Here is a 72,089-nt window from a genome sequence, read left to right as displayed (position 1 = left end):
ATGGGACCAAATGGACTTAACAGATATATTCAGAACATTCCATCCTAAAGCAACAGAATGCTCATTCTTTTTGACTGCACATAGAACATTCTCCACAACAGATCACATAATATGTCATAAATCAGCTCACCACAAGTTCAAAAAGACTGAGATCATACATGCATATTTTCATACCAAACACTATGAAACATGAAGTCAACCACAAGAAGAACTTTGGCAACACCACTAATACATAAGGTTAAATAACACTGTGGTAAAGAATGAATGAGATTTTCAGGAAATTAAAGAAACAATAAAAAATACATAGATGCAAATTAAAATGAAAACACGCCAGTGCTCCATCTGGATGCAGCAAAAATGGTTGGAAGAGGGAAATATATAGCAATACAAGCCAAACTCAAGAAAGAGGAAAAATCCCAAACACACAACCACTTCACAACTAAAGAAGCTAGAAAATGAACAGCAAATGAACCCTAAAGCCATCAGGAGAAGGTAAATTAAAAACATTAGAGCACACAAGTGATAAAGAAACAAACAAAACATTAGACACATCAATGAAAGTATAAGTTGGTTTTTGGAGGCATAAATAAAAATGATAAAACCAAGGCCAGATTTACCAACAACAAAAGAGAAAGGACTAAGTTAATATAACCACAAATTTCAGAGGAAAGATCACAACTGATAGCACAGAAATACAATAGGAAGAAAGTATTTTGGAAATTTATATGCCAACAAACTGGTCAATTTGGAAGAACTGGATAAATTCCTACAGTAATGTAAACTACATTAACTGAAATAGGAAGAAATAGAAAACCTGAACAGACTGATAATGAACAAAGCAATTGATCCATAATCAAAACTCTACTGAAACACAAAAGACCAGGACCTGATGGCTTCACAGGTGAATTCTACCTGATATTTAAAGAAGAGTGTACAAAATCTAGTTAAGTAGGATAGAAGATTCTAGTCTTCTCAAACTGTTCCAAATAATAGAAATGGAAAGAAAACTTACAAACTCATTCTATAAGAACAGTATGATCATGGTTCCAAATCAAATCAAACCCCACTAAAAAGGAAACTTAAAAGCCACTAGCCCTAATGAGCATGGATGCAACAATTATAAAGAAAATAATTGCTACTTGAATTCAAAAATACACCAAAATTATTTTTTACCACGATCAAGTGGGATTCATTCCTTGGCTGTAAGTGTGGTTCAATATTCACAAATAACTCAATGTCATACAACACATCTATAAGATAAAGGATAAAAACTATATGATCTTCTCAATAGATGTAAAAAAAGCATTTGACAAAGTACAGCAACCTTTCTTAATAAAAACCTTCAACAAGGCATAGAGGAAGCATACCTTAACATCATAAAGACCATATATGAAAACCCCACAGCTAATATCCCCAGTGGGGACAAAAACCTCTTCCTCTACTGTCAGGAACACAAGAGGGATGCCCATTCCCATCATTCTACTTAACATATCACTGGAAGTCTTATCCTCACAGACAACAAAAAGAAATAAAGGCATTCAAATTGGCAAGAAAGAAGTCAAACTTGGACTCTTCAGAGATGACGTGACACTCTATATAGAAAACCCAGGAATCCACCAAAATATTGCAAGCACTGATACACAAATTCAGCAAAGTAACAAGATACAAAATCAACGTGCAAAAATCTGTTGCATTTGTATATAGTAATAATGAAGAAACAGAAAGAAAAATCAAAAAAAATCCATCCCCTTTAAAATTGCACCAAAAATAATAGGATAACTAAGGGGTTAAAAGATCTATACTCTGAAAAATACAAATACGATGAAAGAACTGAGGACGACACAAAGAAATGGAAACACAGTCAATGTTCAGGATTGAAGGAGCAAGTATTGTTGACATGTCTATGCTACACAAAGAGGCAGGAGACTTTATGATTGCAGACTTCATGCTATATTACAAAGCAGTAGTCATCAAGACAGTATGCTACAAGCACAAAAGAGACACACATATCAATAGAACAGAATAGCAAGCCCAGATATGGACTCACAAATGTATGGTCACCTCATCTTGGATAAAGTAGGAAAGACTATGTAATGGAAAAAAAAAAAAAAAGACAGTCTTCTCAACGAAAGGTGTTGGGAAAACTGGACCAGAACATGCAGAAGAATGAAACCGAGCCACTTTCTTACACCATACACAAAAATAAATTCAAAATAGGTGAAAAACCTAAATGTGAGACAGGAGACCATCAAAATCCTAGAGGAGAACTCAGGCAGCAACTTCTTTGATATCGGACATAGCAACTTCTTACTAGACGTGTCTCAGAAGGCAAAGGAAACAATATCAAACATTAATAACTGGGTCCTCATCAAAAAAAAAAAAAACTTCTGCACAACTAAAGAAACAATCAACTACACTAAAAGGCAACCTACAGAATTGAAAAAGGTATTTGCAAATGATATATCTCATAAACCCTCACTATCCAAAATCTACAGACAACATATCAAACTCAGCACCCAAAATACAAATAATCCAGTGAAGAAATGGGCAGAAGACATGACTAGACACTTTTCCAAACAAAGCATCCAGATGGCTAATGAAAAATACTCATCATCACTCAACATCAGGGAAATACAAATCAAAACTATAATGAGATAGGACCTCACAACACTCAGAGTGGCTAAAATTAACAACTCAGGAAACAACAGATATTGATGAGGATGAGGAGAAAAGGAATCCTTTTATACTCTTAGTGGGAATGCAAAGGGGTGTGGCCATTCCAGAAAAGTTTAAATACTTAAAACTGAAACTACCTTGCACTCCGTAATTCCTCTACTAGGTATTCACCCAAAGGATACAAAAATTCTGATTTGAGGAGTCACATGCACCCCAATGTTTATAGCAGCATTAACAATGAGAGCCAAAGTGAGGAAAACGACCAAAAGTCCACCGAGTGATGAATGAGCTATATGTATACAATGGAATATTACTCAGTCAGAAAAAAGAAGGAAATCTTGCCATTTGCAAAGATGTTGATGCAGCTAGAGGGAATCATGCTAAGCAAAGTAAGTCAGTCAAAGAAAGACAAACACCATATGTTTTCCTAATATGGGCAATTTAAGAAACACAACAGATGATCATAGGGGAAGGGGAAAAAGAGCAAGAAATCATAAAAAACACTCTAAGGTTAGAGACCAAACTGAGGGTTGCTGCAGGGCAGGTGTGTGGGGGATGGGATAATGGGTGATGGGGATTAAATAGGCCACGTGTTCTGATGCATACTGGATGTGAAAGTAGGTGATGAATCATTATATTTTACTACTGAAATTAATATTACACAGTATGTAGTCTAATAAAAATTTAAACACAAACTTAAAAAGTTAGAAAAGTGGGAAAAAAAGGAAGGGAGAAACGTTGTCACAAATTGTCATGAACATGGAATCTAAGATAGTGAGTCTAACTTCTTGCATTTACCCATTTGATCCCTAACTGGTAGTGGACATTAACATAATTGACTTTTCCAGTGGTGCCAGGTGGGCTGTAATTCAAACCACAGCTGCCCTTCTCGACTCCACTGCCGACAACCCATGGGCAACTTGTCCAGACACCTGCACAAGAACCCAGGTTGGGCCTCAGCAGCAGGGACCCTCATCTGCAGAACTGGAAAGTGTGGAGAGATGACCATTCCTGCCAGGCTCCTGGTTTTTTCCCGCGACCTTCCTGGCTCCACTCCCTTATATTCCTTTCCCTTCTCTTTGAAAAGAAGCATGCCCCCTGTTTCTGGTGCATGAAAGTGAGGGGCTATGTGTTCTATAAATGTTCAATATGACCGATCACTTACATGGGGACAAATAAAAACCCATATGGTGCAGGCTGTCTCATGGGTTCCTATCACCCAAAGTGGCAGAGTACAAATAAACCTAAATATGCATTTAGTAAAACAATGTACAGCACGTTGCAAAAGCATTAGGAGATGAGAAGCCTGGATTAATTCCACAAATGCAGTATGAGCTCCCCTTGGAAGGAAGAAGAAATCTTATACTCCCAAATATGCAAAACAAAAAATAATTTCAGGAAATGATAAAACAGTTTCAGTGTGTTCTATTCATGAAGTGTCTGACAGTCTGACAGTGACAATGCACAGACTGAACTGTCAGCATTTCGCATAGAATTGTGAAGGAAACATCTTGAGTCACGAACTTGCTTGTGTGCACAGAGCTCAATGGCTCCTGACACATATAGAAACCCCAAAACCTGGAAATGTTAACGTGTTTTTTGGCCCCAGAGCACATCTATTAAATCTGATGAACAATCTGGCCAAAAAGACACACACAGCATATCTTGTGAAACTTGAGTTCAATTTCAGCATGAGAACAGAATTTCCATATATTATGAAAAAACCATGCCATGAAAGTGAGTTACTACACACTATAAACTTAAAAACAAACAACAGAGAACAGAGACCAGTTAGGGAACAAGTCAACATTGAGAGAAAACAGAAAAAAAAAAGATTTTAGTTACATTGTAAATCAAGAAATTAGTGGGGTACCTGGGTGGCTCAGTCGGTTAAGCATCTGACTTCAGCTCAGATCATGATCTTATAGTTCGTAGGTTTGAGCCCCGTGTCAGTTTCTGTGCTTATGGCTCAGAGCCTGGAGCCTGCTTCAGAATCTGTGTCTCCCTCTCTCTGCCTGTCACCCACTTGAACTCTGTCTCTCTCTGTCTCCCTCTCTCTCTCTCTCTGAAGAATAAAAATTTTTAAAAAGATATCAGTCACAAGCAATCAATCATTATGAAAACCAAAATTATACCTAAGAAACGAAGGCCCATAAAAAGAAATAGTATAAATGGGCTTTGTGAAAATCAAATATTTTTTTTCCGAACACGTGGCAATCAATAGCAGTAAGACAAGGTAAAGACGAAGAGACAATATTCACAAATTGCATAACCACCAAGGGACTTGCAACCTGAATTAGCTAAGAACCCTCGACAGTCAATAGGAAGAAAGGAAACAACCCTCTATAAAACAAGCACAGCCTTGCATAGTAAACATCCCATCCTAGAGGTTGTAGACACATTAGGTAAGGACAGGAAAAGACTTCACACCATCGACTGTCAAGGAAATTCAAATCAAGAATGCAATAGATGCCCTATGCACTCATCCTGAGGGCTCAGGTATAAAGGGAACACTGGCAACACCATCCAGGTGAGCATTCAGCACACATGGGGCCTCAAACACTGCAGGTAGGAATGAAAAACGAACACCAGCTCTGGAAAATCATTGGCTGTTGCTTATTATATTGTACATGGGCGACTTAACATGTAACCCGGAAATACCATTCCCAAGTGTTTGCTCCAGAATGAAAGCCCATGCTCAGAAAATAAATGGTGTGTAAATATTTACAGCATCTTTCTTAGTGTTAGAAGCTAAGAATAAGACAAAAGGCTTTCACAATATAAAGGAATAAACCAAGTATGAAACTTCCATCAATGGGATGCTTTTCAGATAAAAGTGACACTACTGATGCACATCTGAAACCAGGTGAAACTAAAAGACATGATGGTGGAGGGAAGGGCGGTAGTCTCGTAATTACAGAGGTGGTGTGGCCTGGGACTTTCACACAGCCAGACCATGGTGACAGTGATTTGGTTGGGCATTCTTTATGTCTTTCTGTTCCTCGCCACATGGTAAGATCCTCTGCTTCATTTGAGTGCTCTCCTATGTTCAACCATGCTCTGATGTATCAAGTCTCCACAGACTAGACCCCAAAACCTAGGACTCCTCTGAATGAAGAGTTGTTGAGGCCATAATCTGATATGTGTTCTGACAGGAGCTGTTTCCTCCACTGTTCCTGGCTCTGGCTCTCTCCTGCAGGTGAGGAGGAGTAGGTTAGGAATACTCCACTGAAACCATCTGTCTCCTGCACCTGACTCTCCCGCAACATGAGGCCCAGAACTTCCTCACCCTCAGCTGGAAATGAAGTCAGTTGCACCGGAACAGATTTGCACTTTGGTTTAGTGGATTGTTCCCTCTCCCCCTATCCCTGGGAAAAACTTTGGGCAAAAGTCTGCAGCTGCAGGTGAGGACAAACAAGATTCCCTCCTCACTCAGTTTGGAAACTGAGAGCTCAGTTTAGGGGTGGGTGACACCTTCATTTCCTTGTGGTTTGCTTGTCCTAGTGGCATGAGACTCCTGCCATACAAGTCAGGTCTGTGGTGACCAGGCTCCCAGCATCCCTAGTGGACTGTACCCACGGCAGAGTCTCCATCTTGGGAGTGGGGCTGCAAACAATGTGTGCGTCCCACATCTCAGTGGCACTTTCTGGGGCTTGGCCTCAACAAAAACAGCTTAGGGTCATGAAATCCTGTCCCTCTGGGGAAGAGCCCTCTGAACAGGAGCTGGTCACCAGGAACCCTGTGTATTGGCTACAACAGTCTGGAGGGGAGTTTGCAGCCAGGTTCAGTGGCACACACCTATAGTCCCAGCTACTTGCACTGGAGTTTGCATTTGCAGAGCTGGGGTGGGGAAGGAAAGACACAAACCTTAGCTCAAAATTATAGCTGTTCCTTCTGTCAGTATATTTTCTGGAATAAATGTTTCTTCATGGGCTGTATGCCAACAAGGCCATTTGCAGACACTGTAAATACATCATTTGAGATTTTATTCAAATTCCACTTAGTAAACATGCAATGTAATATTACTTTTAGGTGTAAAATATAGTGATTCAACATTCCCATACAACACCCAGTGCTCATTATGAGTGCGGCCCTGCAAGCCCATCACCTACTTCCCCAAACCTCCTCCCACCTTCCCTCTGGTAACCATAAGTTTGTTTTGTATAGGTAAGAGTCTGTTTTGTTGTGTTTACATGTTTCATGGGTTAAACCCTAAGACTCTTGATTTGGGCTCATGTCTTGATTTCATGATTCCTGAGATCAAGCCCATCTTTGGTTTCTCCACTGACAGCAAAGAGACTGCTTGGGATTCTCCTTCCCTCTTCCTCTGCCCCTCCCCCATTCTATCTCAAAATAAATTTGAAAGCATTGAAAAAAATTTATATCTTGGTGTGGCTCTTCTCTCTTATTTGTCCCATTTCCCATTTGAAGTTTCTTAAATTCTACATATGAATGAAATCATATATTTGTCTTTCTCTCACTTGTTTCAGTTAGCATAATACTCTCTAGCTCCATCCATATCATTACAAATAGCAAATGTCATTCCTTTCAGGGCTGAGAAACATTCCAGTGTATGAGTATGAGTGTGTGTGTGTGTGTTTGTGTGTGTGTGTGTGTGTTTGTGTGTGTAGATATACCACATATGCTTTATCCATTTATCAGTCAATGCTTACTTGGACTGCTTCCATAGCTGGGCTATTTTTGATAGCGCTGCTATAAAAATAGAGGTACAATCCCCTTTAAATTAGTATTTTTGTATCCTTTGGGTAAATACCTAGTAGTTCAATTGATCAGTCATAAGGCAGTTATATTTTTAGCATTTTGAGGAATGCCCATACTGTTTTCCAGACAAGCTGCACCAGTTTCCATTCCCACAAGCAGTGCAAAAGTGTTCCTCTTTCTCTGTATCCTCACCAACACCTGTTGTTTCTTGTGTAGTTGAGTTTAGTCATTCTGACAGGAGTGAGTTGCTATTTCGTTGTTGTTTTGATTTATATTTCCCAGATGATGAGTGATGTTGAACATTTTTTTCATGTGTTTATTGACCATCTGTATGTTGCATGTTGGAAAGTCTATTCATGCCTTCTGTTCATTTTTAATAGGATTATTCAGTTTAGGAGTTCAATTTTATACTATATATAGAAATCCTGAAAAACTCCACAAACAAAAACTGGCTAGTCCTGATACAATAAACCATTAAAGCTGCAGCATACAAAATCAACATACAGAAATTTGTGCATTTCGATACACCAGTAATGAAGCAGAAGAAAGAGAAATCAAGGAATGATCCCATTTACAATTACACCAAAAACCATAAGATACCTAGAAATAACCTTCATTAAAGAGTTAAAAGAGCCTTACTCTGAAACCTGGGACATTTATGGAAGAAATTGAAGAAGACACAAAGAAATGGAAAAATATTCCATGCACATGGATTAAAACAAAAAACATTGTTAAAATGTTGATACTACCCAAAGCAATCTAGACATTCAATGCAAATATCCCTGTCAAATAATACAAGCATTCCTCACAGGGCTAAAACAAATAATTCTAAAATTATCATGGAACCACAAAAGACCTTGAACACCCAAAGCGATCCTGAAAAAGGAAAAAAAAAATGGAGGCATCACAATTCTGGATTTCAAGCTATATTACAATGCTGTAATCATAAAGACAGTACGGGCCTGGAACAAAAATATACACATAGATTAATGGAACAGAGTAGAAAATCCATAAATGGACACATAACAATATGATAAACTAATCTTTGACAAAGCAGGAAACAGTATCAAATGGAAAAATGACAGTCCCTTCAACAAATGGTGTTGGGAAAACTGGACAGCAACATGAAATTCTAATGGAACTGGACCACTTTCTTACAATATACACAAAAACAAATTCAAAATGGATGAAAGACCTAAATGTGAGACAGGAAACCATCAAAATCCTAGAGCAAAACACAGGCACCAACCTCTTTGACCACGGTCGTAGCAACTTCTTACTAGACATGTCTCAGACGCAAGGGGAACAAAAGCAAAAATGAACTATTGCGACCTCAAGATAAAAAGCTTCTGTACAGCAAAGAAACAATCAACAAAACTAAAAGGCAACTGACAAAATAGAAGATATTTGCAAATGGCATATCAGATAAAGGCTTAGTATGCTAAATCTATAAAGAAATTAGCAAACTCGACACTCAAAAATACAAATAATCTGGTGAAGAAATGGTCAGAAGACATGAATAGACATTTTTCAAAGACTTCCAGAAGGCTATAAGACACGTGTAATGAGGCTCATTGTCACTTCTCATCAGGGAAACATAAATCAAAACCACAATGAGATAACACCTCACACCGATCAGGCTGGCTAAAATTAACATGGTGGGAATGCAAACTGGTGTAGCCATTCTGGAAAATAGTGTGGAGATTTCTCAAAAAAATTAAAAATAGAACTATCCTGTGATTGAGCAATTGCTTTACTAGTAATTTATCCAAAGGATACCAAAATGCTGATTTGAAGGGGCACAGGCGCCCCAATGATTATAGCAGCCCTATCAACAATAAGAAAATTGTGGAAGAGCCCAAATATCCATCAAGGGACGAACGCATAAAGAAGAGGTGGTAAACGGGGCGCCTGGGTGGCTCAGTCGGTTAAGCGGCCGACTTCGGCTCAGGTCATGATCTCGTGGTCCGTGAGTTCGAGCCCCGCATCGGGCTCTGTGCTGACAGCTCGGAGCCTGGAGCCTGTTTCGGATTCTGTGTCTCCCTCTCTGACCCTCCCCCGTTCATGCTCTGTCTCTCTCTGTCTCAAAAATAAATAAACGTTAAAAAAAAAGAAGAGGTGGTAAATATATACAATGGAATATTACTCAACCATCAAAAAGAATGAAACCTTGTCATTTACAACAATGTGGGTGGAACAACAAAGTATTAACCTTAGTGAAATAAGTCAGTAAGAAAAAGTCAAATATCATATGATTTCACTCATATATGGAATATAAGAAACACAACATAGGGGAAGGAAAAATAAAATAAGATAAAAACAGAGAGGAAGGAAACCGGAAGATATACTTAAATACAGAGAACAAACCGAGGGGAAGTGGGGAAGGTGGGCTGAAAGGGAGATGGGCATTAAGGAGGGCACTTGTTGAGATGAGAACTGGGTGTTATATGTATGTGATGAATCACTAAATTCTACACCTGAAATCAATACTACACTGTATGTTTAACACACTTGAATTTAAATTAAAAATATTACAAGAAAATCACATACATACATATATGAACTATTGGGAATACCTCAAAATAGCAATCTTCTGCACAGTGAAGGAAACAATAAACAAAACTAAAAGGCAACCTACGGAATGGAAGAATATATTTGTAAATGGCATATCCTCAGGGTTAGGATCCAAATATGTAAATTTTTAAAAATTATGTTCACTTATCTGTACAGAGTGTGTGTCCATGCATACTTTGAGTGAGGAGCAAAAGTCGTGTATTGTGGTAAGATCTCACTGAAACTGAGATCCACCCTCTTCCCTAAATGTTAACTGTACAGTACATTATTGTTAACTACGGGTGTAGTTAGTGGAGAAGGCCACTAGGAGGTGGAGAAGACCTCTAGAACTTAGTCGTCTTGCGTAATAGAAAATAACACCCCTTGATATCTAACCCTCATTGTCCCTCGCTGCCAGCCCCTGGCAAATGCCACTCCACTCTCTGTTTTATTGTTATCAAAACCCAAATTCAGCTGCCTGTTGCTGGAAAGATCAATGTTCAAAGTTTTACTTTGGTGGGAAACGAATTTGAGCTTTATTCAGAAGGCCAGCCAGTGGTGAGAATGCATACTCCTGTCCAAAAGCCATCTCTGAGGGTTTCTCCCTGATGCATGGGGTTTTAAAGGAGCAGAGCATACTTAATCAAACAAGGGAGAGCCATGGTTGATAACGTCTTTTGAACATGTGCAGACTCCATGGTGCATGCTACCAAAGTTACCTCCACTCCCTGGCATCTCCAGCTGAGGAGGGAACCACACATGCATGGGAGGAGACTGCCAGAGGCCAGGAAAGAACCCCAATAAGGGATTAGAGCGGAAAACCCCTGGGGCTCACACATGGTCAGCAGTACTTTCTGTTCTCCCCAGCTGGCATAAAAAAATACTAAAATACAACCTTGTAGTTCACCAAGAATGGAATACTGGCAAATGTTCTCAGTAAACTCAGAGGAAGCTTCAAAGCAAAAACCAAAAGAAACAAATTGCTTAAAAACTAATATCTAACCAGAATGAGACATGAAAAACGACAAAGCTATTTTTTTCATCACCAATAAAGGTAAAATTGACAATGTCCACCTCCACATACCAAGAAAGTAGGAAGCATCAGTCTCCATAATGAGGAAAGGTAGTCATCGATAGAAAGTGACCCAGCAGTACCACAGGACATTGAATTGGTAGAGAACCTCAGGGTGTTAAATTTGCATATCCCATATTCACTAGCTTGAGGAAAGATGGAATGTGTTGAATAGAGCCATGTCTCTGGGTCTGAGTCCCCACTATGTCCATGTGAGCACGCTTGAACTGGCCCATCTGCCTCTTCCACATCCACCCCGCTGAACTGTTGTGCAGGGTCACACAATGCCACACCCTGGGACTATTACCTAACCCCACAAGTGGCTCCTAGGTGCAGGGTGCTGGCCACCTGGCTCAGTAGTCTGTTCTGTCAGATGGCCTAGACCTCACTTTGCTGAGGATCCTCCATTTATCCACTCTCAATGGTAGATGTCCCTGAGCAGGGGCATGAGGCTGGCAGAGGGCCAGATCACGCTGAGGGCGTCCCTCTTGAAGTTTGCACTCTGGGCAGTGCTATCTCCTTTCTAGGGTTCTGAAGAACATCCCGCATGGCGCTACATCTCCTTGAGGTGTTAATTACCAAGAAGGAGCTGCACAACGGCAAGGGCATTCAGATACCTGGCTGGCTGTCCTGTAGTCTGTGTTTTGGGGACAAGAGACACATTATCCACATGCGGTGCAAGAAACCCTTGTGGTCCATACATCTGATGGTCCATACATCAGCATTTTGGTCCATAAATACATCATTTTGGTCCATACATCATCTGCTGATGATGACTCAGGATGATCAGGGAGCCATTCAGATGGGCTACCCCTCCATGCCTCCAGACTGTTACTACTTCAGCTGGAGATTCCTCTTTCCATGGTTACCATGGACATGTGCTATCAGGGCCTTGAAGGTATCATTAAGTTGGATGGCATTGTCTATGAAATCAGACACCTCAGTGATTCGCAACATTTGAACACATTGTTTCTCAGAGAGTAGCAGACACCAATGCAATGGGACCTACTTATAACCTGGGATATAAGGAGCATAGGGAACACTCTGTTCCTCAAGCAAATGCCAGTGTAGTGCTCAGGATCCGTAGTAAGTTGTAGTCATCCCATCACGGAATTTTTCTCTCAGTTCCAAAACAATATATAGTGTGTTCAACCATGTGCCAAAATGTGCCCAATTCCTAATAAGGCTAGTTAGCTTAATTGACTCATTGTTTCATGGGATTCATGTAAGTTACTATATTGGTTTCATGATAATTTATAATGAGAGAGATCCAGCTAACATGGGCAAATATGTGTTGCACCAGAGTCCTTTTTTTCGATTCTATGAGTCCAAGTGTTTTCGAATTCTTAAACCACATTCATCCTTAATTGCAATTTGAGATGGATCCCATGAAGTTAATTTCAGTCCAGTTGTATGCAGTATATGCCATCCACAAAACCCCATCATGATAGGTTATTTAGGCAGACATTATTTACTCATGTCTGTCATAGCAAAACATCAGATTGCAAAAAAAAAAAATATTGCTTTGTGGGTTGACACTGATGAATATGCTTGCCAGAAAAGATCCAACTGCATTAGCACCCAATTAACTGGTATAATGGAAGCTTTCAGTAAGTGTTCCTTCATTCATATGCAGCACAAAATCAGGGGCAGATTAGGCAAGTGCCTCTTCAAATCTAAATGGTGCATTGAAATAAAAGCCTGACCCACAATCATTTTGGAAACTAGTTAGCTGACCCAGGCAAGAATTGTGACTGCAGCTCCTTAGAGCAGTGCTACAGCAATCTATGCTGTATGAGTGATTGTATTTTAACCCATGGCAGCAAATGGAATACAGGCAGATGCTATACAGATTGCACCAACTCCACTGCTTGGACACTCGGCAGACCAATCCAAAATATATGTGATCCTCCAGAGTCCTGCTGTGGGGTGTCCTTGTCGGGCCCTGATGGCTTCCATATGCAAGATGGAACCCCGTGCACTGAAGAGGGATGCTGCTATCATGGAAACTCCATTGACTGCACTATGCACTGCCAAGAAATCTTTGGCAGAAATTCTGGGAAAGGTGAAGATGTCTGCTATACCATAAATCACAAAGGCAGCCGATATGGACACTGCAGAACACCCCGGGGAATTCAACGCTGAACCCTGTTCCCACACAGACGTGCCATGTGGAAGGCTGCAGTGTAGGATTGTCACACATCTCCCTCAGCTGCAAGAGCATGTTGGATTCCATGTGTCTGAGATCCAGCGTTCTGGTGTTTGGGGCTGGATTCACAGTGTAGCATAGGAACAACTGAGATTGGTCATGTGAGAACTGGTACTTCCTGTACCGGAGAAATGTCACAGTCACAGTCACAGAGGGATGTGCAACCATAACAGGAACTGCCACTGCCACATCGGTTGGGATCCTCCATGGTGCACTGGACGAGGCACTGGTGGGAGCAAAGACAGTGGACGCCTCTAAGAAGAATTTGGCCAGTCAGGCAAAGTCATGAATCCCTGGTATATCTCAGAGTGGTTTTTGGTCCCATTGAGGCCATAATAGCTGCATTCCTTGTGGTGTTGCCACAAATGTCAGAATTATCAACACTGAGAAAGTTAAGAAAGCGATTGTTGGTGAAGACAACCCATAATTCAGCCTCCAGACCCCTGAACAACTATAGTCAAATCACCTGGTGCCTCTGTGAAACTACAGTAATGAGGCGGCACAGCTGACATCCATGTTTCTAGGGTCTGTGGGAGACACAGGGATCCACAGGCACATCACAGCTCTGACATAGGTCTCTCATGGGTCACTGATGAAAACTCTGAAATAAAACTTAAAAACTGCATGGTTGTGCACTCTATGTGTATGTCTAAGCTTCCAAGAGCCCAAACATAGCCTGAGATTATTTTCAGAGAACCTGAGTCAGCATCTGTGCCTTGAACTGAGGTATATGCTTCCAGAATTAAGAGAAGTTGACACAAGCTCTTTTAGGGACAAATTCATGAGTTGTCTCCAAAACTGTGCTCTTGCACACTTAACATTTTCTCATTCTCCAGGTAATCTGTTTTCCCCCAGTCCCAACGTGGGTTCAGGGTATTGGTGGGCTACCACCCACCCACACTGCCTGTCCCACACTGGGGTGTCTGTGGGCTGTGAGGGAAGGGGACTGGCATTAGGTTCCACCTAGCGCAAGCTGTGCCTCCCTGGAGAGCAAATTTTCAAATGTGGGAGACTGAGACCATGAGGTTTAAAGGAGCAGCAAATGAAATGAATCAGAAAGGTAGGCACAAGTACCTATGGATGACTCTGGCATCCAGAGTGAGCCCGGTGAATGTGAATCCCTGCTCTCTTTCTCTTGCCTACTTTTCAGTGAGTTTAACCTTAGATAAGGATCTGCCTAGGATTCCAACTTTGGTTTTCCGAGTGCCTTCTAGAATAACCACACAGAGGTGAGCCTGTGAAAACTAGAGACTTCAGTCCCATCTACTCTCAAGTAATCAGGTACTTGCTACCCTGTGTTCTATGTCCTTATCACTGGGAATGTGGGATGGAGACATGTCCTTCCCTGGGTCCTTATGTCCCCTTGTTCTGGGCTCTATAAGTCATAAATCCTGTGCCTCCATTTCCTTTGCTGGGGTTGCACTGAAACCCCACCTTGATTCAACAGGGCCCCGTGCATCTCATGTACCCAAAGCAAGAGATCAGATGCCTAGGGAGCCGCCTGTCCACCCCTGAGCAATGGCTCTTGCCTCTTCCTTCAGCAGGACACAGTCTACATGTTCTTAATTCTGTACAACAGCTGGGGTCCCCAGAACATTTGTCCCCGAGGATGGGATTGGGGGCCTAGGTGGTGACCTCCAACAATGTGTTAGCACTGAGAATGGCTCACTCATTCCTCACCCCCACATCTCAGCTGCTCTGGGAAGGAGCTAGTGTTTGCTGGTGGTCTGTAGCTGTCTTTGGGCTGATGCCAGGTTTTGCCAGAAACCCCCATCATAAGTTATCAGAGACATAAAAGGTCAGACTTACTGCAGAGACCAACAAGCAGGCACCAGTGTGGGGTTCCAGAGGTGTGTATTTCCTATTCACCTCCAAAAGAGGTGGACACCGAGGACAGTGTTCCTATATTAGTGTCAAAGAAGACACCCGCTGCTGTGTCCACTGTGTTGTGGCCAGAACAATGGTGTTGTGTCTGATTAGCCGGCCCTAGCTAGTGATGGAGGCAAATCTACAAGAAGCATCATGGCACCCAGGGTGGAGGACTTGGCCAAGGCAAGCTCCCCCTAGTTGCTGAAATCCTCGCTGCTGTGACCAATGGCTCCCCACCTGTCAGGTGTTGAGTGGGACACCTCAGTGTGGGAGGCCACAGAACACGAGTCTGGAAAGAGCTAATTTCTATCCCAAATTTTCCCTGTCATGATCCACTACACCAACATGTCCAAGGACCAGCGTGAGAGACAGAAATGTTGACAGGCACTATACAATCATGGAAATGCAAGGCTTCCTGGAATCATTTGTCCAAAGGGAGGGAGACAAGGACATTGATTGGTTCTTGTGGGTCTTCATAATTGGCTCCAAGCTGTTGCTTTAAGCACTTGATATGCTGCAGCTGTCTGGATTGGTCCAAGTCCCCCAGATTCATAAATCACTGAAAAGCTCAAGGTATCAACGGCCTGTTTACTTAGAGACAACATATGGAGCTTTCAGTCTTTTCACTCTATCAAGTGCTTAAGACAATCACACCAGGGCACAGGTCAGGAGACACAGACCAAATAAAAAGGGGAAGGCTCTGAGGAAGAGGCTTCCCAGGGCCCCAGAGCCCACAGAGGTAGGAAGAAAGAAGTTCTGATTCCCAGGATATGGATTTTTGTGGTATGACAGCACAGGCCCACTGGGAGAGGACAAGCCCAGGTGACGCAATCCAACTCTAAGATACAATGGGGACAATTCAATGGGTGTGGTTCTTTTTTTTTTTTTTTTTTTGCCTTATGTCATGCTCCCATGAGCCCTTGTCCATTTCCACCTGGAGGAGAGGCACTTGACAACAGAATCTAAGGAGTTCTTGTTGAAAGACCACTCTGATCAAGCCTTGTGCCAATACAATTCATGGAAATACAAGCTTTAGTGTAGCAGGCATTAGCATGCATGCCACAGTCAAATGTGAAAAGAATTTTCAAGAAGCTCAAGACTTCTTTGCTGCAGAGGCTGATGGCTCACCACCTCCAAAGATAGGAGGCCACGGGAGTGTCCCAGTGGCATATGGAGCTTGGGGGCCAATTTTCTGCTGCATTCAAGGGGTGGCACTTCAACCCAGCTCTCTTGCTCTGGAGATGATGTCCACACTTCTCTTTATGGGCAGCTTGAGAAGCTGGGTCCCTAATGTAATCTCATGACAGCCCAAACACAAGTCAGAAACTTTGATCAGACTCTTTGGGATCTTTGAGAGAATGCTGACCCTACCCTTTGGGTGGGTGCCATCACTTCTCTGGACATGATAGCCCTAGTACGGGGGAGCTGGGAACCAGTGGGTGGGGAGATGCCAAGGCCCCTGCCTAGGGACCCGGAGGTTTGTGGAGTATCTCCTTCCTCCTGGGAACACTGCCTGTATATTCTGTAATTACCCTGTAGGACACAGACATAGACAACACTTTATTTCTCTTATTGACCCAGAAGCCAAGGTATAGTGCTTCCCAGGAACCCCTCCAAATATAACTGTGGTGCCCTTTAGCTTACGAGGTAAAGGGAGAGATAGTAGAAGGGTCTCAACATCCCTTTGATGTCACTACTGGAAGAATATTTACTGAATCTATTTTAGCAATGGTGGCCCCTTTGACCCTGCATTGTCTTCTTAATGGTGTGGATGCCCTCACATGCCATCAAGGCCAGTGGGAACAAACCCAGTGCCTGGACTTCCTGAGGGGGAGCTAATATCAGGAGTCTGTAAGACTGCAAACCGCACCCCCACACACACCCAATTAAGACAGTATATATACATAAATATTGTGTGCAATAGAGGACTGAGTAATTGCAGCCCATAATCAATATTTACTGAAGAAGGGGGGACATTAAACATGCCGTTTCTCCTTTCAGTCCACCTATCTGACAGGCATTAAAGCCCCCTCCTAACAGGTGGTGCTTTACAGTTGACAACTGAAATGTAAATTCCTAGCTGTCCATAAGATGGCTCACGTTCCCAAGACTGTATAGGCAATTGAGGGTATCTAATGCGACACAGGGGAGACTTTGGCCTGACTGTGCTAGCCAGTATCTCCCATTCAGCATCGATGACCAAGGAGTCCCAGCCACAGTCTGCTCTCAAACTGTACATCTCTACCCAGCTGCCTTGGGAATTCCTAACAGCCCAAACAGTGCCAAGATGTTAGCCTGACCAGCTCATATAGAGCTTGTCATGAGTTCCCACTGGTCTAGGCAATTGAGGGTCACTGTCACTGGTCAATTATCATGCATTCCTGAAAGTTTGTGAGACATGGGAGGCCTGCAGTCCTTCAGCAGCTATAAGGTGGGTTTTGTCACCTAACTGAGCTACTCAAGATTTTCGGTTTACTTTCATATGACTTGTGCATTTAGGCAGCCTTACTTGGAAGTGGCTGAGCTATGCCACTTGATGCACAGGTTGTCTGAGTGCCAATGATACATTTTGGGATCTTGAAAGTGTTTGTGCCATGGGGGTTACCCTGGAGCCCCTAGTGACCATCTGGCACCAGGTTTCCTTGCTATGTCACCGAGAGAGAGAACACCGAGAGAGAGCACCATGACTGTCTTCATACAAAGGGAAATATTCTCTCCCAATACTTCATCTGAGCAAAGGACCATCCTGAAGCTTCCATCAAAGTTGTGGTCCCAATCAATGCAGTGGAAGGAAAGGCAGAGTGACATTGTCATTCTGGTTGTGGATACCACACCCTTCCATTTGTCCATCCACATGGTGCATTCACCTGCTTGCATTGGCAGGAAATAACACTACTTTGGGGGCTTACTTGCTATCCTGATGTCAAAAAAATGACAATCAGACTGAGTATTTTACTGTAGACATGACTTGGAAAACCTGTGTAGGGGTCTGTGTCTGACCTGCTGAGATAACCACACAGGTGAATGGGGCAGATGCAGTCTGAAGACAGACAGTTGTAGAGGTTCAGAGGGAGAGCAGGAAATGTAGTCAGTCTTTTAATAGTGGGGGAAAGGGAAGGTTCCATTTTTAAAAGTTTTTTTTTTTTTCCTGACAGGAGAAAGCCAGAAAATGAAACTAGGTGAAAAAGCAGTTTCTTGATCCGTGACTTACTATGTGATGCCATGTGTTTCTGGAGCCTGGGAATTGGCTCTGGGAATCCTTACCTATGGTCGTCGTGGGGATGGACATCCAGGGTCTTGACGATGGCATTTTCTGGAACTATTCTGTGCAGTTTGCATGAATCCAGAGGTATCTTTCCCTAATTTTGATGGCAGTGTATTCGGGTTAGCAGTTCGCCATAAGGTCCTTCCCAGTGAGGTGGCACTGGGTGCTCTCTGAAGACTTGATGCGCCTCCCATGTTCAATAGAAGGGGTGGTAAGACTTGTCAGTGGCAGAGGCCATGTTCTTATTGTCTGTGGATGATATGACCCAAGTGTACCAGTTAGTTCTTGGTCATGGCTATGCATGGCATCAACTTGGTCATAGAAGTTATAAAGTTCACTCAATCAGTAATGAAAGTGTTAAGGATTACTTTCTAAAATACAATTGCAAAGGGGTTCAGTCCCTGCCTGCTATCTGGGGCATTCCAAATCTCATTAAGAGCCAGAACAATGATTCTGGACGTTCCAGGCCAGTTTCCAGATGGATTTTTCCTGAAGGAATTTGTGTCTAGTTTTTCATGTTCCATATATGTTGCCCTAATCCTCATATCCTCATCTTCCTCTTCTGTGATGATTGAAGATCATGTGGGGTATGAAATTCTAACGAATACCCCCAAGTCTTTCCAAGTAGGTAGTTTGTCTATGTGCTGAAGTGAGTTCCTTGGTCTGGCTAAATCCATAATGGAATGGCAAATCCAGGAACAATTACAGGTATTACATTCTTTACCACAGTCGTGGCATTGGCATGTCTAGTCAGACAGCATCAGTCCATCCACCAAACATGCAGCCATTAACCAAAGAGGAAAACAATTTGTCAAATCCATCTGGAGAGCCCCAGTGGGCAGGGAGGGGCTAGAGGGACTCCCTGGGGCCTGCAGATATTATACAGAACTTGGAGAGATTTACAAGTGGTGCCCTAGGAAATAATTTAGTCAGAGGTTTTGTGGATGCCTGCGAAGAAACCGCTGTCTCTTCAGTTTCTTAATTATCCCATCTGTTGGGGTTAGTGCAAGACCAAAGGAGAGAATAAAGTGGCCTCAGCAGGCCCACTCAACCCCAATGTACACCCCATCTAATCACTATCTGTCCACCTGTCTTTTTCACGTTGTGAGGAACTTACATGATAAACAATAGTCCAAGTCAGGGATAAAGGCAGGCTTCTATAGTGGGGGAAAGGACAGGGGCCTGTGTTCTTGGCTGTGTATTTGACAGCCTTGTGAGCTCTATCAGTCACTGGACAGATAGTGTCAGTCTCCTCACAGTTTGGGCTGGAGAGTGACTATTAGCAATTTTAGCAGTAAGATCAGTTGTGTGCAATAAGGCACCAATTACATGTCTGCTGGAAAAATGTCCTCTGTTACTCATGGGGGTTAGGAGCTGTGGGATTTCTAGAGGGTGCCAACAGTCCTGAAGACTCCAGGGTATGTCTGGAATGGCTGTGAATAGTGGCGGTCTTTCCCTTTGCAGATGTGCAAGCTTCGGAAAAACTGGGAGTGCAGTGGCTTAGACTGATTTTACAGCAGGCAGAGAGGATGCCTGGAGTACTTCTACTAGGCACACTGGTCTGAGTAATTCCTATCTTTCCCCACATACAAAAGCCATCACAAAATAGAAGTCAGTGTGGGGCACCTGGGTAGCTCAGTTGGTTAAACTATGGATTACAGCTCAGGTCATGATCTCGCAGTTTGTGAGTTCAAGCCCCGCATTGAGCTCCGTACTGACAGCTCAGAGCCTGGAGCCTACTTCAGATTCAATGTCTCCCCCTCTCTCTACCCCTCCCCTGCTCACGCTCTGTGTCTCTCTGTCTCTCAATAAGAAATAAATGTTAAAGAAAAAAAAATTTAAGTAGAAGTCAGGGTTGACCACCAGATATCCCAGAAATCATTCCTGTAGCTGAGGGCAATCGTGTGGAATGAAGTAGGGTCTCCCCTTTTAATTTTTTTTAATGTTTATTTATTTTTGAAGAAAGACAGAGTGTGAGTGGGGGAGGAGCGGAGAGAGAGGAGGACACAGAATCTGAAGCAGGCTACAGGCTCTGAGCTGACAGCACAGAGCCGGATGCAGGGCTCAAACTCCCAAACCACGAAATCATGACCTGAGCTTAAGTAGGAGGCCCACCAACTTAGCCACCCAGGAGGCCTGTGTCTCCCTTCTTAGGACGGGGAGTGGGATAGTGGGATTTAAAGTGTTAACATGACAGAAGATGATGAAGGGGTTGGTCAGTGGCCAGCTGGTAGGTAGGTGGTGGTCCTGGGAATTAGAAACTTGTCAGAGAGGAACACAGAGATGAGTGGGGATCTTAATGTATCCAGACAACAGCTTTGGGGGGCGCAAGCATGCAGTGGTGCTTGATGGCCCAAGGTCTAATTTTCATGGGAAGAAAGTTATAGGACATATCTGAGAGGAACAGGTTGTCACAGGATACCTGCAGCCGCTGCATTCCATGGAATGAGAGGTGAAACATGTTACTGATATTCAGACAGCTGAGAGTTTGGGGTGTGCACAGAGATAATATTAATGCTTTAAAGTAGGTCAATGCCACTGACAGCCATAGAATGGAATCTGTGGCAGCATCAGGTAGTGGTGAGAGGCTCATATAGACATACCAAGGGCAGTGACGTTAGGGGGCTTTAGGAAGCAATAGCCAGGTTTCCTTATAAGTTTATGCACTGCATTTTTGTATTGGTGAGAGGGATGCGAAAAACTGACAAGACACTTTGTGGGGAGATTTGAAGCACTGTGACATAGTCCTCATTGGCAGTAGCTGTTTGCAACCATGGACATTAAGAAGACAGGAGGGTGTATGGCCCTGTCCGGCTGGTGCTTTAGGAGGGTGGGGGCGTCTGCAAAGGCTCCCTGCCTCTTTGGTAATGGAATGACCGAAATTGACATACTGAACAAGAGTGCAGCCTTGGGTGCAGGTACAGAATGTAAGTCGGCTTCAAGAACTTGGAGAAATATTGACCCCAAGTTCATTGGCTTCCCCAAGCATACACGCAAAGAGAAAGTATAAGTCAGGGTGCAATGGCATTGTCAAGAAACTTGAGCAGATGTTCATTCCAGTAATGCATCTTCATCACCAGGAATTGAGGCATGAATGACAGCTCAGTTAGGGACAAAGGTTGGGGGGGGGGCGGAATTTGTGACAAAAGACTTTATGGCTCCTACATTGTACAAATCAGTAGCTTTGATTGCCATCTGAATCAATTATGTTCTCTCTTTACTCACAAGATTGGGGTGTTACATGGTGAGGAGGTAAAGCAAGAACATCCTGTGGTAACAGAGTCTTTCACAGGGTCAGGTCCTCCCTCTGCAGCAAGACAGGGCATCTGGTTACTTGTGGCAGGTGCCAGTCCCTTTCCCAGGCCCCTTGAGCACAAGCTAAGCACTAGACACAATCCATACTCGTGTGCATATGAAGCCCAGACACTAGTGGGCACATCTTTAAGACTCATCCTCTGAGGAGCACTTTGAATGAAGGTGGGTCTCCATTAGGGAAAGGGGGAAGCTTGAGGTGTGGTCTGATGGCAGGGAAATGAGAACACCTTTATTGTCCATCCTGCATTTTGGATATTAACTCCTTTTCAGTATTTTTTATTGTAATGTCTACCATTCCATAGAGTGCCTTCTAGCTCTGCAAATATTTGCTTGCCCCTTTTCTAGTATGATACAGTCCCCCTTGCCTGCTTTGTTCTCTGTGACTTTGCTTTTATATCAAATCAATCATTCTCAAGTGAATGTCATGACGTTTATCTTTCGTGTTTTCTTTGAAGGCATTTAGGTTCAGGTGTTCTTAATCCTTCATCCATTTCGAGATTTTTTTGTGTCGACATATATGTATGAAACAAGATTATGGCCAAATGTCATTATTTTACATGTATATATAAATACTATTTTTTTTAATTTTTACTTTGTTTTTGAGGGAGAGAGACACATCATGCGTAGAGAGTCACAGAGAGAGACACAGGGACAGAATCCATGCTCTGAGCTGTCAGCAGGAGCCTGATGTGAGGTTCGAACCCACAAACCGTGAGATCATGACCTGAGTGGAAGTAGGATGCTTAACCAACCGAGCCACATGGGTGCCCCTAATCAGCACCATGTTTAAGAGACACTATCCTATCCCCACTGCTCATTGTTGGAAATCTCGTGGAGGATTTGCTGACTGCATTTGCAAACGTCTACCTCTGGGCCCTGTAATCTGCTCCACTGGTCTATATGTCTCATTTGATGCCAGAAGCACACTGTTGTGGTTAATGTACCTCTGCAATATATTTAGAAAGAGAGAAGTGTGATGTCTCCACGTTCTCTCTGCTTCATGATTGTTTTGTTGCTTCCATTTGTTGTGTGGTTTCATAGGAATTAGCATATTTTTCATATTCCTTAAAACACTCATTGGCATTTTTATTGACATAACAAGATAAACATAAAAATAACATAAAAAGATAAAGCAGACAGAAAATAGAGAGAATCACAAATACAGAAAACAAATCAATTACATAAAAATTTGGATTTGGAAAAGTATGTAAAATTTGAAACAAATAGGTAGCCTGGGGAAATAGGGAAGACTCAAACAAGTGCAATCAGAATTGAAGGAGGAGACATAACTGAACTAAAGACATGAAAAGGATCATTAAAGAAAAACTTAGGTATTTATAGGCCAACAATTAGATCACCAGGAACAATTTACACATTTTATGCCATAATGTAGTCTACCAAGACTGTTTCATGGAAAAATACAAAATGAACAAAAGAAAAATTAATAAGATTTCTCTATCTAAAACCTCACCCTCCAAATAATCTGCATAGGAGTCCATAGCTTTATTAAAACTTCTACTAAGTATTCAAAGAGGAATTAATGCCAATATTTCTCAAACTATTACAAAACACTGATAAAAAGCAGCACTCCCAAATGCATTTTGTGAGGACAGCATTGCTCTCACACCAAAGCCAAAGAAAGACACCAGAAGAAGAGAAACTACAGGTCACTCTCTGAAATGAACATACATGCAAAATTCCTTCACAAAAGGTGAGCATACTGAATTCAACAGAACATTGAGAGGATCATACAACATAATCCAGTGTGATTCACTCCAGGGATGCAAGGATACTTCAACATACACGGATGCATAAATGTGTTGTCCTCCATTACCAGAGAGAATGATTGAATCAAAGCTAATCTTAATTGATTTTAAAAAATTAGACAAAATTCAACACATGTTCATCATTTAAAAATAACCCAATGAAAAAGGAACTGAAGGAAATTACCTCCACATGTTCATGGTCACTATGAAAAGCCCACACCTGACAGCATATTGAACAGTAAAATGCTGAAGTCTTTCCTGTCAAATCAGGAGCCAGGCAATGATGGTCACCCCTAACATAAGTATTCCCCATGGTAACGTGAAGAATACATATGCCACCTCAAACTATGTCATCTTGTCACACTGCTTATTTGGGTGAAAGTCACTTCAGAAATAGTCAAAGTACACTAAGACTCTCCATCGTCCCTTGACAGAAGGATATAAATATCCCTTCCATGTACCAAGATGGAAGAACCATCCTTAGCACCAGAATAAGGAACACAGGGACAAGAAGGCTGTGCAAACAAGCCTAGTTACTTGGTGACTAACATAATTCCCCAAACTTAACTCTTGCCAAATCCAATGTTTTTTTGTCTGAAAGTCACAAGTGCCACCTGCTTTGTCCTTTTCTGGGTGTCATATCATTAGGAAGGCCATGCACTTACAAAATGAAATTTAGTCTCTCCTGTAGATATGTCTTATGTCAATTGAATCCTTACACTGGCTAAATCCCAGAAGAAAAGAAGGGAAAAGCTTTCTTCTCCTACAACTGGAAGACATAACCAGAAAAAATAGGGAATAGAAAAAATAAAAGACATTTAAATCAGTAGGAAGGAAGAAAAATTACGTGTTTGCAGATGACATGATCTTAAACAGAACAAAACACTTGAGATACCACAAAAAAATTAGAACTACTTTTAACAATGAGGGAAATTGCAGGATACAAAATGAACAACAACAACAAAAAGGCACCTGTGATTGTACCCACCAGCATGGAAATATATGCAAAACAAATAACAAAATTATGCAAGTGAAAATGACACAGAATAAAGAATTTTGGATTAAACTTCCAAAAATATGTAAAACACTTGTAGGGTGAAAACGACCTTTGTTGATGAAAGACCTGGAAAAATGCACACATGCCTGCAAATATACCTGTGCTCACTGATTGGAATTATTTATATTGTCACAGCACCATCTACACAAACTAAACTACAAGTGCGTCCCTAACATTGTCATTCACTTTGAAAGAATCAAATCTAAGTCTTGGGTTTGATGTATATGTCAGAGCACATGCAAATGGGGTCCTCTCTGTGTTGATAAAACCAGCCCATCCCAGACTCTGCAGCTGGGAGAGGAGCCCCAGCCCCGGGAGTCCCAGGTGTTCCCATTCTCTGATCAGGACAGAACAGACACCTCACCATGGAGTCTGTGCTTGGCTGGGTGTTCTTGCTTGCTCTCTTAAAAGGTAATTCATGGTGAACAAGAGACACAGAGTATGTGAGTGGATATGAGTGAGAAACAGTGGATGTGTGACAGTTTCCTGACCAAGGTGTCTTGTGTCTTCAGGTGTCCAGTGTGATGTGCAGCTGGTGGAGTCTGGAGGAGACCTGGTGAAGCCTGGGCGGTCCCTGAGACTCACCTGTGTAGCCTCTGGATTCACCTTCAGTAGCTATGGAATGAGCTGGGTCTGCCAGGCTCCAGGAAAGGGGCTCCAGTGGGTCGCATATATTTATGATGATGACAGTAGCACATACTACGCAGGCTCCGTGAAGGGCCGATTCACCCAGAAAACCCTCTATCTGCAGATGAACAACCTGAGGGCCGAGGACAAGGCCACATGCTACTGTGGAAGAGACAGGGTGAGGGGACCTCACTGGGAGCCCAGACACAAACCCCCCTGCAGGAGGGGATCAGCACCATCAGGGGGCGCGCACTATGCACAATTCTGCTTTGTGTTGCCAGGAGCAGGTGAAGATGGAGGTTACAGGCAGGTTTCCTTTCAGGGTCTGGGGCTTCCTGTCCACACAGCAGTTTCTCCAGGGAGGCTCTCTGGACACAGGATTCTGTGTTTCCCTACTACCTGTGTGAATTAGATCATTGTCGTCATAGGAAAACTACCCTAACATGCACAAAGACACAATTGTTTGCATTGCTTACTCCTGTCCCTCAACATGAGTGAATTACAGATTTCCTGAGGCACAATAGCTGAACATTTACATGAGTCCCAGATGCACTCCCTGTGCAGTCAGGACCACAAGCTCCCACAGCTCCCCATTATCTTCACTCAGCCATTGTCCCAATCAAACAACGTGACACTTCCTTCATGGCACTTTGCTACTCAGGACTTTAAATGAGCTACAGCTCTATTCAATTCCTCTAAACAAGAGATAAATCATCTCCATGTATTAGTGATGTATTCCCTTGAGCAACAGAACCCAAAGCACATTGGTTTCCAAGAGAAAATATGTTGAGATTTCCCAAGATCTACCGTCACAAGTTGGGGACCCAGGAAAACCAGTGGTGTAATTCTCGCCTGATTCTGAACTAGTGTCTAGTCTCAGAACCTGCAGAGCTGATGATGTAACTCTAAGAACAAGGGCAGGAGGAGACCAATGTTCCAGTTCAAACAAGCACATGGGAAGTAAAAATGAGGGAATTCTTCCTCCCTCTGCAGTGGATTCTACTCAGAACTATGATGGAATGGGTGATGCCCAGGAAGAAAGAAACCATGGATGGAAATGTCAATCTTTTCTGGAAACTCATCACAGACATACACAGGAAACAGTCGTGAATCTGGACACCCATGACACAGTCAAGATGACACATAAAGGTAATCATGACATGTCAACCTGCTGTAAATGTCGAGTTAAAAGACTGAAGATTTAGAATTCCATGCCATCACTGTGGTGGAGCTGGGTGGGCATAGCTGTGCTCCTGTGGAGGAGCCCCGAGGGCCATAGGGAATGCTGCGGTTTGAAGATCCCCTATTTGGGAGACAGGACATTGCCTCTTGTGGGAGAGCTGACAGGCACCATTGCACTGCCCTGGTCATTAGCACAGGAGCCTCTGCTGAGAGCAGCTAACTGAATGCTGCCTTTTTGTTTTTCCTCACCATGAACTCCAAGCCCCTAGTGTTCATGCAACTGCCCTTGTGGGATAACCAGCTCCAGCCACGGCACAGCGAGACAATCTCCCAGAGGATCAGTGGGGTCCCTGTCATATTGAGTATACAATTTGGTGTATTCAAACCCAGCTAGAGCTCCTGAGATAAAACGTAAGAGCCCTGAGCTGCCAGGTGGGCCAATGGATTGGACACAGACAGGGTGAAGGCCGGGTTCTGAAGCAAGCCTGGGACCCATGAGTACAGATTTTTCTCCCTGTGTGAAGGCTTCCTGAACAGGGGCAGCTGGGAACTCCAACTGCAGGGACTAGAGGGGGAGCTGATGTCAATATTTCCTCAGGCCAATTATCATGGACAGAATTCAGTGAGCAGCACAGCACCTCCCCAGTAGATACTGAGCTACTGACACCAAGCTATACCCACCTTGCCTTCCTCAGGTGCTTCCTTATTAGGGAAAGAGTGCCTGGAACCCATACCAACATTGCACCCCTCCCTCCAAAGACCACCATATACCCCCACAGGCACTAAGTCTACTGACCATATAGTGAGGAATAGCTTCACCTAGAGGGGAGATAGGAATTAGCCTCTTTTAATAATGAGACCAAACTCACCTAGTTAAAACTCACAACACTATGGACAAAGTTGAAAAACTCTCTCCTGGAGGCAAGGAGAACTCTGCAGAGGACTGACCTGAGGGACAGAGCAGCCAATACATGACAGCACAGTGTACACAGCACATGCAAGAAATGCTTCCAGAATGTCAGGTCCTCAACAGTATGGAAACATTTCTCAATAAATACACTACTCTAGAAGCAGAAAACATGACAGGATTTTCCTCAAACACTTAAGAAAGCAGAGACATAGACATACACCATGATGGAGGAATTCATTCTATAAGAAAAACGATAAAAGGACATTGCCAGGAATATAATTAAAACACATATAAATAATTTGCCTCAAACAGAATTTAAAACATATCATAAGGAAACAGAACTTTTAAAAACTATCACAAGGATACTAGCTGTGCTTGAGGAAAGCCTAGAAGACATGAGGATACCCTGACTGCGGATGGAAAAGACCTATATCCCAGTGAGGCTGAAATTTTTAAAATCCTGTAACTGAGATATGAAACTGATTGGATATAATGAATTCAATGCAGAAAGAAGCAGATGAATGAGTAAGTGACATGGAAGATAAAATTATGTGAGAAATGAAGCAGGAAAGAAGAGGAAAATTAAAATATTGTCTCACAAACGTATACTTAGGGATCTCAGCAACTCCATAAAGTGTAATAAAATTATTTTCAAAGGAGTCCAAAAGAAGAAGAGAGGGAGAAAGAAGGGGAGAAGTTTTATCTGAATGCATTAGAGTGGAAAATTTCCACTAAATGGTGAAGGAAACAGATGTCTACATCTATGAATCACAGAGAACTCCCATTAAAATAAAAAAAAAAAAGCAGGCCAACTCTGAGACATAACATAGTAAAATTCACAAAATACACAGATTAAAAAAAAACCTATAAGCACGAAGACAGAAGAGTTTGCTAACAAATACGGGAAGATAAAAAAAGATTATGGCAGAAGTGTCCACAGAAACCTGCAGGCAAGAAGGGAGTGGCAAGATATCCTCAAATGCTCAGTTGAAGATTAGGCAGTCAATGGGGGAATTGATGATGGCGGAACAACGTGGAAGATTTTTGTGTGTCTCATGTCCATGAAATACAGCCAGAACAACACTAAATCATCCTACACACCTTGAAAACTGATTGATTGAGGATTAACACAGGAATCTGCACAACCTGAACCACAGAATTCAACAAGTATGTGGTGCAGAGAGGTGACCCTGGGGAGCGAGAAGCTGCAGGAAGGGAGGTGCTTTTGTGGGCAGAAAGAGGACGGAGCCTGGGGAGTGGGGGAGAATACAGGAAAAGCACCCCCCCCAAAAGCAGCTGGAGAGAAACTGGAAAACTGGAAACAGCCACAGGGACTAAACTAAAAAAGGAGAAAGGAGAAAGGAGAGTGTGTAAATCCTACTAAGACTGTAAACAAGGGGAGAGCAAAGGCTGCAACTCTTAGCTTGATACCTAGAGGTGCTCTGGTGGGAAGGGAGAATCCCAGGAACAGAGTTGGGTCTGGGGTGTTCTCAGGCCACACGGAGAGAGGCGGTTCCACTGCTGGAAGGACATTTGGTGGAGACTGCCAAAGCCACCTGCTCCCAGCAGACCCCAGAAAACGGCCACATTCACTGGTTCTGAAACAAGGTCATTTAGGGTGAAGCCTGGTGCCAGTCGTGTGTTGTGATTTTCCATAATCCCTGAAATGCTGCTGCTACACTCTCTCACAAACTTTTTCTGGGTCGGGCTGGCACCTGGCCACAGTCTCGGGGCACCAGCAACAACAGGGTCCAGCAAGCGTTCCTGGGTGCAGCAAATAATTCGCCATTGCTCATTCGGCCATTGCTCGGTGAGACCCTCCCACAGAGGGGCAGAACAGGTCAAAGCCACAGTCCTTTGGATGTAAGGGGCCGGGGAAAACAGTCGCATCTGAGACAAAACTTGGTAGAGAGGTGCGGCCTTGGGCCCTGTACAAAGAGTGAAGGAGCGGGGAGTGGACGAGAGCTGAAGACAGAGGACAGGTGCACGATTGCTGATCCGGGAGAAGACTGGGTAGCTGGGTGGTGCCATTGTCACCTCTCCTGAGCATGTGCATTCGCAGCTACAAGTACTTCAACAATCCACCCAAGGGGGCTAGTAGCGCCTTTTAGTGGAGAGCGGAGCTGTTACACTGAGCCCCCCACCCCCAAGTGGGCCAACTTGGCTCTTCAGGAACACAAGTCTCACTGCCCTGGCTTAGTTTATTGACTGTAAAGAGCTACATAGACTGACATCTAGGGGATAACGAAGTAATTTCAGTCCTGCTTCAATCTGTTAGCAGGTTCATGTAGTCAATTTTCTTTCTTTTTTTTCTTTTTCCCTTTTACACTTTTCTTTTTCTCAAATGCAGAAAGAGAAAAACTTCATTTTTATTATCAATTTTTATTAAAAACATTTTTATTTAATTTTTATTACTATATTTTTTACATTTGTGTAATTTTTTTTTCAAATTCTATTTTACTTCTATCATTTGATTTTAGTCTACTTCAGTGTATTCCCTTTTCAAATTTCCAAACAATTTCCTTTTTATTTTTTCTTTCTTTTTCTTTTTTTCTCATCTTCGTTTCTGTTATTTTTCTTGAAAGCAGAAAGAGAAAAACTTGATTTTAGTTTCAATTTCTATTAAAATATTTTATTTATTTTTTTAATATATTGATTGCTTTTATGTAATTTTTTTTAAATTCTATTTTACTTCCATCATTTTCTTTTAGTCTACTACAGTGTATTCACTTTTTGAATTTTCAGAAGATTTCCTTTTTTCCTTTTTTATGTTTTTTTCTCCTTTTCATTTCCTTTCTTTCTTCTTGAATACAGAAAATGAAAAATAATCACATTTATTTTTAATTTTTATTAAAAATATTTTTCCTTAATTTTTCTACTATATTCTTTACTTTTGTGTATATTTTTTCAAACTCTATTTTACTCCATTTCATTTTAGTCTACCTCAATGTATTCATTTTTTTCTAATTATCAAATTATTTCCTTTTTTTCTCCCTCCCTTTTTTTTCTCTAATCTGTCAAACAACTTTCAACACCCAGAAAAAAACACACCTAGGATCTAGCATCATCTATTCGATTTCTGTGTGTGTGTGTGTGTGTGTGTGTGTGTGTGTGTGTTTAATTTTTAATTTTAATATTTTTGTAATTTTATCTTATTATTTCAATTTTGCGACAACATTAATTCCTTTTCTCCCATTAAAATGACAAACTGAAGGAATTCACCCCAAAAGAAAGACCACGAAGAAACAAGAGCCAGGGATTTAACCAACACAGATACAAGCAAGATGTCTGAACAAGAATTTAGAATCACGATAATAAGAATACTAGCTAAAACTATTCAAAAATAGATTAGAATCCCTTTCTGTAGAGATAAAAGAAGTAAAAAATAGCCAGAATGAAATTAAAAATGCTATAACTGAGCTGCAATCATGGATGGATGCACGGGTGGCATGGATGGATGAGGCAGAACAGAGAATCAGGGATATAGAGGACAAACTTATAGAGAATAATGAAGAAGAAAAAAAGGGAAATTAAGGCAAAAGAGCAAGATATAAGAATTAGAGAAATCAGTGACTCACTAAAAAGGAATAACATGAGAATCATAGGGGTCCCAGAAGTGGAAGAGAGAAATAGGAATGGAAGTATTAGGTGAGAAAATCATAGCGGAAAACTTTCCTAACCTGGGAAAAGACATAGACATCAAAGTCCAGGAAGCACAGAGGACTCCCATTAGATTCAACAAAAACCGACCATCAACAAGGCACATCATAGTCAAATTGACAAAGTACTAAGGCAAGGAGAGAATCATAAAACCAACAGGGAAACAAAGTCCCTAACTTACAAGTGAAGACAGATCAGGTTTGCAGCAGACCTAGCCACAGAAACTTGGCAGGCAAGAAATGAGTGGCGGGATATATTTGGTGTGCTAAATCAGAAAAATATGCAGCCAAGAATTCTGTATCCAGCAAAGCTGTCATTCAAAATAGAAGGCGAGATAAAAAGATTCCCATACAAATAAAAATTAAAAGAGTTTGTGACCACTAAACCAGCCCTGCAAGGAATTTTAAGGGGGACTAGCTGAGGGGAGAAAAGATTAAAATATATCTGTATCAATAAATAAATAAATAAATAAATAAATAAATAAATACCAAAAGCAACAAAGATTAGAAAGACCAGAGAACACCATCAGAAACTCCAACTCTACAAGCATCATATTGTCAATAAATTCATATCTTTCAGTACTCACTCTAAATGTCAATGGACTCAATGCCCAAATCAAAAGACACAGGATAACAGAATGGATAAGAAAACAAGATCCATCTATATGCTTTTTACGGTCTGCAGCTACAGTTGGGGACAAACAAGATTCTCTCCTCACTCAGTTTGGAAACTGAGGGCTCAGTTTAAGCGGGGGTGACAGCTTCACATCTTTTTGGCTTGCTTGTCCTACTGGCATGAGACCCCTGCCATATAAGTCAGATCTGGAGCGACCAGGCTCCCAGCATCCCAGTGGACTGTGCCCAGTGCAGAGCTTCCATCCTAGGAGTGGGGCTGCACAGAATGAGTGAGTCCCACATATCATTGGCACCTATTGGGGTTTAGCGTTAACAGAAAACAGCTTGGGGTCACTGACATCCTGCCCCTCTGGGAAAGAGTCCTATGAACAGGAGCTGGGCACCAGGAACCCTGTATATTGGCTACAACAGTCTGGAGTGGAGGTTGAAGCCAGGCACAGTGGCACACCCCTATAGTCCCAGCTACTTGCTGTGGAGTTTGCATTTTCTGAGCTGGGGTGGGGAAGGAAAAGAACATACCTTAGTTCAAATATTCTAGGTGTTCTTTCTGGTAGTATATTTTCTGGAATAAATGCTTCTTCATGGGCTGTATGCCAACAAGGCCATTTGCAGGCACTATAAATACATTATTTTAAAAAAATTTTTTTTAACGTTTATTTATTTTTGAGACAGAGTGAGACAGAGCATGAACGGGGGAGGGGCAGAGAGAGAGGGATACACAGAATCAGAAGCAGGCTCCAGGCTCTGAGCCATCAGCCCAGATCCCGACGCGGGGCTCGAACTCACGGACCGTGAGATCGTGACCTGGGCCGAAGTTGGACGTCTAACCGACTGAGCCACCCAGGCGCCCCAATAAATACATTATTTTTTATAATACATGAGTTTTTAATCAAATTCCAGTTAGTGAACATGCAATGTAATACTAGTTTCAGGTGTAAAATAGTGATTCAACATTGCCATACAGCACCCAGTGCTCAGTATGAGTGCCCCCCTTCATCCCCGTCAACCACTTCCCTATCCCTCCACACACCTTCCCTGTGGCAACCGTCCATTTTGTCTCTACAGTTAAGAGTCTGTTTATTTGTGCTTACATGGGTCCCTGGATTAGGCCCATGATTCTTGATCTGGGCTCTAGTTTTGATCTCATGGATCCTGACACTGAGCCACACTTTGGTTTCTGCACTGAGCACAGAATTTCCATGGGATTCTTTTTCCATCTGCCTCTGCCCCACTTCCCATTCTCTCTCTAAATAAATAAATAAACATTGAAAAAAAGAGTCTATTTCTTTGCCTCTTCTCTCTTATTTGTCCCTTTGCCCATTAGTTGCTTCTTAAATTATACATATGAATGAAATCATATATTTGTCTTTCTCTCACTTATTTCAGTAAATATAATACTCTCTAGCTCCATCCATGTAATTACAAATGGCAAATGTCATTCCTTTTGGGGGTGAGAAGTAGTCCAGTGTGTGTGTGTGTGTGTGTGTGTGTGTGTGTGTGTGTGTATGTGTGTGTAGATATACCACATATTCTATACTCATTCATTAATCAATGCATACTGCATACTTGGGCTGGACTGTTTCCATAGCTTGATTATATATATATATATATATATATATATATATATATATATATATATATACATACATGGCTGCTATATATATATATATAGCTGCTATAAACATAGAGGTACAATTCTCTTAAACTAGTATATTTGTATCCTTTGGGTAAATACCTAGTAGTGCAATTGCTCGATCATAACGTAGTTATATTTTTGGCTTTCTAAGGAACCTCCATGCTGTTTTCCATAGTGGCTGTGCCAGTGTGCATTCCCACCAGCACTGCAAAAAGGATACTATTCTCTGCATCTTCACCAACACCTGTTGTTTCTTTGGCTGTTGAGTTTAGCCATTCTGACCAGTGTGAGTTGATATTTCATTGTAGTTTGGATTTGTATTTCCCTGATGATGAGTGATGTTGAGCATCTTTTCATGTGATTATTGACCAATTGTATGTGACATTTAGAAAAATGCCTATTCATGTCTTCTGCCCATTTTTTAATAGGATTATTCAGTTCTGGAGTTGAATTTTATACTATATATAGGAAATCTGAAAGACTCCACCAAAAAGAAAAACCACCAGAAAAGATACAATAAACCAGTAAACTTGCAGCAGCATACAAAATCAACATATAAAAATTTGTTACATGTCTATACACCAACAATGAACCAGGAGAAAGAGAAATCAAGAAATCAATCCCATTTACAACTACACCAAAAACCATAAGACACTAGAAATAAACCTAACTAAAGAGGTAAAAGATCTGTACTCTGAAAAATCTGACACATTTATGGAAGAAATTGAGGAAGACACAAAGAAATGGAAAAATATTCCATGCACATGGATTAAAAGAAAATTCATTGTTAAAATGATGATACTACACAAAGCAATGTAGACATTCATTGCAAATAATTCACTTTCCTGTCAAATAATACCAGCATTTTTCACAGAGCTAGAACAAATAACTCTAAAATTATCATGGAACCACAAAAGACCCCAAATAACTAAAGAAATCTTGAAAAAGAAAAAACCTGGAAGCATCACAATTCTGGATATCAAGCTATATTACAATGCTGTAGTCATCAAGACAGTATGATACTGGCAAAAAATAGACACATAGATTAATAGAACAGATTAGAAAACCCAGAAATGGACACATAACTATATGATCAACTAATCTTCGACAAAGCAAGAAAGGATATCAAATGGAAAAAAAGTCCCTTCAACAACTGGTGTTGGGAAAACTGGACAGCAACGTGAACTTGTAATGAACCTGGACCACTTTCTTACAGTATACACAAAAATAAATTAAAAATGAATGAAAGACCTAAATGTGAGACAGGAAACCATCAAAATCCTAGAGGAGAACACAGGCACCAACCTCTTTGACCTTGGCTGGAACAACTTCTTACTAGACATGTCCCCAGAGGCCAGGCAAACAATAGCAAAAATAAACTATTGGGATCTCATCAAGATAAAAAGCTTCTGCACAGCAAAGAACAAATCAACAAAACTAAAAGGCCACTGACAAAATGGGGGAAGATATTTGCAAATGACATATCAGGTAAAGGGTTAGTATCCAAAATCTATAAAGAACTTATCAAACTCAACAGTCAAAAAACAAATGATCCAGTGAAAAAATGGGCAGAAGACATGAATACATATTATTCCATAAGACATCCAGATGGCAAAAATACACGTATAAAGATGCTCAACAGCACTCTTTATCAGTGAAATATAAATAAAAACCACAATGAGATACCAACTCACACCTGTCACAATGACTAAAATTAACAATTCAGAAAACAAAAAATGTTAGCAATAATGCAGAAATAGTGAAACCCTTTCGCACTGTTGACGGTAATGCAAACTGGCGCAGCCAGTCTGGAAAACAGTGTGGAGATTCTTCAAAATATTAAACACAGAACTATCCTGTGATCAAGCAATTGCATTTATCCAAGGATATCAAAGGTATCCAAAGATACCAAAATGCTGATTCGAAGGGGCACATGCATCCCAATCTTTATGGCAGCCCTATCAACAAAAAAAACAAATCGTGGAACAGCCCAAATATCCATCAACACATGAATATATAAAGAAGAGGTGGTAAATATATACAATGGAATGTTATTTAGCTATCAAAAAGAATAAAATCTTGCCAATTACACTAGGTGGATGGAACTACAGTGTATTATGCTAAGTGAAACAAGTCAGTCACAAAAAGTCAAATATCCTATGATTTCACACATTAGTGGAATATAAGAAACACAACACACGAAAGGAACAATAAAATAAATAAAAACAGAGAGGGAGGAAACCAGAAGACACTCTTAAATACAGAGAACAAACTGAGGGGAAGTGAGGGAGGTGGGCTAAATGGCATGTGGGCATTAAGGAGGACACTGGTTGAAATGAGAACTGGGTGTTATATGTATGTGATGGTTCTCTAAATTCTACCCCTAAAATCAGTACTACACTGTATGTTAACAGACTTGAATTTAAATTAATATAATACAAGAAAATTATACATATAAATTATATAAATATATATATATATATTAAAATATATAATTATATATATGTGTGTGTGTGTGTGTGTGTGTGTGTGTGTGTGTATGTATATACACATTACCTCAAAATAGCAAGTCTCTGCACAGTGAAGGAAACGATCAATAAAACTAAAAGGCAACCTATGGAATGGAAGAAGATATTTGTAAATGACATATCCTCAGGGTTAGTATTCAAACTATGTAAATGATTTTAAATTATTTTCACATTATCAGTAGAGAGCGTGTCCATGCAGTTCAGCCTACTGTCATGTGAGAAGCAAAACTCATATCTTCCACTTTTGTATTGTGGTAAGATCTCACTGAACATGACACCCACACTCTTCACAAAATTTTAACCGTACAGTACATTATTGTTAATTACAGGTGTAAAATTGTGGAGAAGCCCTCAATAACTTAATCATCTTGCATAACAGAAAACCATAGTCCTTGAGATCTACTCCTTATTGCCCCTCCCTGCCAGCCCCTGGAAACTGCCATTCCACTCTCCATTTTATTGTTATCAAAACCCAAATTCAGCTGCGTATTGCTGGAAAGGTCAATGTTCAAAGTTTTACTTTTGGTGGGAAAAGAAGTTGAGCTTTATTTAGGGGGTCAGCCACCTGGGGAAAATGCAGACTCTTCTCCAAAAGCCAACTCTAAGGGTTTCTGCCTGATCCAGGGGGTTTTAAAGGACTAGACGGTACTTAAACAAGGGAGTTGTGTGGTCGATACCATCTTTCAATTATGTGCAGCCTCCATGGTGCAAGCTGCCAACGTAACCTCAACTCCCCTGCATCTCCAGCTGAAGAGAGAACCTCACAGGCATGGGAGAAGACTGTCAGATGCCAGGAAAGAACCACAGTAAGGGATTAGAGGGGAAATCCCCTGAGGCTCACACATGGTCAGCAGTACTTTCTGTTCTCACCAGATGGCATCAGACAAAACTGAAATACAACCTTATACTTCACCAATCATGACACAGAATACTGGGAAATGTTTCTTCAGTAAACTCAGAGGAAGCTTCAAAGAAAAAAAAAAGGATCAAATGGCTTGCAAACTAACAGCCAACCAGAATAGGACATGTAAAATTAAAAAACAAAGTTTTTCAATACGTACAAAGGTAAAATTGACAATGTCTACTTCCACATCCCAAGGAAGTAGGAAGCATCAGTCTCCATAATGAGGAAAAGTAGTCATCCATAGAAAGTGACCCAGAAGTACCACAGGACATGGAATTGATAGAGAAGTTCAGGGTGTTAAAATTGCATATCGCATATTCACTAGCTGGAGGAAAGATGGAATCTGTTGAATAGAGCCATGTCTCTGGGTCCAAGTCCCTACCCATGTCCATGTGAGCACTCTTGACCATGGCCAACCTGCCTCTCCCACATGTGCCCCAGCTGAACGGAAGTGCAGGGTCACCCAATGCCACACCCTGTAACTGTTACCTAACCCCACAGGTGGCCCCCAGGTGTAGGGTGTTGGTCACCCAGTACAAACCTCTGTTCTTGAAAGAGCAGACCTAGGCTGCCTGACTAGTGACTATGTCCCCGACATGGCCACAGAAAGAAGTTCCTGCTCAAACCTCAGACCATGCATCCTCCCCTTGAGTAACTTATGCTTTCTAAGAAAGCAGGCTACCGATTGATGCATTCTTCCGAAGTCTGAGGTGGGAGGAAGGGGAGTGTGAGAGGCGTGGAAAGTGTGAGTAGAAGAAGGAGGGCTTCTCTCAGGTAGGAGCTGGAGGCAGGAGCCCTCAACCTGTCCAGGCTTAGAATGACCTGGGAGCATTTTACCCCTCCCCAAACCAGTTAATCAGAGTCTCTGGGGATGGTGTTTGGTGCTAGGTATTCATATAGCACAACAAGGCTGACATCCAATGGTTGATAGGTGACCAGTAAGAAATGTTCTGTATACACTGAGCCCAAACATGTTAGAGATCCTCAGACACAGTGTTTCTTAAACTTCAGGTGCATCAGAATCTCCTGGAAGATTTTTTCAAACACAGATTGCTGAGCCCCAAACCCAGAGTTTCTGATTCAGTAGGTCTGTGACCACCAGGCCCAACATTTGCATTTTTAACAAGTTCCAGGTGATGCTGATAATTGCTGAACTGGGGCCACACCTTAGCAGCCATTGTTCTATCCTTCCCCAGCCAATCAGCTGAGGCCACGACCCTTCCCCAGCCAATCGGCTAAGGCCATGATCATTATAAAACCCTTATGCTTTGGAAAACCCTCTCTCTCTCTCCCGTATCTCACCGCTGCATCGGTACAGGTAGGGGATTGAGCTCGAGCTAGCTCCAATAAAGGCTCTTTGCTTTTGCATCGGACTTGGCTCCCTGGTGGTCTTTGGGGATCACAAATTCTGGGCAAAACATTCTGTCAGATGGTCTAGATCTGGCTTTGCTGAGGATCCTCCATTTATCCATTCTCACTGTCAGATGTCCCTGAGCAGGGGCATGAGGCTGGCAGAGGGCCGGGTCACCCTAAGGGCGCCTGTCTTGCTGTTTTCACTCTGGGCAGTGCTGGCTCCTGTCCAAGTTTCTCAAGGTCATCCCTCATGATGCTACATCTCCTCTGAGGTAGTATTTCCCAAGAAGGAGCTTCACCACAGCAAGGCCATTCAGATACCTGGATGGCAGTCCTATAGCCTGTGTTTTGGGAGCAAAGACAAAACTTCATTTTTACTTTCAATTTCTATTCAAAATATTCCTATTTGGGGAGAGAGGGGGAGATGGCGGTGTAGGAGAATGCTGGGCTCACCTTATCATGCTGATCGTTTAGATTCCACCCACATCTGCCTAAATAATGCAGAAAACTTCCTGTTGACTAGCAGAAATGACTCTCCAGAGCCGAGCACACACAAGAAGCCTACAGAAGAGGTTAGGAAGGGCAGAGAGGCGGTGCATGCTATATGGATGGTCGGGAGGGAGCCATGGCGTTGGAGGGGCAGACGGCCTGGCATGGCACAGCCCCCAAAGTCTAGCTTGCAAAACTGGAGGGGCCAGACTCTGTGAGTTCTGACAGCCTGCAGGGCTTAACATCTGGGATGCTAAAAGTTAACAGCTCTCGAGAGCAGGGAGAGCAAGAGGACACCTGGAGGGAGAGTTGATGAGTCCCGGAAGACAGAGCTCAGCTTGGTGGGGAATAAAGATGGTGGCCAGCTCCATCTCCCTCTCCCATCCCCCAGCTGAAATCCCAAAGGGAACCAGTTCGTGTCACCGAACTTGCTTACATCGCACAAACACCCAACACTGTGCTTCTGTGGATCCATCCCTCTGACGGGTCTGCCTCCCTCCCGGTGCTTCAGGACCCCTCCCACAGGGGACCACTGATGGCAAAGCGAGCTAAGCCTGCCCCTCCTGCCACTGTGCACCTTGTGGATCCAGCCCGGCTAATATGCCAGATCGCATTGAAGCAGCACCACAAGCCTGGAAGTGTGCAAGCAACACAGAGAAGGGTCACACCACTCCACAGTGAGTCCTGCCCCTGGGAGGGGGGAAGGTAAGGTACACTCCAGTCTAACTGTGGCCCCAGTGGTGGGCTGGGGGTAGACATGGGGCCTGACTGCAGCCCTGCCCACCAACACAAGTTTCTCCAGTCAGCACAGGGAAAGAGCCCTGCAGTTATGCACCACTCCAGAGACTATCCAAAATGATGAAATGGGGGGTGGCTCAGTCAGTTAAGCATCCGACTTCAGCTCAGGTCATGATCTCACAGTTCATGAGTTCGAGCCCCACGTCGGGCTCTGTGCTAACAGCTCTGAGCCTGGAGCCTGTTTCAGACTCTGTGTCTCCCTTTCTCTCTCTGACCCTCCCCCATTCATGCTCTGTCTCTCTCTGTCTCAAAAGTAAATAAACGCTAAAAAAAAATAAAAATTCAAAATGATGAAATGAAAGAATTCTCCTCAAAAGAAACTCCAGGAAGTAGTGATGGCTAACGAACTGATCAAAAATGATTTATGCAGGGGCGCCTGGGTGGCGCAGTCGGTTAAGCGTCCGACTTCAGCCAGGTCACGATCTCGCGGTCCGTGAGTTCGAGCCCCGCGTCGGGCTCTGGGCTGATGGCTCGGAGCCTGGAGCCTGTTTCCGATTCTGTGTCTCCCTCTCTCTCTGCCCCTCCCCCGTTCATGCTCTGTCTCTCTCTGTCCCAAAAATAAATTAAAAACGTTGAAAAAAAAATTAAAAAAAAATGATTTATGCAATGTAACAGAAAATGAATTTAAAATAATAGTCATGAAATTAATCACTGGGCTTGAAAAAAAGTATACAGGACAGCAGAGAATCTATTACTACAGAGATCAAGGGATGAAGAAATTATCATGGGGAGCCAAAAAATGCTATAAATGAGGTGCAAAATAAAATGGAGGTGGCCATAGCACGGATTGAAGAGGCAAAGGAGAGGATAGATGACTTAGAAGATAAAACTATGGAAAAAGAGGAAGCTGAGAAAAAGAGAGATAAAAAAAATCCAGGAGTATGAGGAGAGAATTAGAGAACTAAGTGATGCAATCAAATGTAACAATATCTGTATCACGGGAATTCCAGAAGAGGAAGAGAGCAGGAAAGGGGCTGGAGGTGTACTTGAACAAATCATAGCTGAGAACTTCCCTGATCTGGGGAAGGAAAAAGGCATTAACATCCAAGAGGCACAGAGAACTCCCTTCAGACGTAACTGAATCGATCTTCTACACGACATATCATAATGAAACTGGCAAAATACAAGCATAAAGGGAAAATTCAGAAAGCAGCTAGGAATAAACTTGCTCTAATTACAAAGTGAGACCCATAAGAGTAGTGGCAGACCTATCTACTGAAATTTGGCAGGCCAGAAAGGAATGGCAGGAAATCTTCAATGTGATGAACAGAAAAAATATGCAGCCGAGAATCCTTTATCCAGCAAATCTGTCATTCAGAATAGGAGAGATAAAGGTCTTCCCAAACAAACAAAAATGGAAAGAATTCATCACCACCAAACCAGCCCTACAAGAGGTCCTAAGGGGGATTCTATAAGTGAAATGTTGCAAGGACCACAAAGTACCAGAGACATCACTACAAGCATAAAACCTACAGATATAACAATGACTCTAAACCGACATCTTTCCATATTAAGACTGAATGTAAGTGGACTAAATGCTCCAACCAAAAGACATAGTGTATCAGAATGGATAAAAAGCAAGACCCATCTATTTTCTGTCTACACGAGACTCATTTTAGACCTAAGGACACCTTCAGATTGAAAGTGAGGGGATGGATAACTATCATGCTACTGGAAGTCAAAAGAAAGCTGGACTAGCCATTTGTGTATCAGAAAAACTAGACTTTAAATTAAAGGATGTAACAAGAGGTGAAGAAGGGCATTACATAATAATTACAGTGTCTATCCATCAGCAAGAGCTAACAATTATAAATGTCTATGCACCGAATATGGGAGCACCCAAATATATAAAACAATCACAAACATTAGCAACCTTATTGATAAGAATGTGGTCATTGCAGGGGACTTTAACAGTCCTCATCCAACAATGGATAGATCATCTAGACGCAGGATCAATGAGGAAACAAGGGCCCTGAATGATACATTGGATCAGATGGACTTGACAGATAAATTTAGACCTCTGCATCCCAAAGCAACAGAATATGCTTTCTTCTCGAGTGTACATGGAACCTTCTCCAAGATAGATCACATACTGGGTCACAAAACAGCCCTTCATAAGTATAAAAGAACTCAGATCATACCATGCGCAGTTTCAGACCACAATGCTATGAAGCTTGAAATCAACCACAGGAAAAAGTCTGGAAAACCTCCAAAAGCATGGAGGTTAAAGAACAGCCTATAAAAAATGAGTGGGTCACCCAGAAAATTAAAGAAGAAATTAAAAAATATATGGAAACAAATGAAAATGAAAATACAACACTCCAGGGGCGCCGAGGTGGCTCAGTCACTTGAGATTCCAACTGTGTCTCAGGTCACGATTTCCCAGCTTGTGAGTCCGACCCCCACTTGGGGGTCTCTTCTGATAGCTCACAGCCTGGAGCCTGCTTTATGTTCTGTGCCTCCCTCTCTCTCTTCCCCTAATGCACTTGCATTCTGTCTCTGTCACTCTCAAAAATAAATAAACATAAAAAAAAGAAAATACAACACTCCAAACGCTTTGGAATGCAGCAAAGGCAGTCATGAGAGGAAAATATACTGTAATAACAAGCCTATCTCAAGAAACAAGAAAAATCCCAAATACAAAATCTAACACACACCTAAAGGAGAAACAAGCAGAACAACAAAGACACCCCAAACCCGGAAGAAGAAGAGAAATAATAAAGATCAGAGCAGAAATAAACAGTGTATAATCTAAAAAAAAAAAAAACAGAAGAACAGTCAATGAAACCAAGAGTTTTTTTTTTTGAAAAAATAAACAAAATTGATAAACCTCTAGCCAGCCTTCTCAAAAAGAAAAAGGAGGTGACCCAAATAGATAAAATCATGGATGAAAATGGAATTATTACAACCAATCCCTCAAAAACACAAGCAATTATCGGTGAATACTATGAGAAATTATATTCCAACAAACTGGACAACTTGGAAGAAATGGACAAATTCCTAAACGCCCACACACTTCCAAAACTCAAACAGGAAGAAATAGAAAACTTGAACAGACCCACAACCAGCAAAGAAATTGAATCAGTCATTAAAAAACTCCCAACAAACAAGAGTCCATGACCAGATGGCTTCCCTGGGGAGATCTACCAGACTATAAAGCAGAGATAATACCTATCCTTCTCAAACTGTTCCAAAAAATAGAAAGGGAAGGAAAACTTCCAGACTCATTCTATGAAGCCAGCACTACTTTGATTCATAACCAGAGACCCTGCAACAAAGACAACTACAGCCCAATATCCATGATGAATATGGATGCAAATATTCTCAATAAGATACTAGCAAATCGAATTCAATGGCATATAAAAAGAATTATTCACCATGATCAAGTGGGATTCATTCCTGGGATGCAGGGCTGGGTCAACATTCTCAAATCAATCAATGTGATACATCACATTAATAAAAGAAAATACAAGAACCATATGATCCTGTCAATCGATACAGAAAAAGCATTTGACAAAAGTCAGCATCCTTTCTTAATAAAAACACTCAAGACACTCTGGATAGAAGGAACAAACTTAAAAATCATAAAAGCCATTTATGAAAAGCCCACAGCTAATATTATCCTTAATGGGGAAAATTTGAGAGCTTTCCCCCTGAGATCAGGAACACGACAGGGATGTCCACTCTGACTGCTGTTGTTTAACATAGTGTTGGAAGTTCTACCATCAGCAATCAGACAACAAAGGGAAATCAAAGGTATCAAATTGGCAAAGATGAAGTCAGGCTTTCACTTTTTGCAGATGACATGATAGTACATATGGAAATCCCGACAGACTCCACCAAAAGTCTGCTATAACTGATACATGAATTCAGCAATGTCGCAAGATACAAAAGCAAGGTACAGAAATCAGTTGCATTCTTATACACTAAAAATGAAGCAACAGAAAGACAAATAAAGAAACTGATCCCATTCACAATTGCACCAATATTCATAAATTACCTAGGAATAAACCTAACAAAGATGTAAAAGATCTGTATGCTGAAAACTATAGAAAGCTTATGAATGAAACTGAAGAAGATGCAAAGAAATGGAGAAATATTCCTTGCTCATGGATTGGAAGAATAAATATTGTTAAAATGTCAATACTACCCAAATCAATCTACACATTCAATGCAATCCCAATTGAAATTGCACCAGCATTCTTCTCGAAGCTAGAGCAAGCAATCCTAAAATTTGTATGGAACCACAAAAGACCCGGAAGAGCCAAATATTGAAGAAGAAGACCAAAGCAGGAGGCATCACAATCCCAGACTTTAGCCTCTACTACAAAGATCTAATCATCAAGACAGCATGGTATTGTCACAAAAACAGACACATAGACCAATGGAATAGAATAGAGGCTCCAGTCTTGGACCCACAAATGTATGGCCAACTAATCTTTGGTGAAGCAAGAAAAAATATCCAATGGAAAACAGTCTCTTTAACAAATGGTGCTGGGAGAACTGGACAGCAACATACAGAGGAATGAATCCAGACCACTTTCTTACATCATTCAAATATTAACTCAAAACGGAAAAAGGACCTGAATGTGAGACAGGAAACCATCAAAACCCTAGAGAAGAGAGCAGGAAAAAACCTCTCTGACCTCAGCCACAGCAAATTCTTACTTGACACATCTCCAAAGGCAAGGGAATTAAAACCTAAAATGAACTATTTTGACTTCATGAAGATAAAAAAGCTGCCCTGCAAAGAAAACAATCAGCAAAATTAAAAGGAAACCAAGGGAATGGGAAAAGATATTTGCAAGAGACATATCAGATAAAGGGCTAGTATCCAAAATCTATGAAGAACTCATCAAACTCCACATCTGATAAACAAATAATCTAGTGAAGAAATGGGCAGAAAACATGAATAGACACTTCTCTAAAGAAGACATCCAAATGGCCAACAGGCACATGAGAAGATGCTCAACATCGCTCCTCATCAGGGAAATACAAATCAAAACCACACTCATATGTCACCTCACACCAGTCAGAGTGGCCAAAATGAACAAATCAGGAGACTATAGCTGCTGGAGAGGATGTGGAGAAATGGGAAACCTCTTGCACTGTTGGTGGGAATGCAAACTGGTGCAGCCACTCTGGAAAACAGTGTGGAGGTCCCTTACAAATTAAAAATAGGTCTACCCTATGACCCAGCAATAGCACTGCTAGGAATTTACCCAAGGGATACAGGAGTACTGATGCATAGGGGCACTTGTACCCCAATGTTTATAGCAGCACTTTGAACAATAGTCAGATTATGGAAAGAGTCTAAATGTCCATCAACTACTGAATGGATAAAGAAATTGTGGTATCTATTCAAAACGGAATACTACCTAGCATTGATAAATAATGAAATGTGGCCTTTTGTAGCAATGTGGATGGATCTGGAGAGTGTTGTGCTGAGTGAAACTAGTCATATGGAGAAAGACAGATACCATATGTTTTCACTCTTATTTGTATCCTGAGAAACTTGACAGAGGACCATGGGGAAGGGGAAGGAAAAAAAAAGTTAGAGAGGGAGGGAGTCAAACCATATCAGAGTCTTAAAAACTGAATAAACTGAGGGTTGATGGGGCATGGGAGGGAGGGGAGGGTGGGTGATGGGTATTGAGGAGGGCACTTGTTGGGATGAGAACTGGGTGGTGTAAAGAACCCAATTTGACAATAAATTTAATATTTAAAAAATAATCTTATTTAATTTTCATTACTATGCTTTTAAGTTTTATGTATTTTTTTTTCAAATTCTATTTTATTTCCATCATTTTACTTTAGTGTACTACAGTATATTCACTTTTTCAAATTATCAAATGATTTATTTTTTTCTTTATCTTTTTTTCTCTTTTTCATTTCTTTTCTTTTTTCTTAAATACAGAACAAAAAATTCGTATTTATTTTTAATTTTTATTAAAAATATTTTCTTTAATTTTTTCTACTATATTATTTACTTTTGTGTATTTTTTTTCAAATTCTATTTTACTCCCATCACCTCATTTTACTCTACTTCAGTGTATTCATTTTTTCAAATTCTAAAATTATTTATTTCCACCCCGTTTTTTTTCTCTAATCTGTTAAACCACTTTCAACACCCAACCAAAACACACCTAGGATCTACCATTAGCTATTTGATTTGTGTGTGTGTGTGTGTGTGTTTTTTCATTTTTAATTTTAATATTTTTGTAATTTTATTTGTTTTATTTCAGTTTTTCTACTTCATTAATTACTTTTCTCCCTTCAAAATGACAAAACGAAGGAATTCACCCCAAAAGAAAGACCACGAAGAAATGACAGCCAGGATTTAACCAACACAGACACAAGCAAGATATCTGACCCAGAATTTAGAATCACGATAATAATAATACTAGCTGGAGTCAAAAATAGATTAGAATCCCTTTCTGAAGAGATAAAAGAAGGAAAAAATAGCCAGAATGAAATTTAAAATGCTATAACTGAGCTGCAATCACAGATGGATGCAGCTGTGGCAAGGATGGATGAGGCAGAACAGAGAATCAGTGATATAGAGGACAAACTTATAGAGAATAATGCAGCAGAAAAAAGAGGAGGATTAAGGCAAAAGAGCATTATTTAAGAATTAGAGAAATCAGTGACTCATTAAAAAGGAACATCAGAGTCATAGGGGTCCCAGAAGAGGAAGAAAGAGAAATAGGGGTAGAAGGGTTATGTGAGCCAATCATAGTGGAAAACTTTCCTAACCTGGGCAAAGACACAGACATCAAAATCCAGGAAGCACAGAGGACTCCCATTAGATTCAACAAAAAGTGACCATCAACAAGGCACATCATAGTCAAATTCACAAAGTACTCAGGCAAGGAGAGAATCATAAAACCAATAGGGAAACAAAGTCCCTAACATACAAGGGAAGACAGATAAGGTTTGCAGCAGACCTATCCACAGAAACATGGCAGGCCAGAAAGGAGTGGCGGAGTCTATTCAGTGTGCTGAATCAGAAATCTATGCAGCCAAGAATTCTTTATCCAAGAAGGCTGTCATTCAAAATAGAAGGAGAGATAAAAGTTTCCCAGACAAACAAAAATTAAAAGAGTTTGTGACCACTAGACACGCCCTGCAAGAAATTTTAAGGGGGAATGTCTGACGAGACAAAAGATGAATATATACCAAAAGGAAGAAAGATTACAAAGGACCAGAGAACACCACCAGAAACTCCAATTCTACAAGCATCATAATGGCAATAAATTCATATCTTTCAGTACTCACTCTAAACGTCAATGGACTCAATGACCCAATCAAAAGACATAGGGTAACGGAATGGATAAGAAAACAAGATCCATCTATATGCTGTTTACAAGAGACCCACTTTAGACCTAAAGATACCTTCAGATTGAACATAAGGGGATGGAGAACCATCTATCATGCTAATGGTCAACAAAAGAAAGCCTGAGTCGCCTTAGTTATATCAGACAATCTAGACTTAAAATACTGTATCAAGAGATGCAGAAGGGCATTATGTCATAATCAAAGGGTCTATAGATGAAGAACCTAACAATTGTAAACATTTATGCGCCAAATGTGAGAGCACACAAATATATAAATCAGTTAATCACAAACATAAAGAAACTCACCAATAGTAATACCCTAATATTAAGAGACTTCAACACCCCGCTCACAGCAGTGGACAGATCATCTCATCAAAAAATCAACAAGAAAACAATAGCTTTGACCACTTTCTCACACCATTCACAAAAATAAACTCAAAATGGATAAAGGACCTGAATGTGAGACAGAAAAGCATCAAAATCCTAGAGGAGAAAACAGGAAAAGACCACTCTGACCTCAGTCGCAGCAATTTCTTTCTTGACACATCCCCAAAGGCAAGGGAATTAAAAGAAAAAATGAACTACTGGGACCTCATAAAGATAAAAAGCTTCTGCACAGCAAAGGAAACAATGAACAAAACTAAAAGGCAACCAACGGAATGGGAAAAGATATTTTCGAATGACATATCGGACAAAGAGCTAGTATCCAAAATCTATAAAGAGCTCACCAAACTCCACACCCGAAAAACAAATAATCCAGTGAAGAAATGGGCAGAAAACATGAACAGACACTTCTCTAAAGAAGACATCCAGATGGCCAACAGGCACATGAAAAGATACTCAACGTCTCTCCTCATCAGGGAAATACAAATCAAAACCACACTCAGATATCACCTCACGCGAGTCAGAGTGGCCAAAATGAACAAATCAGGAGACGATAGATGCTGGAGAGTATGTGGAGAAACGGGAACCCTCTTGCACTGTTGGTGGGAATGCAAATTGGTGCAGCCACTCTGTAAAACAGTCTGGATGTTCCTCAAAAAATTAAAAATAGACCTACCCTATGACCCAGCAATAGAACTGCTAGGAATTTACACAAGGGATACAGGAGTACTGATGTATAGGGGCACTTGTACCCCAATGTTTATAGCAGCACTCTCAACAATAGCCAAAATATAGAAAGAGCCTAAATATTCATCATCTGATGAATGGATAAAGAAATTGTGGTTTATATACACAATGGAATACTACGTGGCAATGAGAAAGAATGAAATATGGCCTTTTGTAGCAACATGGATGGAACTGGAGAGTGTGATGCTAAGTGAAATAAGCCATACAGAGAAAGACAGATACCATATGTTTTCACTCTTATGTGGATCTTGAGAAACTTAACAGAAACCCATGGGGGAGGGTAAGAAAAAAAAGAGGTTAGAGTGGGAGAGAGGCAAAGCATAAGAGACTCTTAAAAAGTGAGAACAAACTGAGGGTATATGGGGGGTGGGAGGGAGGGGAGGGTGGGTGATGGGTATTGAGGAGGTAACATTTTGGGATGAGCACTGGGTGTTGTATGGGAACCAATTTGATAATAAATTTCATATATTGAGAAAAAAATTCGACAAGGAAAGAATGGCTTTGAATGACACACTGGACCACATGGACTTAACAGATATATTCAGAACATTTCCTCCTAAAGCAGCAGAATATGCATTCTTCTCCAGTCTACATGGAATGTTCTCCAGCATAGACCATATACTGGGACACAAATCAGCCCTAAGTAGGTACAAAAGTACAAAAAGATCTAGATCATACCGTGCATATTTTCAGACCACAATGCTATGAAACTTGAATCAACCACAAGAAAACATTTGGAAAGGTAAAAAATACTTGGAGACTAAAGAACATCCTACTAAAGAATGAATGGACTAACCAAGCAGTTGAAGAGGAAATTTAAAAGTATATGGAAGTCAATGAAAATGATAACACCACAACCCTAAACCTCTGGGACGCAGCAAAGGTTGTCATAAGACGAAGGTATATAGCAATCCAGGCCTTCCTAAAGAAGGAAGAAAGATCTCAGATACACAACCTAACCTTACGCCTTAAGGAGCTGGAAAAAGAACAGCAAATAGAACCCAAAACCAGCAGAAGACAGGAAATAATAAAGATTACAAAAGAAATTAATGCTATTAAAACAATAATTAAATTTAAATTTAAATTAATGCTAAATAAAACAGTAGACCAGATCAATGAAACCGGAAGCAGGTTCTTTGAAAGAATGAACAAAATTGATAAACCACTAGCCAGTTTGATCAAAAAGAAAAAGGAAAGGACCCAAATAAGTAAAATCGAGAATGACAGAGGAAAGATCACAACCAGCACAACAGAAATAAAAACAATAATAAGAGAATATTATGAGCAATTATATGCCAATAAAATGGGTATCTGGAAGAAGTGGACAAATTCCTAGAAAGATATACACTAACAAAACTGAAACAGGAAGAAATAGAACATTTGAGCAGACCGATAACCAGTAAGGAAATCATATTAGTAATCAAAAATCTGTCTAAAATAAGAGTCCAGGACCAGAAGGCTTTCCAGGGGAATTCTACCAAACATTTAAGGAAGAGTTAACACCTATTCTCTTGAAGCTGTTCCAAAATACAGAAATGGATGGAAAACTTCCAGACTCTTTCTATGAAGTCAGCATTACCTTGATTCCAAAAGCAGACAGAGACCACAGGAAAAAGGAGAACTATAAACCAATTTCCCTGATGAACACGGATGCAAAAGTCCTCAACAAGATATTAGCCTACCGGATTCTACAATACATTAAAAAAATTATTCACCACGACCAAGTGGGATTTATACCTGGGATGCAGGGTGGTTCAACATCCGCAACAATTAATGTGATTTCTCACATCGATAAAAGAAAAGTCAAGAACCATATGATCCTCTCCATAGATACAGAGAAAGCATTTGAGAAAATACAGCATCGTTTCTTGATAAAAATCTTCAAGAAAGAAGGGATAGAAGGAGCATACCTCTAGATCATAAAAGCCATATATGAATGAACCAACGCTAATATCATCATCGATGGGGGAAAACTGAGAGCTTTCTCCCTAAGGTGAGGAATAATACAGGGATGTCCACTCTCACCACTGTTATTCAACATAGTATTGGAAGTCTTAGCCTCTGCAATGAGACAACGCAAAGAAATAAAAGAAATCCAAATCGGCCAGGCGGAGGTCAAACTTTGACTCTTCACAGATGACATGATTCTCTATATGGAAAACCCAAAAGACTCCACCAAAAAACTGCTAGAATTGATTCATGAATTCAGCAAAGAGGCAGGATATAAAATCAACACAGAGAAATCGATTGCATTCCCATACACTAACAATGAACCGACAGAAAGAGAAATCAAGGAATATTTCCCATTTATAGTACAACCAAAACCCATAAAATACCTAGGAGTAAATCTAACCAAAGAGGTGAAAAATCTATACACTGAAAACTATAGAAAGCTTTTGAAAGAAATAGAAGAAAACACAAACAAATGGAAAAAGATTCCATGCTCCTGGATAGGAAGAACAAATATTAAAATGTCAATATTCCCCAAAGCAATCTACATATGCAATGCAACCCCTATCAAAGTACCACCAGCATTTTCCCTGAGCTAGAACAAATAATCCTAAAATTTGTATGGAACAGAAAAGACCACGAATAGCCAAAGCAATCTTGAAAAACAAAACCAAAGCAGGAGGCATCAAAGTCCCAGACTTCAAGCTGTACTACAAAGCTGTAATCATCAAGATAGTATGGTACTGGCACAAGAACAGACACTCAGATCAATGGAACAGAATAGAGAACCCAGAAATGGACCCACAGACATATGGCCAACTAATTTTTGACAAAGCAGGAAAGAATATCCAAAGGAATAAAGACAGTGTCTTCAGCAAGTGGTGCTGGGAAAACTGGACAGCAACATGCAGAAGAATGAGCCTGGAACACTTTCTTACACCATACACAAAAATAAACTCAAACTGGATGAAAGACATCAATGTAAGACAGGAAGCCCTGAAAATCCTTGAGGAGACAGCAGGCAAAACCTCTTTGATCTTGACCGCGGCAACTTCTTACTCAACACATCCCTGGAGGCAAGGGAAACAAAAGGAAAAATGAACTAGTGGGACCTCATCAAAATAAAATCTGCAAAGCGCTGCACAGCGAAGGAAACAATCAGCAAAACTAAAAGGCAACCGACAGAATGGGAGAAGATATTTGCAAATGACATCTCAGATAAAGGGTTAGTGTCCAAAATCTACAAAGAACTTATCAAACTCACCACCCAAAAAAATAATCCAGTGAAGAAATGGGCAAAAGACATGAATAGACACTTCTCCAAAGAAGACATCAAGATGGCCAACCGACACATGAAACAAATGCTCAACATTACACATCATCAGAGAAATACAAATCAAAACCACAATGAGATACCACCTGACACCTGTCAGAATGGCTAACATTAACAACTCAGGCAACAACAGATGTTGGCGATGATGCGGAGACAGAGGATCTCTTTTTCATTGTTGGGGGCAATGCAAGCTGGTGCAGCCACTCTGGAAAACTGTATGGAGATTCCTCAAGAAACTAAAAATAGAACTACCCTACCACCCAGCAATTGCATTGCTAGGCATTTATCCATTGGATACAGGTGTGCTGTTTTGAAGGGACACATGCACCCATATGTTTATAGCAGCACTATCAACAATAGCCAAAGTATGGAAAGAGCCCAAATGTCCATCGATGGATGAATGGATAAAGAAGATGTGGTATATATATATATATATATATATATATATATATATATATACACACACACACACACACACACAATAGAGTGTTATTCTGCAATCAAAAAGAATGAAATCCTGCCATCTGCAACTACGTGGATGGAACTGGAGAGTATTATGCTAAGTGAAATGAGTCAGTTAGAGAAAGACAAATATCATATGACTTCACTCATACGAGGACTTTAATAGACAAAACAGATGAACATAAGGGAAGGCAAACAAAAAATATATAAAAACAGGGAGGGGGACAAAACAGAAGAGATTCATAAATATGGAGAACAAACTAAGAGTTACTAGAGCAGTTGTGGCGGAGGATGGGTTAAATGAGTAAGGGGCATTAAGGAATCTACTCCTGAAACCATTGTTACACTATATGCTAACTAATTTAGATGTAAATTTTAAAAAAGAAAAAAGAAAATTAAAAGAAAAAAGAAAAAAAAAACTTCCTCTTGGAGGATTAGCCTGCCATTTGTTCAAAGAAAATTTAGACATGGTCCCACTACATTTATATGTGGCAAATTTAACTGGTGCTATACTTATGAAACCAACTGCATCTTATATGTACTACAAGACTATATATTCTTGCTTACAACTGCAACTCCAGATTTTAATGAGAAATACACTATTTTCATAGGAAACGAAAATGGGTGACCCCTTGTCTCAACTACAAATGCATCATATTTACATGTAACCTTTGTTTATGTTGCCAAACAAAAGGCACAACCCTGGTTAATGGTCCAATTAAATTGACATTGGCAAGGGGGGGGTCCCCATTGCAACAACCTGTCTCTGCATTAAAAGAGAAAAAAAGAACCAAGAGATTTATGGGCATTTTATTGACGGCTATGTTGGCCATTACATTGATGGCAGCAACAGCAGCCATGACAGACGCCTCTCTAACCATCTCTTTACAGAAGAAACACCAAGTAAATCAATATATACAAAACACAAAATTAGATTTAGAAGAGCAAGTGAGGATTGATCAACTAATTCTTCCCCAACTTCAGGCATTAGAAGCCACTGGTGTCTGGCTAGGAAAATGTCAACAGGCTTAGTGGACCCAATCACAACTCATATGTGACTCAGGATTCACTACTAATTGTGTCACCCCCAGTCTTTATGAGTCTTGGGAACAATACACTATTACCTCAATCAAGCATCTAATTCATCCCGTAAGTACCTCTATGGATAAATTTAAAACGAAGTTACAGGTATTCTTGGGGAAGATGGCAGTGTAGGAGTACGCTGGGCTCACCGCATCCTGCAGATCACTTAGATTCCACACACACCTGCCTAAATAACCCAGAAAATAGCCAGAAGACTAGCAGAACAGAATCTCCAGAGCAAGCATAGACAAGAGGTCCACAGAAAAGGGTAGGAAGGGCGGAGAGGCGGTGTGTGCTACAAGGACTGGCAGGAGGGAGACGGGGTGGAGGGGTAGCCCACTAGCAAAGCAAAGCTCCTGAGTCTGGCTTGCAAAAGTGGAGGGGCCAGACGGAGTGTGTTCGGACAGCAAGCGGGACTTAAGATCTGGAAGATTATAAGTTAACAGATCTACTCGGAGAAAGGGAGGACTGGAGGACAACAGGAGGGAGATTTTTGAGCCCCAGACAACAGAACACAGCTTGGTGGGGAACAAAGGCGCTCGCCAGAGCCATCTCCCTCACCCATCCCCCAGACAAAATCCCAAATGGAACCAGTTGCTGTCAGGGAACTTGCTTGCACCTTGCAAACACCCAACCCTGTGCTTCTGAGGATCCATCCCTCCAGCGGGTCTGACTCCCTCCCAGTGCCACAGAGCCTCTCCCAAAGCGGATCTCCGAAGGAAAAATGAGCTGAGCCTGCCCCTCCCACCCCTGTGCACCTTGCCTATCCACCCCAGCTAATACATCAGATCCCCAGAACCACAAGCCTGGCAGGGTGAAAGTAGCTCAGATGGGCCACGCCACCCCACAGGGAATCCCGCCCCTAGGAGAGGCGAATAGAAGGTACACACCAGTCTGACTGTGGCCCCATCAGTGGGCTGGGGGCAGACATCAGGTCTGACTGTGGCCCCGCCACCAACACAAGGTACTCAAGACAGCACAGGGGAAGTGCCTTGCAGTTCCACACCACTCCAGGGACTATCCAAAATGAAACGGAAGAATTCCCCTCAAAAAAACCTCCAGGAAATAACAGCTAACGAACTGATCAAAAATGATTTAAACAATATAACAGGAAGTGAATTTACAACAATAGTCATAAATTTAATCGCTGGGCTTGAAAGCGGTATAAAGGACAGCAGATAATCTATTGCTACAGAGATCAAGAGACAAAGGAACAGCCAGAAGGAGCTAAAAAATGCTATTAATGACCTGCAAAATAAAATGGAGATGACCACAGCTCGGATTGAAGAGGCAGAGGAGAGAATACGTGAACTAGAAGATAAAATTATGGAAAAAGAACAAGCTGAGAAAAAGAGAGATAAAAAATTCCAGGAGTATGAGGGGAAAATTACAGAACTAAGTGATGCACTAAAGAGAAATAATATACGCATAATTGGTATCCCAGAGGAGGAAGAGAAAGGGAAAGGTGCTGAAGGTGTACTTGAAGAAATAATAGCTGAGAACTTCCCTGAACTGGGGAAAGAAAAAGGCATTGAAATCCAAGTGGCACAGAGAACTCCCTTCAGACATAACTTGAATCGATCTTCACGACATATCATAGTGAAACTGGCAAAATACAAGGATAAAGAGAAAATTCTGAAAGCAGCGAGGGATAAACGTGCTCTAACATATAAAGGGAGACCTATAAGACTCATGACGGATCTCTCTACTGACACTGGCAGGCCAGAAAGGAATGGTAGGAAATCTTCAATGTGTAGAACAGAAAAAAATATGCAGCCGAGAATCCTCTATCCAGCAAATCTGTCTTTTAGAATAGAAGGAGAGATAAAGGTTTTCCCAAACAAACAAAACCTGAAGGAATTCATCACCACTAAACCAGCCCTACAAGAGATCCTAAGGGGGATCCTGTGAGACAAAGTACCAGAGACATTGCTACAAGCATGAAACCTACAGACATCACAATGACTCTAAACCCATATCTTTCTATAATAACACTGAATGTAAATGGACTAAATGCACCAATCAAAAGACATAGGGTATCAGAATGGATAAAAAAACAAGACCCATCTATTTGCTGTCTACAAGAGTCTCTTTTTAAACCTGAGGACACTTTCATGGGGCGCCTAGGTGGCGCAGTCGGTTAAGCGTCCGACTTCAGCCAGGTCACGATCTCGCGGTCCGTGAGTTCGAGCCCCGCGTCAGGCTCTGGGCTGATGGCTCGGAGCCTGGAGCCTGTTTCCGATTCTGTGTCTCCCTCTCTCTCTGCCCCTCCCCCATTCATGCTCTGTCTCTCTCTGTCCCAAAAATAAATAAAAAACGTTGAAAAAAAATTAAAAAAAAAAACAAAAAACTAAAACCTGAGGACACTTTCAGATTGAAAGTGAGAGGATGGAGAACTATTTATCATGCTACTGGATGTCAAAAGAAAGCTGGAGTAGCCATACTTATATCAGACAAACTAGACTTTAAATTAAAGGCTGTAACAAGAGATAGGGAAGGGCATTATGTAATAATTACAGGGTCTGTCCATCAAGAAAAACTAACAATTATAAATGTCTATGTGCCGAATACAGGAGCCCCCAAATATATAAAACAATTACTCACAAACATAAGCAACCTTATTGATAAGAATTTGGTAATTGCAGGGGACTTTAATATCCCACTTACAACAATGGATAGATCATCTAGATACATGGTCAATAAAGAAACAAGGGCCCTGAATGATACATTGGATAAGATGGACTTGACAGATATATTTAGAACTCTGTATCCCAAAGCAACAGAATATACTTTCTTCTTGAGTGCACATGGAACCTTCTCCAAGATAGATCACATACTGGGTCACAAAACAGCCCTTCATAAGTATACAAGAATTGAAATCATACCATGCATACTTTCAGACCACAATGCTATGAAGCTTGAAATCAACCACAGGGAAATGTCTGGAAAATCTCCAAAAGCATGGAGGTTAAAGAACACCCTACTAAAGAATGAATGGGTCAACCAGGCAATTAGAGAAGAAATGTAAAAAATACATGGAAACAAATGAAAATGAAAATACAACAATCCGAACACTGTGGGATGCATCGAAGGCAGTCCTGAGAGGAAAATACATTGCAATCTAGGCCTATCTCAAGAAACAAGAAAAATCCAAATACAAAATCTAACAGCACACCTAAAGGAAATAGAAACAGAGCAGCAAAGACACCCCAAACCCAGCAGCAGAAGAGAAATAATAAAGATCAGAGCAGAAATAAACAATATAGAATCTAAAAAAAAAAACTGTAGAGCAGATCAATGAAAACAAGAGTTGGTTTTTTGAAAAAATAAACAAAATTGATAAACCTCTAGCCAGGCTTCGAAAAAAGAAAAGGGAGATGACCCAAAAAGATAAAATCATGAATGAAAATGCAATTATTACAACCAATCCCTCAGAGATACAAACAATTATCAGGGAATACTATGAAAATTTATATGCCAACAAACTGGACAACCTGGAAGAAATGGACAAATTCCTAAACACCCACACACTTCCAAAACTCAAAGAGGTGGAAATAGGAAGCTTGAACAGACCCATAACCAGCAAAGAAGTTGAATCAGTCATCAAAAATCTCCCAACAAATAAGAGTCCAGGACCAGATGGCTTCTGTGGGGAATTCTACCAGACATTTAAAGTGAGATAATACCTATCCTTCTCAAGCTATTCCAAAAAATAGAAAGGGGAGGAAAACTTCCAGACTCATTCTATGAAGCCTGTATCACTTTGAATCCTAGACCAGACAGAGACCCAGCTAAAAAAGAAAACTACAGGCTAATATCCCTGATGAATATGGATGCAAAAATTCTCATTAAGATACTAGCAAATCGAATTCAACAGCATATAAAAAGAATTATTCACCATGATCAAGTGGGATTCATTCCTGGGATGCAGGGCTGGTTCAACATTGGCAAATCAATCAACGTTATACATCACATTAATGACAGAAAAGGTAAGAACCATATGGTCCTCTCCATCGATGCAGAAAAAGTATTTGACAAAATTCAGCATCCTTTCTTAATAAAAACCCTCGAGAAAGTCAGGATAGAAGGGACATACTTAAACATCATAAAAGCCATTTATGAAAAGCCCACAGCTAATATCATCCTCAATGGGGAAAATTAGAGAGCTTTCCCCCTGAGACCAGGAACATGACAGGGATGTCCACTCTCACCGCTGTTGTTTAACAGAGTGTTGGAAGTTCTAACATCAGCAATCAGACAACAAAAGGAAATCAAAGGCATCAAAATCGGCAAAGATGAAGTCAAGGTTTCACTTTTTGTAAATGACATGATATTATACATGGAAACCCGATGGACTCCACCAAAAGTCTGCTAGAACTGATACATGTATTCAGCAAAGTTGCAGGATACAAAATCAATATACAGAAATCAGTTGCATTCTTAATACACTAATAATGAAGCAACAGAAAGACAAAGAAACTGATCCCATTCACAATTGCACCAGGAAGCATAAAATACCTAGGAATAAATCTAACCAAAGATGTACAAGATCTGTACGCTGAAAACTATAGAAAGCTTACGAAGGAAATTGAAGAAGATATAAAGAAATGGAAAAACATTCCGAGCTCGTCAGTTGGAAGATTAATATTTTTTAAATGTCAATCCTACCCAAAGCTATCTACACAATCAATGCAATCCCAATCAAAATTGTACCAGCATTCTTTTCGAAGCTAGAACAAGCAATCCTAAAATTCATATGGAACCACAAAAGGCCCCAAATAGACACAGTAATTTTGAAGAAGAAGGCCAAAGCAGGAGGCATCACAATCCTAAGCTTTAGCCTCTACTACAAAGCTGTAATCATCAAGACAGCATGGTATTGGCACAAAAACAGACACATAGACCATTGGAATAGAATAGAAACCCGAGAACTAGACGCACAAAAGTATGGCCAACTAATCTTTGACAAAGCAGGAAGGAATATCCAATGGAAAACATACAGTCTCTTTAACCAATGGTGCTGGGAGAACTGGATGGCAACATGCAGAAGGATGAAACTAGACCACTTTCTTACACCATTCACAAAAACAAACTCAAAATGGAAAAAGGACCTTAACGTGAGACAGGAAACCATCAAAACACTACAGGAGAAGGCAGGAAAAGACCTCTCTGACCTCAGCCGCAGCAATTTCTTACTTGACACATCCCCAAATGCAAGGGAATTAAAAGATAAAATGAACTATTGGGACCTAATGAAGATAAAAAGCTTCTGCACAGCAAAGGAAACAACCAATAAAACTAAAAGGCAACCAAAGGAATGGGAAAAGATATTTGCAAGAGAAATATCAGATAAAGGGCTAGTATCCAAAATCTATAAAGAGCTCACCAAACTCCATACCCGAAAAACAAATAATCCAGTGAAGAAATGGGCAGAAAACATGAATAGACACTTCTCTAAAGACATCCAGATGGCCAACAGGCACATGAAAAGATGCTCAACATCGCCCCTCATCAGGGAAATACAAATCAAAACCACACTCAGATATCACCTCACGCGAGTCAGAGTGGCCAAAATGAACAAATCAGGAGACGATAGATGCTGGAGAGGATGTGGAGAAATGGGAACCCTCTTGCACTGTTGTTGGGAATGCAAACTTGTACAGCCGCTCTGGAAAAGTGTGGAGGTTCCTCAAAAAATTAAAAATAGACCTACCCTATGTCCCAGCAGGAGCACTTCTAGGAATTTACCCAAGGGATACAGGAGTACTGATGCATAGGGGCACTTGCACCCCAATGTTTATAGCAGCACTCTCAACAATAGCCAAATTATGGAAAGAGGCTAAATGTCCATCATCTGATGAATGGATAAAGAAATTGTGGTTTATATACACAATGGAGTACTACGTGGCAATGAGAAAGAATGAAATATGGCCCTTTGTAGCAACGTGGATGGAACTGAAGAGTGTGATGCTAAGTGAAATAAGCCTTACAGAGAACGACAGATACCATATATTTTCATTCTTATGTGAATCCTGAGAAACTTAACAGAAACCCATGGGTGAGGGGAAGGAAAAAAAAGAGGTTAGAGTGGGAGAGAAACAAAGCATACGAGACTCTTAAAAACTGAGAACAAACTGAGGGTTGATGGGGGGTTGGAGGGAGGGGAGGGGAGGTGATGGGCATTGAAGAGGGCATCTTTTGGTATGAGCACTGGGTGTTGTATGGAAACCAATTTCACAATAAACTTCATATATTAAAAAAAATAAGAAGTTTGAAAATTAAAAAAAAATGATTTTACAAAAACAATTACAAGAGCTTCAACAAGAAAAGCAAAACGCAACAACTGACACTCTCAATGACATTTCTGATTGTATCAGCCAAAAGAAAAAAAAAAAAAACTAGTTCTCTGGGTTCAATTTTATTTCTTGGCTTAGTATTATTACAATGTTATTGATGATCTTGTTTTTCATTTCAGTCTTCAAAATGATAATTTCCCTCTGTTCCTCTACCAAATCATCTAAGGTGTTCTTTGCCAGTCTCCAGAATCTCACCATTTCCACCATGACCTTTGTTTCTACAACTGAAAAACAAAAGCGGGGAGAGGTGCACTTATTTCTAGAGAGTTTATTGTAAGTCATGGAGGGTGAATGGGGCAATAGCAGAAATGTCAGCAATGTTATGATCTCAATGCCTTCGAATGCAATAGTGTTATGAGATACAGAGACCTGTGATCACCCAAAGGATAGTTAAGATATAGCGCCTGATGTAGCTCCCTGACATTCCTTGAAACCACACACACTCCCATCATGCCTTCATGTAGTCACTAGACATATGTCTGTCTGATGTACTAAGATCCTTGGTGTTCTCTTTCCTGCTTTGATATTCTTTGATTCTTGTACCCAATGAAATATGAGATAAAGGCTATGAGCAGTCTGCTGCTGCTGCTTTCTCACAGAGACAGCCCTGCACGTGTGCCCAATCTTGTGTCTGAGACTTTTTCTTCACTACACAACCACAAGTGGGAATGGATGCAGGGCCCAGCCCACGACTGCAGTAAGACACACACCATCCATCTCAGTGGATGCGCTGTCCGGCACAATGGTACAAGGTCCTGTGTACTGGATGGAGGAGGCGACACTCCTGCAATTGTCCAAATCCTCTCAGGCCCTGCAGCACTTCTCAACATTGAGGGCACCCAGGAGGCCTCTCCATGCACAACATCAAGCTCTAGTGAGGAGTTATTTCAACCAAACGAGAAGTGGATGCATCTCCTCTCCTGTGGCTTTTTACATGCAGCGTTTTTGTTCCGGAAACATGAACAAATGAGACACGTCAGGTATCATGTAGTCCATCTGCACAGTGACACAGAGACTGACCTCCAGAAGGGACACCCCATCACAGAGACGCTTCACTAACACTCAAGCACAAGGATCTGACCCAACAAGTGTGTATTCCAGGTCCCCTGGAAAAACTAAAGGAGTTTTTTGGCACTACCCAAAAAGGCAAATATGGGATCCACACTGCTAATATCAGCTACCGTGTGTAGGTTGTATTGGAGAGTAGATATGCAGCAGGCTGTGAGCTACTCGTGTCTGTATGAGCAGATATATTCAGACCTGACTTTCAACCACAGGAACCTACAGGAGATAAGAGGCTACCCCCAATGTCCCCAGAGTCTCTGGATTCACCATGAGTGTGGACTGCATCAGTGCATTTGAGACTCCCTGGAAAGGACCCCCTAGTGGGTTCATAAACCTGTGATTTGGGTCTCTCTTCAGAGTGCAGGTTTCACAAAGCCAGGTCACTATTTTGACAGACACTAGCACAGCCTATGGTGTCATTGGAAGAACCTCTGAAGGCAGAGGACAATGTGGTGGCAGGAAAATTTGTATTATTCCCTTATGGATTATTTATCCGGTTTAATAATTAAATTGCCTTAAGATAAATTATCAGAGAAAAACAAGTTTAATTGTGTATGTATAAGAGACCCCTAAAAATATGAACAAAACGAAGTCAGTAAAGTGAAGAGCTCCTTAAGTTTTACAAAATAAACAGTATATTTATGAAGATGGTCAATACAATGATGTGGTTAGTGTTACTACACTAGTGAAGAACTAAGGTTTTTCTGCACAGCATTCTGGGGCCTAAATTCCTTTTTCTGGTGCTAAGGACAGTTCTTCCCTCCTGGTACAAAAAGGGTGTATTTCACATAGGAGATTTATATTCTGTTTAGGGAACAAAGAATGGTCAGTGCGTCTCTGCACTGGCTGTTTCTCAAGCATGTTTCATTCCAGTGGCATATTTGGGGTGGCACATTCTGCTCCCCTCCACCATGTAATGCTGGAGTAGAGACACGGGAATAAATGTCCTGTGAGTCTTGACAGGAACCTCCCTGCAGGGCTGGGCCTAGACTGCAGGGAGCTTTCAGTACTACCTAGCACCAGGGTGCTACCCCAGGTGAGTTGGTGCACAAGGGGTGAGGAAGTCTTTCCTGTCAGAAGCCAGTGTTTCCTTTTCCAGAAAGCAATCTAAAATATGAGTAGGATGAGGATGCTAAAGGGTGTTTAAATATCCTGTTCCATCAGAGCATTTAATGAACTTAGGCAGTGAGAAGACACTTGAAGACGCTGCTAGTCCAGGGCTTGTAGATATCTTCATCTAAGAGATGGAAGCCAGGATGGATTTATTACCCGATTTTGTGCAGCAGTTTTGAGACATGCTTATTCATAAATAAGACGTTCAGATATCAAAGCCAACAACAGGTTCACGTGGTCTCTGGCTCATTCAATACTGGTCCACAATGGGGAGAATTTCCTGTAAGGTCTTATCACTCAGTGGCAGGAGCTCAGTCAGCACACAGTTCAGGAACTTGGCCAAGGACCCATGTCGTCAAACAAGGATTAGACTGGTGCCCTCTGAGTCCCAATGTGCACGGTCCCTGTAACATTCTCCAGATGGTTCTGGTCCTGTGTATGAAATACTCTGTCTCATGAATATGCAAATAGTCCTAAGAGCACCAGGTTAAGTATGGGTGTGTCTGTGCTCTGAGAGCATCACCATACAACGCCATCCTCTACAGGAGACCCTGAGACACATCCCCTCACAATGCACTGGAGCTGGAGAATCCTCTACCTGGTGGCAGTAGCTACAGGTAAGGGTCACCCAAGTCTCTGGACACAGGAGAGGACCAGGACCGGTCAACATTGATTTCATTCACTCTTGTCCCCTCTCTACAGGCGTGCACTCCCAGGTTTTGCTGGTGCAGTCTGGGGCTGAAGTGAGGAAGCCTGGGGCATTAGTGAAGATCTTCTGCAAAGCCTCTGGATACAGTTTCAATGATTACTATATACACTGGGTGCGACAGGCTCCTGCACAAGATTTGAGTGGATGGGAAGAATTGACCCTGAAGATGGTTCTACAGGCTATGCACAGAAGTTCCAGGGCAGACTCACCCTGACAGCAGACACATCCACAAACACAGCCTACATGGAGCTGAGCAGTCTGAGGTCTGCAGACACGGCCATGTATTACTGTGCAAGGACACATTGAGGCGTTGTCAGTGTGAGCACAGACACAAACCGCCCTGTAGAAGAAGATCAGGACCACCAGGGGGTGCACACTATGCACCATTCTGTTTGTGTTTCCAGGAGCAGGTGCAGATAGAGGTTGCTGGAAGGTTTTGTGTCATGGCCTGGGGCTTCCTCTCCATACAGCAGTTTCCCCCAGGAAGCTGCTCTGGACACATGATTCTGTGCTTACCTACTCAGGTCTGGTTTACAAAGTTTGTTTTACTAGGAAAACTATAATTACGTGAACAAGAGATAGAGTCTCTTACAATTGCTTACCCTTGTACCAAATATCAATGGTTTACACATATCCTGATGCACATCAACTGAATATTTACAGGGGTCCCAGGTGCACTCACTTTGCAGCTGGGACCACAGGATCCCATAGCTCCTCGTTATCCTCACCATGCTCTTGTCCCATTCAAACAACATGACACTTCATTCATGTCACTTTGCTTCTCAGGACTTTATATGTGTTACAACTTTTTTCAAATACTTGAAACTACAAGAGAAAAAGCATCTACATGTATTAGTCAGGATAATCCTGAGGAACAGAACACATAGCACATTGGCTTACATGACTAAATAGGCTGAGATGTCCCATGATATACTATCACATGCTGTATACCCAGTAAAGTCAATGGTGTAATTCTCATCTGATTCCAAACTAGTGTCAAGTCTGAGAATGTGGGGACCTGATGGTTTAACTTTCATTCCAAGGGCAAGAGGAAGCCAATGTTACAGCTCAAGCAGGCACACAAGAAGTAAAAATGAGAGAATTTGCTTCACTTTTATTTTTATTCTATTCATAACCTTAATGGATTGGGTGATGCCCACTTACCAAGACACCATGGATGCAAATATCAATCTCTTCTTCAAACAACATCACAGACAACCACAGAAACAATGTTTAATCTAGACACCTATGAACCGATAAAGATGACACATAAAGTTAACCAGGACAAGTCAACCTGCTATAAACATGGGAATCCACATGCATCTCTTAAATAACACTGACTCTGCAAATAAAGAAAATACCAGAGTCATAATTTCACCTTAGATGATACAAGTGTCTTGCATACAACCAAAAATACACTATACCCTTCCCCAGAAGAGGACGTGAAGCTCATGTGTGGTGTTTGCTCTTCTCATAAATACCCCAAAACTAAAATATAATGATGCAAAATTAATAATTCTTACATACAATCATATAAAGTAAATATATCTTATGTTAATTGGCAAAGAAAACAGAGAGGGGGGAAAAAGACAACATAGTCACAGAAAACTAAGGAGGAAATGTCCATAACAGCTACCATCCTCATTTCTGTAAACATACAAGAATGGAAATTTGTATTTATAACTACCTTCTCCTCTACCAAGTATGCATTCTCTTTGCTTTCAGCAAGGACCTCAAGTTGATACAGTCCATTACCTGGATGGATGGCCAACACCTTCATTCCTGAAGGATCATAACTTGGCCTCATCTTTGCAAGCTATTGTCACTTAGTGAGGTAATCATGTTTTCAGAAGGAAATTTCTGTATTCTATAAGGCCAAGTGGCTCAGGGTGGTATAGAACATGATATTATTAGTCATTTCCACTTAAAGTGGTGCCTGGAAAATCACACAGAACCCCGTGGGAACCATGCTCAAGTTTTTTATTACTCTGTCAACTAATTGCGGGACTCTCCCTATGAAGCCATATGGGCAGGTTTAGAGAGAGAAGACAGTGTAGAAGTACTGGGGACAATAGGCATTTGACAAACTACTTCATGTAACTTTCTTGTGTCTTCAGGATCTCTTCAGACTCTGTCACTTCTTCCAGTTGATGATGGAGTGTAACTATGCATACTTCAGGTTATGACTCAGTTAATCTAATAACACCCCCCCCCCCTTAAATATAGACAGTTCAGGACGCCTGGTAAACTAGTGACTGAGGCTTAAACCTATAGTTTCCAGGATCAGGTCAACAGCTCTTTATTTTTTTTTATTAAATTTATTGTCAAATTGGTTTCCATACAACACCCAGTGCTCATCCCAAAAGGTGCCCTCCTCAATACCCATCACCCACCCTCCCCTCCCTCCCACCCCCCATCAACCCTCAGTTTGTTCTTAGTTTTTAAGAGTCTCTTATGCTTTGGCTCTCTCCCACTCTAACCTCTTTTTTTTTTCCTTCCCCCCCGCATGGGTTTCTGTTAAGTTTCTCAGGATCCACATAAGAGTGAAAACATATGGTATCTGTCTTTCTCTGTATGGCTTATTTCACTTAGCATTACGCTCTCCAGTCACGATCTGCAGTGAATGATAAGGACTTACTGAAAAATGTTTAGGTCCAGCACTGATAATTACCTCTATGGGCCTACCAGAGCTCTTAAAAAGAATGTGAAGCCCAAATAAGAGAAGTGAATAGGCATGTGCTGAGCATCACCTCCCCTACATCCTCCAAGTCCATAATGGTGGCTGTAATCTCTGCAGTTCCTCCAGGAATATGATATCATATTGATGTACTAGTCTCATAAAAGAGGAAAATGTTCTATATAAATATATTTATCCTGATGAAAATAGAACGGCATGTCTTTTTATAATGCGTAAATTTAAAAATACTGATAATACCAAATGTCCAGCAGGATGTAGGACAACTATAATTCTCATTCATTTCCATCTGAAATTTCACCTTGGGAAAAATATACATACTTAGACCATATGACAGTGGAGCCGGAGAAGTCCCAGGGTCTGTCCTCTACAAGCTGGAGCCACAGGAAACATGGTGGAGCAAATTTTTAGGAGCCGGACAGGCTGAGGACCAAAAGAACGCATGATGTATTACTCAGTCCAAGAAAAAGAGAAAATAAGATGAGTTGACCAGCTCAAGCAATGAGGCGGAAAAAAGGGGGAGCGTGAATTCCTCCTTCCTCTGCCTTTTTAGGCTCTCAGTGATTTGGATGCTGCTCACCTTCATTGGGGATGGAAGTCTGCTTTGCTAAGTTTGGATCCAAATGGCGATCTCACCTATGGCAATCTCTACTCCTATGGAGAGCCATGGCTTCGGTGCAAAGCAAGTAGACCTCAGCTGTGTCTGTGAGTGCATGTGCCACTGTATTTGGGAGAAATTGGGTTTCTCTGTGAACTCAGGTTTCTCTTGAGTGCAAAAAAAATGTGTCTCATTTTTTAATAACCTCCATATTTTCTGCTTACAAAGATAGTTTGATAAAATTCCTATGCTTTATATGTTCAAGCTCAGACTTGAAGTCTGGTATTTTATTTCAGAATATTCTAAATTATTTTTCCGCTTATTCTTATCCAATGGTCCTGTGTACTCAATTGTTATTTTAGTGTGCAACATCCATTGATATTATATAATTATCATATTATTTTGCAGTAAGTGAGGGTTGGCATTTGAAATCCTACCCACAATCTCGTTTGCAAGTGGCTTAGAGAGGAAAGTACAGGCAATGGGACACGGAATTCAAACTGGGAGTCTGGGATACTCCCAAGACAAGAACTGCATGAACATTTTTAACACCGCTCTATGTCTCAGTGCAGTGGACATGGGTGCATTTTCGATGGTGTTGATGCACATGATCTCTTCAAGGATGGAAACTGCTGAATCTGGAGACAGAAGTCCTGTGCTCATTTTGCAGGGTCATATGGACTGATCTGAGTAAAGCAAATATCGAAGTTGATCAGAAGTGCAACTTAAAATTGAATTCCTCCATCTGGGTATTTTCTCTAAGTCTGTGCCTTCACCTATGTGTTAGAAAATTCTGCTTTGTTTCCTGCTCCTGAAAGTAATGGCTTTTTGAGGAAGAGTTAATAAAGTGTCCAGGGCTGGTGCTTCAGGGAGTGTCTCAGGGTGTTAAATTTTCGCTGTTCTTTCCTTCAGACCAGTTATCATCAGAGGCTCTCCTTGCCTACAGAAAGCAGTGTTTTGTTCTTAGCCAGAATGTGGTGTGACTTCACTAGGTGTTCTCTGCTCTTTCTTGTTAAATTAGACTGACACCACCTCTACCAGAACTGAAGCCCTGCACACTCTCTTGTCAGGAGATGTGCTGTGGGCAGGTGTACAGCCACTCTGGAAAATAGTACGGAAATACCTCAAAAGCTCAAATTAAAACTGCACTGGATTTAGCTGTCACATTGCTGAACATTTAAAAAAGAATGGAAAAATGATAATTCAAAGGTATTAATGGATTCCGACGAGTATAGCAGCATGATATACAAGAGCAAAAATAACCCATATATATGATGGAATGGAATATTACTCAGGCTTAAAAAAGAATGAAATCTTTCCATTTACAATGGTGTGGGTGGAACTGAAAGACTTATGCTAAGTGAAACAAGTTATTCAGGAAAAGACAAACACCATATGATTACACTCATTTGTGGAATTCCAGAAACAAAACAAATGAGCAGAGCGAGAAAAGAAAGAGAGAAACCAAGAAACAGACTCATAACTATAGAGGACATGCTTATGGTTACCAGAGGGAAGGTGGATGAGAAATGAAAGAAATGTGACGGGGATTAAGGAGTCCACTTGTGATGAACACCAGGTGTTGTATGGGAGCGTCGAATCACTGTTTCATACAACTAAAATTAATATTACATTGTATCTTAAATAACTGGAATGTAAATTTAAAAATTTTAAAAAGGACTGCAAGCTTAAACCACTTTCATTGTCTTAAACTACACAGCATCACAGTGAAAGATTTTTGTATTAAAAAAAATTCTACTGTTTATTTATTTTTTGACAGAGAGAGAGAGAGAGAGAGAGAGAGAGAGAGAGTGAGTGTTAGTTCTAACAGGGGAGGGGCAGAGAGAGAGAGTGAGACACAGAATCTGAAGCACGCTCCAGACTCCAAGCTGTCAGCACAGGGCACAACGTGGGGCTTGAACCCACGAATTTTGTGATCATGTCCTGAGCCAAAGTCAGACATTTAACTGACTGAGCCACTCAGGCACCCTAGAAGATTTTTCTATTAAATAAAGCTGATATCATTCAGGGATTTACTAATTACCACTTCCATGAAACCGGATAGTTAGTAAACTATCAATAATGGAAATTCTTTGCCTTGTAGTCCTTATGGTGACTGAGAGTGTGAAATATAACAAATCCTTAAATTTTTAAGGTTTTTACAGCTTGTTTTGTATGGTTTTGGAGTAGATTGCCTATTTTTTACTTTTCCTTTTTCACTATTTATTTGCTTTAAGTTTTGCTGAACTGGTTTTGGCTTATTTTCTGTGTGAGGGTATAAAAGAACATAAAATTGTAATAATTAATATATTATCATTGTCTCAACTCGAATTAATTAAATCAGTAATGCCAAGAAACTCATGAAAGGTTAAGATGGTATCCTATGAGGAGCAGAGCTAAGGTACGTTCCTGAGGCACTGAGCCAGGAAGGGCTGATAGCAATGTCAAGTGTCATGTAATAAATGAGGTTCTATTATAGGCGATTTGGTTTGAAATCATGTGGTGCACATGTTCAACACATGTGCTCTCTCTTCAAAATATTTAGATGCTATATTTCGTGTGGTGTGCTTTTATGTAAAATAAAATAATAAAAATGGGTGTTTTCAATAACTGATTGAGAAAATCTACCATTATATATTTGTAAAAATTTTAATATGTTGCTATAATTTAAGTAGAAATGGAGAAATTGGCAGAAGAGATAACATAGCAGAGTAATAGGAAGACTGTGCTTGCCTCATTTTTCAACACAGCCAGATAAATATCAACACTTTGTAAACACTGAGAAAATATATCTGGGGACTGGAAAAACAAACTGCACCACTAGAGGGAGTAAAGAGTCCACACCACAGAAGGGAGGAATTTCAGGAAAAAAGAATAGCAGGTGCTTGGAGGGGAGGGAGCTCTGTTCACTGAAAGAGAGAGAGAGAGAGAGAGAGAGAGAGAGAGAGAGAGACAGAGAGAGAGAGACAGAGAGAGAGAAGCACCCAGGGGATGGCTCAAGATAAACACTTACCCAATTGGCTATGAAAACGAGTGGGCCTGATTATTGTGATTTTTACAAACAGCTGATCTCAAAGACTGAAGACTTAGAAGTCCATGCCATTGCTAGGTGGAGCCTGGTGGGCATAGCAGTGCTCCTGTGGAGGAGGGCAGAAGTCCGTAGGGGACACTGTGGTCTGAGGATCCCCTGGGTCGCATGGGGAGAGAGTTCCCTTCTTGAAGTACATTTGGGAGAGGGGGCACTGTCTCTCATGGAACAAAAGAGCTGGCAGGCACCATTACACTTCCCTGTTCATGGGCATAGAAGCCCCCGCTTCTATGGGATATCCACTGTCACTAATTTTGTTCAATGTAGTACTAGAAGGCTTAGCCTCTGCAATCAATGAAAAGAAATAAAAGGCATAGAAATTTGAAAGGAATAAGTCAAACTTTCACTCTTTGCAGATTACATGATACTCTATGTGGAAAATCCAAAAGATTTCACCAAAAGACTTCTAGGACGGAGACAAAACTCAGAAAAGTTGTAGGATACAAAGACAACATCAAGTTATTGGTACTATATACATACACCAAAAGTGAAGCAGAAAAGAGAGACATTAAGGAATCAGACCCATTTACAATTGCACCAAAAATCACAACATACCTAGTAATAAACCTAACCAAAGATGTTAGAGATCTGTATGCTAAAAACTATAGAAAGCATATGAAGAAAATTACACAAGACACAAAGGAAGAACATTCCATGGTCATGGATTGAGAAACAAATATTGTTAAAATATCAATACTACCCAAAGCAATCTACACATTCAATGTGATCCTTACCAAAATAACACCTGCATACTTCATAGAAAAAGAACAAATAATTTTAAAATTTGTATAAAACCAGAAAATTCCGAATAGGCAGAGCAATGTTGAAAAAGAAATCCAAAGCTGGAGACATCACAATTCTAGACTTCAAGCTGTATTACGAAGCTGTAATCATCAAGAAAGCATGGTACTGGCACAAAAATAGACACATACATGGATGGGACAGAATAGAGAACCAGATTTGCTGAACAGTCTGTTCAGCAAATGGTGCTGGGAAAACTGGATAGTAACATGCAGAAGAATGAATCTGGCACACTTTCCTACAGCAAACACAAAAATATATTCAAAATGGATGAAAAACCTAAATGTAAGACCAAAAAACATCAACATCTATAAGAGAAAACAGGCAGAAACCTCGTTGACCTCGACCTCAGCAACTTCTTAATACACACGCCTCTAGAGGCAAGGAAAACAAAAGCAAAAAATGAACTATTGGGAACTCATCCAGGTAAAAAGCTTCTGCACAGCGAAGGAAACAATCAACAACACTAAGTGGCAACTGACAGAGGAGTGAAGATATTTGAGAATGACATACGTGGTAAGAGTTAGTATCCAAAATCGATAAGAACTTAACAAACACAGAAGAACAAATATCCAGTGAATGGTCAAAAGACAGGAGTAGACACTTTTCCAAAGACAACATCTGGATGGCTAGGAGACCCATTAAAAGATGCTCAACATCACTCATCATTGGGGAAATACAATTCAAAACCATGGTAAGATGTCACCTCACACCTGTCAGAATGGCTAAAATTAATAATTCAGGAAACAACAGATATTGGCGAGGATGTGGAGAAAGAGGAACCCTCCTATACTCTTGGTGGGAATGCAAAGTGGTGTGACCACACTGAAGAACAGTTTAAAAAGTTAAAATAGAATTACTTATGTCCCACCAATTTCTCTACAAGTTATTTACACAAAGGATACAAAAATTCTGATTCAAATGGCTAAACGGGTGATGGCGATTATGTAGGTTACTTGTTGTGCTGCACACTGGGTATTAATGTATGTGATGAATCACTAAATTTTATTCCTGAAACTAAAACTACACTACATATTAACTAACAAAGATGTAAATAAATAAAATCTTCAGACATTAAAAAACAGGGAAAAAAAGGAAAGGGACAAATTTTGTTACAAAAGGTCATAACTCGTGGGCTCTAGGGCAGTGAGTCTAACTACTTGCATTTACCCATTTTATCCCTGACTGGTAATGGACATTAATTAACAAACATACTCATGATTCCCAATGTTGGTGCCATGTGACTTGGAATTCAAACCCCAGCTGCCCTTCCCAGCTCCTCTGTGACCACATTTCATGGGCACTCTGTCTAGACAGCTGGCATCTATGTATCCCCGTGTGTAGACGTCCTTGCTCCTGGAATAGGCTCGTTCACCCAGGTCTGCTGGGTACTCAAGAACCACAGGCTAGTGTCAGCTGGCATTCCTTGTACTTCCCATTCCTCACTAGGGAACAAGTTCAGTCTTGAGGATGCAAGTTTACCATGTGCTGTTCCACTGGTCTACACCACCTGACACCACCCATGTATTCCAGTACTTGTTTCTGAAGGGAATTTCCAAACAGATGACAATTTCACTAGTGATTTACACCAAAAAATAATTAGAACCAAGTGCGGGCACAATATCGGATTTTAGCTACATGAAAAGGGGAACTTTGCTTTCATTCTTAGAAGACAGAGAAGAGGTTTATACCAGAGACAAGGTCACAAGCACGGATCCTCCCAGAAACAGCAGTGGACCATCGCCTTACTGAGAGAGGGTACATTTCACATACAATAGAAGCTATGAATGTATAACATTTGGAGGGAGTGACCTCAGAGGGTGAAGGTGCCACAGGGGTGGCATGAACTTCTCTTTAACCTCAGATGAGGGACCTCCTGACTCGTGTCAATTGTCCACAATACAGTCAGCTTTGAGGGTGGCTATGGTTCTGTTCTATCATCCCAGAGCCCAGTTTATAGAGCTGCCTCCGACCTCCACTGGTAGTGTCCAACATCGTCCCATCAAGGCTGCAGAAAACAGGATGCATGTCATCCCCAGAAGTCCTCTCTCAATGGCAATGACTCCTTTATGTGTCTTTCCTTGCTGTTATCTGTCTTCATGTTTCTTTCCTGTTTCTCTTCACCTCAGAGCATTTTGGGGACATCCATGCATATCCACCTGGGTTCAGTTAGACACTCATATCCAGAGGGAGACATGGACTTCATGCAAGAAAGTGTCTGTGCCTGGTGATGAGGGGTTTCATCCCACAATTCTCAAGGTATTCCCTCCCACAGATGTGCTGTCTTCAGGACGCACTCATCTTCAGTTCCGAGATGGACATTTGGTGACTGCCCATCTGTGTCCTGAATTGCATCCCCAGACTCATACACATGGCAGTAATATCAATGTGTCAAAATTAATCTCATGTGACAAGTCCCTTTGGCCACATAAGTTATTCTACACAGGTTCAAGAATGACATAGATGACCACAGTCCACACTGATGTCAGGGAAAGTTCACCTCCACCCCACATGACATTCACATTACCACACCCCCAAATCCTCCAACATGTCAAATCATTAAATATTAAGTCAAGTCCAAAACGTACCTAAATTTCACTACCTCTAAAACCCCAAATCTAACCATGTAGCTTGGGTAGGGTGAGACTGTGGTACCTTCCATCCTGGGTGAAACCCTCTCCATCAGCCGACCTGCATTTCTAGAAAACCATTTTTGTTTTCTGAATGCTTCTGCATGGTAACCATAACATAACAGGTACTGACATTCCTACGCCAGAAGAAATACAGTGTAATTTAGAAGTGCATCACCAACAAGAAACAATTTGATTATCAATCTGGGGAAACCCGTTAGGTGAAAGACAGAATGCTCTGAATCTCAGACTCCAACTTGTCTCTGGGATTGACACTTCCTTTTTTCTTAAAGGTGGTGCATGTTTGAAGCTGAGCACATTTATCCCAGTTTCATGAAAGTAGAATTTCTGAGCCCAAAAATCTTTCTTTTGTTCTCTCGATTATCAAATGAAAAGTTCTTCTGACTCTTGCCAGCTGATAAGGATGACTATTCAAGATTGCTGCTCACCAATGATTAAAGGAAATATAACTGTATATTTATACGTCAGGAGCAGAGTGAGGGGTTCAAAGA

The sequence above is a fragment of the Panthera onca genome, chromosome B3 (genome assembly GCF_046562875.1).
Source record: "Panthera onca isolate mPanOnc1 chromosome B3, mPanOnc1 haplotype 2, whole genome shotgun sequence".
Taxonomy (NCBI): Eukaryota; Metazoa; Chordata; class Mammalia; order Carnivora; family Felidae; genus Panthera; species Panthera onca.
Note: the sequence above shows the minus strand (reverse complement) of the source record.